The 72089-nt window shown below is 37.1% G+C and overlaps 7 protein-coding genes across 7 annotated transcripts in view; 1 reads left to right on the forward strand and 6 right to left on the reverse strand.

The window, feature by feature from the left end:
* Positions 1-17413: 17413 nt before the first annotated feature.
* Positions 17414-18692, reverse strand: LOC310650341 (olfactory receptor 14C36-like; the record flags this gene model as incomplete). Its single annotated transcript, XM_083379247.1, has 2 exons — positions 17414-18164; positions 18505-18692. 2 exons carry the CDS (start codon positions 18690-18692, stop codon positions 17414-17416), a joined length of 939 nt encoding a protein of 312 aa, XP_083235373.1.
* A 10801-nt stretch (positions 18693-29493) lies between these two features.
* On the forward strand, positions 29494-30405 carry LOC310650026 (olfactory receptor 14I1-like; the record flags this gene model as incomplete). Its single annotated transcript, XM_083378861.1, has 1 exon — positions 29494-30405. The coding sequence occupies one exon, from the start codon at positions 29494-29496 to the stop codon at positions 30403-30405; it is 912 nt and encodes a 303-aa protein (XP_083234987.1).
* A 3318-nt stretch (positions 30406-33723) lies between these two features.
* Positions 33724-34671, reverse strand: LOC310650027 (olfactory receptor 5A2-like; the record flags this gene model as incomplete). The annotated part of the gene is made up of 1 exon (XM_083378862.1): positions 33724-34671. The coding sequence occupies one exon, from the start codon at positions 34669-34671 to the stop codon at positions 33724-33726; it is 948 nt and encodes a 315-aa protein (XP_083234988.1).
* A 9728-nt stretch (positions 34672-44399) lies between these two features.
* Positions 44400-45368, reverse strand: LOC310650028 (olfactory receptor 5F1-like; the record flags this gene model as incomplete). Its single annotated transcript, XM_083378863.1, has 1 exon — positions 44400-45368. One exon carries the CDS (start codon positions 45366-45368, stop codon positions 44400-44402), a length of 969 nt encoding a protein of 322 aa, XP_083234989.1.
* Positions 45369-54302: 8934 nt separating this feature from the next.
* LOC310650030 (olfactory receptor 14A16-like) lies at positions 54303-55223 on the reverse strand (the record flags this gene model as incomplete). Its single annotated transcript, XM_083378865.1, has 1 exon — positions 54303-55223. One exon carries the CDS (start codon positions 55221-55223, stop codon positions 54303-54305), a length of 921 nt encoding a protein of 306 aa, XP_083234991.1.
* A 4307-nt stretch (positions 55224-59530) lies between these two features.
* Positions 59531-60394, reverse strand: LOC310650031 (olfactory receptor 5AP2-like; the record flags this gene model as incomplete). The annotated part of the gene is made up of 1 exon (XM_083378866.1): positions 59531-60394. A coding segment is annotated over one exon (864 nt), but the record flags the coding sequence as incomplete, so codon positions are not given.
* Positions 60395-68396: 8002 nt separating this feature from the next.
* The window catches only part of LOC310650032 (vomeronasal type-2 receptor 26-like), a gene marked incomplete at both ends in the record, with an annotated part of 14663 nt that continues 10970 nt past the window's right edge, over positions 68397-72089 (reverse strand). Inside the window, 3 exons of the mRNA XM_083378867.1 lie at positions 68397-69298; positions 71165-71291; positions 71891-72089. The exon at positions 71891-72089 is cut by the window's right edge and continues 29 nt beyond it. Coding sequence (XP_083234993.1) covers positions 68397-69298; positions 71165-71291; positions 71891-72089 — 1228 coding nt within the window. The remainder of the gene's footprint in view (positions 69299-71164; positions 71292-71890) is intronic.

Raw genomic sequence — 72089 nt, forward strand, 5'->3', positions numbered from 1 at the left:
GCATGCCTGATTATGTTAGCCCTCAAAAAGGACTGGAATTCCACAACGGTAAATTGAACCCCGTTGTCCAACACTAGGACATCGGGCAACTGTGTGTGGCAAAGTTTCTGTGTTCCTGGATAGTCCTGGCAGTAGTCATAGTTGGGACTGGTGCGACCTCTGACCACTTAGAGTGACCACAACAATGAGGAACATCTGTCCCTAAAATGGTCCTGCAAAATCAATGTGGATTCTTGACCAAGGGGCTTGTGTGGCTTCCCAGCAGTGGACCTGGGATTGAGGCATTTTGGGCCTGGATTGCTGGCAAGTGTAGCAACTGTGTACTTGGGCCTCAATATCTTTATCCAACCCAGGCCACCACAGATAGCTTCTTGCGAGTGCCTTCATCCAGACTATTCCTGGATGTCCCTCATACACAGACTCTAAAATCCTGGGCCTTAAGGAGTTCGGGACTATGACCTGACTCCCCCAAAGAATATAGCCTTTGTGAGCTGACAGCTCATCCTTCCTCCTATGGAAGCTCTGAAAGTTTGGCCCCAGACTAATATCTGGCCATCCTGTGAGCACCCAGTTCAAAACACGGCTTTAGCATCTTGTCAGAGGCTGTCTTGGCAGCCACATCCCCAGCATGAAGGGGAGTCTCCAGCAAATCCTGGATAGCCAGGATGTGTGCAACTGGAGCAGGATCTGGCTCTGAGTTTGGCAGGGGCAGCCTGCTGAGGCCATCTGCGTGGCCCATTTCCCTGCCGTGTTATCATAGGCTGAAAGATAGACCACCTCAGCATCCATGGAGAGAGGATCTGAGGTGTTTGTTTGTCTTTAGTGACAGACCCAGAAGTGGCTTGTGCTCTGTAAAGACCGTGAATGGGCGACTATACAATTAGTCATGAAATTTCTTGATACCAGCCGCTATGGCCAATGCCTCCTTGTCTATTTGGGCGTAGTTGCTTTCTGCTGAAGACAGAGTCCTAGAATAGTAAGCTATGGGAGCTTCTCTCCCATCAGCCATTAAATGGCTCAACACAGCTCCTATTCTGTACGGGGATGCATCACAAGCAATGCTGATAGGCAGCTTTTCATTAAAGTGTGTCAGTACCAAGTTTGAAGACAGTAGTGATTTGACTGCTGAGAAACTTTTCTCGTGGATGCTCATCCACTGCCACTGTCCCTTTTTGTCCAAGAGCCTGTGTAAGGGCTCTGCCACTGCAGCCTTGTGTGGAAGAAAGGCATGGTAAAAGTTGAGTAGCCATAAGAAAGTCTGAAGCTCCCCCTTTGACTTAGGACTGGGAGCCTGCTGAATTGCTTTGAGCTTGGATTCAGCCAAGTGAATGCCTGTGGCATCTATGCTGAAACCGAGGAACTTGGTTGAATCTACCCCTATTTTACATTTTCCCCTCTTCAGTTTCAGCCCCGCTTCATGGAAATGCTGAAGGATGGCTTTGAGCCATTCTGCCAATATTTCTACTGACTCTCCAGCTATGAGGACATCATCAAATTAAGGGCACACACCTGAAATGTTTTTGAGCATGCGCTCCATCATTTCCTGGAACAGCCCTGGGGCTACACTGACCCCAAACTGTAGGCACCTAACCATGAAAGCTTCCCTGTGAGTAACTATGGTCTGAGTTTCCATGGGCAGTTGCTTGTAGGCTTGTGCCAAATCTAATTTGGTGAATACGCAACCTCAGTATAGTGATGCCAAAATGTGACTACAGGCACCGGATATGCATGAAGTGCTCTGTTAATATTGCACTTATAATCTGCACATATGCACACCTCACCATTGGCCTTAAGTGGGGTGAATATGGGGGTTTCCCACATCCCGCTATCTACTGGCTGCAACACACCTTGTTGCACTAGCTTGTCCAGCTCTGCATTGATTTTTGATGTGAGGGCAAAAGGCACTCTCCAAGGCTTGATCCATTCTGTTTATGCCAGTCACTTGGATGCCCAAGGCATAAAGCCAGTCTAGGCCGATGAGGCTTGTGCAGTGGCCTTCAACTACCACAAAGTCCAGGGGACCCTCAAACTCTTTGAACTGTACATTGAGCTTCTCCTTTAACCACTACGCATGAGTTTTGGAAATGCCTCTGCAGGACATTAGACGGCTTGAGTTTAACTCGTTTGCCACTGCAACTGCAAATGTGGTTAAAAGTTCCTTGGGAAACTATAGATAGGGCTGACCCTGTGTCCAGTACCATGTGGCATGGGATTACTTTAAGCTTGACTTTAAGAAGGCGATGGGCACCTGTTCTAAACACACTCCTTCTGCTGAAGCAATAGACAATTCTGTGTTGCCCCGGGGCCCCAGTACCTTTCCTGGGGAATTCTTCATGTGGAACATCCCTCTGGCGACCTTTACAGAGGGCAGTGATGTGGTCTTGTTTGCCACATGCCCGGCACATTGCTGTGTGGAACCTGCACTATGTCATCATCTACAGCCCGCACATAGTGAAGGGAACTGCCTTCTCAAATGGCCGCTGGCCTCTTTCTGGTAGCTTCTGCTCTCATGGTCCATGTTGGGGCCCTCGGCTCTTTCAGTGTCCTTATGGTGGACAGTTTATGGGCTGGGAGTGTTCTTGGAGGGCTGTAAGGCTTTGATTGCTCCCCCAGCAGCTTCTTTGGCCATTATCTCCTTCAGGGCATCTTGGAACATTAAGGTCTCCTTTGCAAACAGCTTCTGATGGAGATCCTTATTCCTCCACCCACATACCAAATGGTCTCTCAGTCTCTCTTTGAGATCTGTGAAGTTGCAGAGCTGGGACACCTATTGTAGTGCAGCTATGAATTCAGCAGCAGACTGTCCTGGTTGCTTCTCCCTTTGTTTGAATGCATGTCTCCATGCAATGATACAGAGCTTCAGCTTGAAGTGTTCCCTGAGCTTCTTTTGAGGTTGGAGTAGGTGACTCACTCTAGTGCAGCTAGAGTGACTAGGTTTTTGGCTATATCGAACATCGCCTGGCCATACATGCACAAAAGCATTGTCCTTTAAGCCATCTTTGCTAACTTGGTTAGTCCTCAAATAGTTCTCAATGTGAGAAATGTACTAACTCCACCTCTCGGGATTTACCATGTCGAACACTGACAGCTTGCCAACTTTGGTCATGGTAAGTTGTCACTGACCTGTCAGTGCCTTGTGCTGTTAAGGGTTTCTGTGTTGGCCCTAGGGACGGGTCCCTTAGGACGTGGTTGCCTCCAGTGTGGCTTGCTGGCAGACAGAGGGGGGAATGTGGTTCCTGCCAGGGTGCTGATGCCTGGTCTTACCCCTAGTGACTTCTGGCTCTCTCTTCCTTAGCAGCACAAACCACCTTCGTTGCCAATGTTATGTTTTGGGATCGGTGAGGCATTGATGAGGCAGTATGGTGAAACAGCAACACGCTTATTCAGTTAACACAGAAGCAGCACTAACTGCCACTTAACTTCTCTTTATATGGGCCGCCACTAGGTGGCAGCCAACGGGATTAAAGCAGTAATTCCCACCTAATACACAAGCTAACAGTTCTGGAGACAAGCAGTCTGGAGTTTAAATAGACACAGCAGTTAACTATTACTCAACAGTTTCCAAGTAATTTACATCAATACATAACAGCAACCTCAGTTACACAGCATGATATGACCAAGACTATCAGTTTGTATTTGAAAACACCACAGTATTTTAATCTGCTTGTTGTTGACTACTTTTTCAATTCTGTGTTGCTACCAATTTTTCATTACATGTCCATAATAATTTTTACTGTTGTTCTAATGAATCATTTTGGTGACGCTGTTGTGTCATTATTTATAATATAATTATTATGATTATATTTTTATCTCTATATAAGACTGACTTTTAATCCTAAGGGAGAGCTGGAAAATACAGTCTCTTAGTTTCTAGGTCCAGCACCTAACTATTGCAGTAAAGTGACTTTCCATAGTTAAGCCTTTAAGTGGCATCGATTTATTAAATTTGTTTGAGGCTTTTCTCACAATATTCTTTCAGCTTTTCCAAAATCTCATTCTTAAGACTCTCCAGATGGTTACCAATAGTTGAGTTCCTACAGTGGTCTTTAGGTGAAAGGGTGATGTCCTTGGACTTGAAGGAGTCAATGATGTGCTCATTCCCCTATTCTGAAACAGTACTTTTGGACAATTACCATCCTTAATGCAATTCTCCCTTTTTGGGAAGCAGTTAAACTGCCATGGTAACTCAGACAATGAGACAGAACAAATGGCCAGCTCCAGCTTTGAACTCTTTTCACATTTTGCTAAGGTTGACCAAAAAAAAGCAACATTATGAGAATATCAACTTTAAGAACAATGAAATATCTTCATATTTCAGTCAAAGGAAAATGTTCTTACTATGGGAGAAAGAAAATCACAGTTGATGAAGTTTATTTATTTTCATTGATCAATCAAAATACAAGTTTACAAAGTACAACAAAAATCCAGACATAAATCAGAAATCTATTTTCTTCCAAATTTTGTGAATACATCAATATAATTTAAATGTCATTCTAAAATAATAAATTGAATATGTTGATAGTGTATGTTATCTACTCTATCAGCTGTTCTCCAGGTAGCATGCAGATGGCATATTAACATACAGTATTCTGATGCTTACATATTCAGACAAGATTATGAGCAATGGAAACTTTATGTTCAATAATATTGTATGAATAATTAGTATAGGGTTTGATTTTTGAGGTACATCAACATAACATGCTTACCCTCACTGTAGTAATATTTTTTTCCCTGGACTATCCTCTCCTCTCCTCTCCTCTCCTCTCACCAACTTGTCAAAAGGAGGAGAATAATCTAGAAATAATAGTTTCAACTTTCTGGAAAACTGACATTGTGTTAGACCAATGGTATGGAATAACAAGAATTGCCAGCATTGTGAATCTTCTCTCTGAAGGTGAAAACTGGACATACCAATTTTATTGACACCTTTTAGTTACATATGACAATATATCCTGATCTAATTTAAGATCAATTTTATGTTCATGCTGTTTACAATAAAACTGATTGATCTGTATGCTATCCCTAAAATTTTGATTGTTCAAGGAAAAACTAATCAATATGTCTTCTAAAATCAAGAATAAAAGAAACTGAAGAGATAATCCCTACTTACTTGTTAATAAATTGTCTTAATCAAAACTTTCCCAGGGACTGATTAAGAAATTGTGTGATTTAATTTATTTACGATTTTGTAAACTGAATAATTATTTGCCACTTAGAAGTAGCTGATCTCCCCTTTTAATCTAAATATATAAATCTGAAATGTATATATTACATCTCTGAAGAAGCTTTATTATTGGAATTGCTCACTAATGCATATGGGTACATCATTATTTCTAATTCCAATCATAGTTGGTCCTCTATTGAAAGCAAGATTCAAGAATCATAATTCAACAGTCCATTTGGTAACATGTTTATGTTAATAAAACAAACTGCCAACTTAGATAAGATGGGAAGTATAGAAATTGAATAAATAAACAAATCATATAAAAAACAAAAGAACCTCATACTAGGAAATTTCAGCTTTTTACAACTATTAAGGATTATTATGCTTAATATCGTAATGACTGTAGATGAAGGAATAATTCAGGGAGCTTTGCATTACTTCTTGTAATTCCTTGCCCCAACCAAAGAATTTCCAAAAGGCAGCTTTGACATCTTTGTTCCTCATGCTGTAGATTACTGGATTCATTAATAAAGGGACGATAGTATATAGCCCAGTAAAAGATTCCTCCAATTTGGACAGAAAGGTTGGCATCAGGTAAGCTGAGTGAGCCAAAGGCTATTATTAACAAATAGGGAAACAACAATGAAGTGGGGGATGGAAGTGGAAAAGGCCTTTTCCCTTCTCTCAAATAAAGGCATTCTCAGCACTGTATAAAAGATCTGCACATAGCTCAAGATGGTTGCAGTTTTCCGATAGTTTAAGAAGATTATTAGTTGTAATCCTCCATAGTAGCTAAAGAGATTTCTTATTCTTTACATAAATTGGTATAATAATTCCAAAAATATCTTTGAATGTTTTTGTTATCCATATAAGTCTTATTCCCTTCTTGCAGAAATTTAATAAATAAATCACATTTTAAAAAATCACACAATCAAGTTATACAGAGAAACCCAAAATTAGGAAACCTCAACTAGTTGTCATTATGCTTAATAACATAATTAGATGAAAAAATATATTTGTATTACTTCTTGCTAAGATGCCCCCAACCAAGGAAGTTCCGAAAGGCAGACTTGATATCTTTATTTCTCATGCTGTAGATTATTGGATTAATCAGTGAAGGGACAAGGGTGTATAGCACAGTAAATGATTTCTCCAATTTGGACAGAAAGGTGGGCATCAGGTAGGCTAAGTGAGCCAAGAGGCTATTTCCAACAAATAGGGAAACAATAATGAGGTGGGGGATGCAGGTGGAAAAAGCCTTTTCCCTTCTCTCAACTGAGGGCATTCTCAGCACTGTGGAAAAGATCTGCACATAGCTCAAGATAATGAATATGAGGCAGCCCACTCCTAAACCTGAACTAATGAGAAGAACCCAGGTTTCACTCAGATAAGAGTCAGAACAAGCAAGCTTGATTAATTGTGGAACTTCACAGAATAACTGATTGATAACGTTGGAGCAGAAAGGCATTGAAAAAATATTCCCGGTGTGTAGCAAAGCATGTAGAAATCCAACCAACCAGGCCCCCACAGCCATTTGTAGGCAAGTGGACCCCTTCATTATGGATGCAAAGTGCAGTGGATGACAGATGGCAATATATCTATCATAGGCCATGATAGTGAGAATGAACAGGTTGGTTGTCAGGAAAAAAAGAATGAAAAACGTTTGCACTCCACATTCAGAATATGATATCCATGTTGAGTTCACGAATGTGTTAAATACTGCTTTTGGAATTATGATTGAAGAACAACCAAGATCACCAGTGGATAAATTGATCAGAAAAAAATACATGGGAGTGTGTAGATAATTATTGATTGCTACCAAAAGAATAATCAAAAGATTTCCAACCAAAATAAAAAAATACATAATCAGGAAAAGTATGATGCATAAAATCTGAATGTTGTGACTTCCAGAGATTCCAAGAAGTACAAAATTTGTTACATTTGTTCTATTATACAGGACTTTGTATTCTTTCCTGTATGAAAACAAAATGTACATACTAATATTATAATTAAATATAATATCAAAGAGTAACATAATATATAAAATATATCAAATAATATTGATCAGTTCAGTTATTTTATAAGAAAATCAATAGTTTAACCTCATTTGAAACAGCATTTTGTGTAATTTTGATATTTTATATATATATATATATATATATATATATATATATATATATATATATATATATATATATATATATATATATATATATATATAATATGAACATCTTTTACAATACAATATAAATTTTAAAGTTAAACATTTTATGTACTCGTGTATTTATCAAAACTATATAATTACCCATCTCTTGGAATGTGACTCTGAGTAGCTTATAACATTTCTAAACTCTATTTGGAGAAACTGGAATTTTCTGTAAGGAAAGTACACTCTTTTTCACTTGAGTTCATCCTGTTTCTCATTTCCCTTCCCATTCATTACATTTGATATATATTTTAAATATACCTTTATACTAACAGCAATTCTATCTTTCCTTATCTCCACTACATGCCAGTTCTCTTTCTTTACATTGATATATCATGTTCTTTTCTCAGTTCTCACCTTGCCTTTTCTAAGGTGGAGTCTTCTATTTAAGAGGAGATATATTACTTTCAACTATGGTTCTTTTATTTTGTGGTACATTAGTCTTAAACATGTTTTAAAAATGATACTGGAAATACAATCCTGGTTAGAAAAACATGGAGCTCATTTTCTATAGTTTTCCATTTACAGTGTCTTCTTTCAGTTCAATACTGTAAATGTTTTATAAATAGGGAAAAAACCCTAGGTATTAAAACCACATCCAAAATTCTCTATTTTTACAAAAACTTCTTAAAAATGTAGAATTAAACATTTTAAAGCATTTCCAAATTTCTGGGATAAATATATGGTAGTAAACCATAAGGTCATGAAAATACAACGATGAATTTAATAAAATGTCAATGCATTAAATATATCTTTAGAGTCACATATTTTAAGCTGACTAACTAAACATACTATAAGAAATATTGATTGAGAACAATTGACATGGCAGCAGAAACATCTGTGGAAATAAGTAGAAATGCCAATATTTGGAGATCACTGACTGAAAATAATGTAGCAACAATGCCTATAATAATATACAGTATAATTGAAATAATTACTCAGTGTTTTTTTTAAATTAAAAAATTAAAAAGTTAAACACAGAAGCAAGCAGGGATAAATAAGGCTTGAAGATACAGGAAAAATAATTATTGTTTGATTTTTATCTAGGTTAAATCAAATTTAGTTAAATGCCACAGTCTGAATATTTCTATATTATTCCCTTCAGTCTTCAAACAAGTTACAAGTAAAATTTTACCTCATATCTTCCATTGTCTTTTTCTCTTTAGAAATTGTTTCTATTTTTTACACATCTAACACATCTTCTCACCTTGACTACCTGGCTGAACTTGGTGTTCAGAGATTTTCTCTCATTTCTCCAGTACCTCAGCAGTAATAGGTCACAGTTAAAATGAGAGGGAAATATATATTTCTTTCATCCCTAGATTTTTTGCCTATGCTTATTATCCTGCAAAATTACCAGATCACTCTAATATGGCTTTTCTAAAGTCACCTATGCACATGGGACTCATTGCACAATAGTAAGTTTTGAAGGTTGATGCAATTTTTCAGCTTCCGTACTAATAATTTCCCCATTTTTGTGATGTATCTTTTTGTCCTGGTGGGAAATCTGTTTTTTTATACATATCTGCATACCTCAATATATTTCTTTCTAATTACTTTACCTACAAGTAGTCCTTATGGCTATTCATTTAGTGCCTGTTCAAAATTACGGTAGCACTGAATGTTATGGCTGCTTCAGTTTTCCCTCATGGTCACTTGATCACAATTTAATCTTCCCTAATCACAACCTGCCTTCCCTTATAGCTGACCACAGGAATATTGCAGCTTCCCCCACCTGCCTATTTTCAAATACCATGCTGGGCTTGTCTCTCACCCTGCTGGCTCCTTATAGGCCTTTGGCCTGCTTCCTGCTTCCTGTGTCACAGGGCCTAACATCCTTGGGTTTCCCTGGCTTTGTCAAGCCTTGCTTGATTTACCTCTTTCTTTTTTAATAATATTTTATTAATTTTCCAATTTTACATTTAAGTATTTAAAAAGCAACATGGTCACTGGGTTAATCAATAATTCGATAACAAATCTCAGGTTACAACATCATATATTTCTTCTCTTTTTAACTTAACATGTCTCATATTCAAGCTAGTACAGTTCTAGTTATTTCAACTCAGTAAAAACATTATTATTACATTTATCAATAAATGTTTAACTTATACATACCTTAATTACATTCAATCTTCATAAAATCCTATTATTTCTTTTACCCAATTTTAAGTTTCTCATCAATATTCCAATTTAACCTTTGATATTTATAATTTTCAGGCTTTGGATAACCAAGATTTCCCTTGTCTCAATTCATAACAAAATATAATATCCAAAATACACATTTTATCTATTTGAATGTAATATTGTTCTATTTCCTAAAAGTTATTTCCCTCCATATTAAATCATCTACTTAATAATACAATATCCCCTTTAATAAATCAAAACCATTATGTATATTGCCTGGGTTAATCAATAAATCAAACATATTCATAATAATTAATTTTCTTTTTACTTTTATGTCTAATTTTTAAATATTAGACAAATAAAGTCCTTATTTTAAACTAATTTCCAAGTATTTTAAATCTAATGACCGAAATTCCCCTTATCTCAGCATTTCCCTTGCTTGCCCTAGCATGTTTGTCTTCCATTCAATCTTTTCTTCTTTCTCGAATTTCAACTTTCAGTGTTGTCACTTCCTTTTCTGGATTTTCCATCATCTGTATTTGTTGGTCAGTTGAGTTCTCTGTCTTAATATTTGATTGCCCCACTTCTTCTGTTATCTTCTGCATTGTTGGTTCTTCGGTTGTAATCAAAGTTTGGGTTTGTGTATCTAAGCTGGTGTCTTGATATTTTATGTTAGGTTTTATTTTATCACAAGCTAAAAGAATGTTTTCATGTATTGCTTTCAACATGGAAAGAATCTTTTCCTGGTCTTCATCCATTTCTTTCACATGTTTATAAATAGTCCTTCTAGTAAAAGTTGTTTGTCAAGCAAGATTTTATAGTCCAAGGTATTTCAACATCTCATATAGCCATGGTGGCAAACCTATGGCACGCGTGCCACAGGTGGCATGCAGAGCCCTCTCTATGGGCACGCGCACTGTCTCCCCAGTCCTAGGTCTTCAGCTGGGTTTTATAAAACCTTTTCATTTTAGGCCTCCACTGTCATGTGCAAAAAAAACCCATGTTCAATCAATCTATCAATTTCAACTTTTCGTGGAAAAAAAAAGATCTTGCAAAGTTGGAATTGATTGAACTTTTTAGTCCCATTCAGTCTGCCATTACCACCACAGCCACGCCCACCCAACGGGCCATGCCCACCCAACGGGCCATGCCCACCCAATGGGCCATGCCCACCCGGCACTTGACAATACATAAGTGGGTTTGGGGTTGCAGCTTGGGCACTCGGTCTCTAAAAGGTTCGCCATCACTGTCATATAGTGACCAATATTCCTCAAGTAAAGAGATAGAAAAGCAATTTCCCACATATAACTCTGAATGTCAGTAAAGGTTTACATTCACAGTTCAACTACACCAGTTATGCTGCCCAGCTGTTCTCTTACAACTAAGACTCTCACACGTGGTGCCAAAGTCAGAAAAGTCTTATCTAAGGTCTGGGCTTCAAGTCAAGTCCCTTTTAGGAAATAACAAGCCGTAATACCAAACCTCACCACAAGATGTCATCGATACCATTTAAGTTTTTTTAAGTCCAAAATTTTTCTAATCCTTTTTTCAAATTTTATTTCTTTTTTGTAGATAAAAACAAGAGTCTCCAGTAAAAATAGGAAATTTTTTCAGGAACATATAAATCTAATTTGATTAAAATTGTTCTTTTAATGCTTTGATTCCCCTGGGTAGTCAGACGCCGTTATTCTTAGAGGGTGGGATAGAAATTCCTTTCCCTCTCTCCTCACGGGGGAAAGATCTTGCAAGCAGCTTTTACAGGAAGAGAAGTTACACTTGGGGTAAAAAGAAGATCAGATCTCACCCAGTTTCATCTGCATTGCTTTTGAAGTGCTTGGTGGTGAGTTTAACTTTGGCTGTCTGCAGCCTAGTGATGGGCCATATTGCTATGGGCCATATTTCCTCTGCCAGTTTGGAAGGCTGCCCTGGATCAAGCGGAAGGGCTGCTGGCCTCTTGTAATCAATCAGGGGTCCCGTCCTTGCTTGTCGCCCCTACAGGGTGAGTTTCAACCTTTTCCAGGGTCCCCCAGCAAAGTAAAATCAGATGTGGAAGATGGACTTGCCTTCCAGCATCCATGTCAGCCGCATTGGCAAACCCTTGATTTACCTCTTTCAAAAGTTATCTTTTGGAAAATGAAGCAGTTGTTATCTCACACAGCCTTCCTAAATACAAGCCACTTTGTGCCATCCTGGAAGCACCTGCCATTTTGGAAATGGCTGCAATCCTCGCAATCTGAGAATTCTAACAGTGCCCCAAAGGACAGCCATTTCTGAGAAGGCATCAGGTAGCTTTTCTATAGAAAAGCTGTGAAGTGCATTAACTTGAGATTTCATGATTTAGTAGGATTGCAAAGGATGCTGTGTGGGTGAGCTGGGATTATGCAGACGAGCAGAGCAACAGCTGAAGATGGCAGCAATGTGAAAGAAGTTAAGGAATTTCAACACTAGCCACAAAATGAACTAAATTTCAACATTAGCCAAGAGAGGATCTAAAATAAGCATTATTTCAGCATGAAACTCAAACGGTTATAACCATCAATTAACAAATTTGAACTAAACTTTAAATAAAAAATATAGATCTTTAAATTTTATTTAAAAAGTTAGGTTTTTGAATTTTATTTTTTTTAATGTTCCAAATTTTACTTTTATATAAATGTTAAATTTTTAAAACTAAATTTTATATATTTTAATTGTATGATTTTTATAACTTAAATTTGAAAACTTTTATATAAATTTTAATTTTTTTTAAATTTAATTTTTTAACTTTATAAACATTTTGCATCTTTTAATTCTTCAATTTTATATACATTTTAAATTTTTAAATGTTTATATCATTTTTATAAATTTTAAACAAAAAGAGGAAAATCTATTTTAATTTTTTTAATTACTTTTTTAAAAAGCATGGACAATTTTTTTTTGCTATTTTGACTTATAAAGCACATGCCATGTACATACTTATATCCAAAAAAGACTTAAATATCTGAGGGAACACCTGCCAGCATCAAGTTCCCTTCGTCCAGTGCGCTCCCACAGGGAGGCTCTTCTCAGGGTGCCGCCGGTAAAAGATTGCCAACGGGTAACACCCAGGGGGAGGGCCTTCTCAGTGGGTGCGCCTGCCCTCTGGAACCAGCTGACTCCGTTCATTCCGCTGGGACCTGAAGACCTGGCTCTTCGAGCTCTCTGGCCCAGGCTGAGAATTTTAATTCTAATTTTAATTGGTTTTTTTTTTACTTTTTCAGGGACTGTTATAATCTTTTAAATTGTTTTTAATTTTTGTATTTCTTGTTTTAATTACCCTGTTAATTCCCCTGAGTCCTTCGGGAAAGGGCGGTATACAAATCCAATTAAATAAATAAATAAATAAAATAAAATTCAAAGGGTCTGGGAGCCAAATTTAGCCCTCTGAGATTAAAAGAGAGTGAGAGACAGGGTGGGGGGAAGACTCCAATTAAAGGAAGAAGACTTCAGTTAAACTGACCACAGTAAGGAACAATTACCTAACATCAAAAGTAAGCCTTTAGAGTGATGGCAGTATGTTACCCACAGGAGGAAAAAAGAAATCAATTCCAATCTAATCTAATCTAATCCAGCCCTGCTGGAGTTAAACAATTTCCTATCCTCCCCTTAGAAAATAGCATGCAGTCACCTGGAGAAGGGACAATTGCAGAAAAAGTGTTCCAATTGTACAAAAAACCCCAAATGAGACAAGACTCCCCTAAAAAAGAAAAAAAAGATGTGTATTGATGATAGGTGATTCACTACTCAGATGAACTGAAGCAGCAATTTGCAGGACAAGCAAAGTAGGATGGTTAGCTGTCTCTCAGGAGCAAAAATCAAGCTGTGATTGAGGGGCTTACTAAAATAATTAAGCCCACAGATTTCTCCCCTTTCATGTGGGGACAAATGAAATGATAAAGTCCCTGACAACAATGTTAAGATACTATGAGTAGCTAGGCATAAAAACCAAAGAGATGGTTGTACAGGTATGCTCTTCTATATTCCCAATGAAAGGCAGGGATCCAATGAGGAATTCAGAACCATGGAAGTAAATTACTAGTTTAAGGGATGGTGCCATGGAGGGAACATTGGATTCTTAGACCACAGTGTACAATACCTGCATGGGCTTTTGTCAGGGGATGGGCTATTTTTGGAAACCAACTGGCTCACCTTATATGAAGGGCTTTTAGTTAAAGCTGGAATGACAGGAAAATAAAGATTTAGAAGCTAATTCCAAGCACAAATCTTAGGGCAAACAACCAAGTCTTAAGAAGGAAGGCAAGCTCAGACAAAAAAAAGGGATGTATAAAGCAAACTCAGGGTCAGCTAAAAAGAACTAAATGCCTATATAGTAACTCACGAAGTATGAGGAACAGACAGGATGAATTTGAAACTCTAGTACATGAGGTTAGATATGATATCGTTGTCATTATCAAAACTTGGTACAATAGGATGAAACACATGACTGGAACATAAAGCTAGAAGAATTTAAATTGTTCAAAAGGAACAGACCTATTAAAAGAGGAGGTGGAGTTGCACTGTATATAAGAAATAACTTAACCTTGACAGAAATGCAGTAGAACAATTATAAAAACCTTTTTGAATGCATTTGGTTAACATAAAAGTAAAAAAAAGGAAAACATTACCATAGGTGTATATTACAGGCCTCCCAACCAAACAGAGGAAATAGATGAACTTTTTGCTAATCAGATAACTAAGCTGTGTAGAAAGCAAATCACAATAGTACTGAGGGACTTTAACTACTGTAACATCAACTGGGCAGGAGTTGCAGGGATTGGGCATGTCTAGTCTAAAGAAGACAAGGACTAGGGATAACATGATAGCAGTATTCCAATATATAAGGGCTTCCACAAAGAATCTATTCAAAGCACCTGAAGGCAGGACAAGAAGCAACAGATGGAATCATGGAGAGATCCAGCTTAGTAATAACAAGAAATTTCCTTTGAATGAGAACAACTTATCAGTGGAACAGCTTGTCTTTCGAAGCTGTGAGTGCTCCATCATTGCAGGTTTTTAAGAAGAGATTGGCAAATATGGGGTAATCAAATAAAAGTAGAAAGACCAGATCAGTCATGAAAAGCCTATTTCTTTGCTTAAGAAAAGAATGACCCATGAAGGACTCTGATAATATTCCTTCCTCTGTGTGATTTCTGCCACATCTCAGTCCTTTACCACACTGACATATATGATACATTACTTCTAGCATTGAGAGATGTCATCACATTAAAAAAAACTGCTTTTGCAATCAGCATCTCAGAGTTGTTTATTTAATAATAATAAACTTATTACAGTCTGGGAGCAGGAGAACTTTTTCTACTATCCAATGAATCCCACCAGGCTCAAGGTTGACTCAGCCTTCCATCCTTCCGAGGTAGGTAAAATGAGGACCCAGATTGTTGGAGGCAATTAAGCTGACTTTGTAATAATGCCGCTTGGGGTGTGTGTGTGAAAGCCCTAATAAGCAGGCATATACATAGAATGAAGGCTACTGCTAAGCTTGTAAGCCGCCCTGAGTCTTCGGAGAAGGGCGGGATATAAATGGAATTAAAATAAATAAATAAAATATAAAATATTGGTTTTTATTAACATGGGGAAAAGGTGAAAGTTATGCATTTTGTCTTTTACAAAGTGCCAGTTGATCTAATGTTCAAGAGTGAAAGTCATAGATATGTATCACACACCTTATTGCCTCCAAACTCAGGCACCCCAAGTTTGTGGTTGAGCTGCTAAGAGTCAAGTGACAGCCAACTGTCACTCTTTAGAATGTTCCTGCAGTCAACTGTCACTAACAGAAATGTTTATTTTGTTGCCAGGCAAATAATCTGGTAGAACCTCTGTTCTGCTCTCCTTTCCATAGGGCCATATCATTTAACTATCATTATGCACAAGGCTGTATACTGTCGCCTTGCCTATTTAACTTATATGCAGAGCACATCATGAGAAAGGCAGGGCTAGATGAATCAAAAGTTGGAATTAAGATTCCACATTAAGAATTAAGATACCACTCTAATGGCAGAAAGCGAAGAGGAACTAAAGAGCCTCTTGTTGGGAGTGAAGAAGGAGAGTGCAAAACTTGGGTTGAAACTAAACATTAAGAAAACCAAGATCATGGCATCTGGCCCTCTCAATTCCTGGCAAATAGATGGGGAAGAAATGGAGGTAGTGACAGATTTTATTTTCCTGGGCTCCAAGATCACTGCAGATGGGGACTGTAGCCAAGAAATTAAAAGACGCTTGCTCCTGGGGAGGAAAGCCATGGCAAATCTAGACAGCACACTAAAAAGCAGAGACATCACCTTGTCAACAAAAGTGCGTATAGTCAAGGCTATGGTCTTCCCAGTTGCAATGTATGGCAGTGAAAGCTGGACCATAAGAAAGGCTGAGCGCCAAAGAATTGAAGCCTTTGAACTCTAGTGCTGGAGAAGACTCCTGCGAGTCCCTTGGACTGCAAGGCGATCAAACCGGTCAGTCCTAGAGGAGATCAACCCTGACTGCTCTTTAGAAGGCCAGATCCTGAAGCTAAAACTCAAATACTTTGGCCACCTGATGAGAAGGAAGGACTCACTGGAGAAGAGCCTAATGCTGGGAAAGATTGAGGGCAATAGAAGAAGGGGACGACAGAGAATGAGGTGGCTGGATGGAGTCACTGAAGCAGTAGGTGTGAGCTTAAATGGACTCCAGAAGATGGTAGAGGACAGGAAGGCCTGGAGGAACATTGTCCATAGGGTCGCGATGGGTCAGACACGACTTCGCAACTAACAACAACAACAACAACAATGCACAATTTTCCCAATGACAAGCTCTATACTATGTTGGTTCCACTAATTCTCTATTACTGAAAAGGCAAAATAATCATTTAGTGGCAGTCAGCTACAATAAGCATCAGAGAAGAGTAGAAATATTTTCTAAGGCACATGGGCAGTAGTAGTATGTGGATACAAAGTAGTCTACTCATGTACTTATGCATGGGAATCTGAGATGCATGTATTATGGAAGGGGTTGGGGTGATGAAAGTCCAAAAAGGGTAGCCAGAATTAAAGAGGTATTTAATCTTTCTCACTGCTGTCACCTGGCCTTAACCCAGACTGGAAAGGATCCAGATAATCTATTTCATCCAATGTTCTCTGAAGCTACCAAATTTGCCTAACAGACCTGGATCCAGGTAACTTTTTAAGAGTATACCATCATCTACTTTAAGGGAAGTAGTATCACCCCCTCCCATAAGAAGTCAGTAATCACTGCTTGATCCATGGTCTCTCTGGGGAGGCCTAAACTGACTTGTTTTCTGTAAAAATAAGTTTTAATAAGTTTGATTTAAGACCCAAAGAATTCATGATTCCACAGTTTTAAGACAATTTTCCACTAACTTATAGGAACAATGCATTCCAGGTAATTATTCCAAAAGAGCTCATGTTGAGAAACAGCAATGATAACAGGACCAGAGAGACCAAATACTAATCCTAAGTGGAGTGAACTGCACACAAAAAATCTAGATAAAATATTTTTTAAGTTTCACAGAATTTTTAAAAACAGCTATATCAGAACTAAACTGGATGGGTGTAATAATGTTATTAAAGGAAGGTAGACAGATTTACACACTTGCTTTTTATACTGAGCTTTTCTATTATGTAAATATCTATTTCATCTCAAAAAGAATAAATTTTACATGTCCTTCTAGCTATTCTCAGTCATCTTCCCCTATTGACCTCTGCCTGATTGAATTGATAAGGAGTCAGGATATGGAATTGTACTTTACTAATTTCTCAAGTGCTATCATTGATCTGGAAGGACATGATGAAAATTTATCCCAGATATTTCCCATTGCAAGTGCTTTTCCTTTTAGTGAAAACTGAAGGCAAAGACAATGCAAGACAGTCAAATAACATAGGTGAAGGAAAATGTCAGAATTTCCACAGTTTAGACAGGACAAGCTTGATATTCTTATTTCTCATGCTATAGATGATTGGATTGAACAGGGGTGGAAGTAAAGAATATAGAATAGTGAATGTTAAATCTAAGTAAGATGGGGTGTTAGAGGGAGGTCTCAGGTAGGTCAAGCATGAAGTTACCAAAAACATAGAAAAGATTATAAGGTGGGGAAGAGGAGTGAAAAAGGCCTTCTGCCTTCTTTTTGCAGAAGGGATTCTCAACACTGCCTTGAATGTCATGGCATAAGATATAATAACAAAAATAAAACAACCTAATCCTCCAGTGAAACTGGCCACAAGAACTCCAATCTCAACTAGATTGAATCCGGAGCAAGATAGCTTTAGGAAATGTGGAATTTCACAGAAAAACTGGTTGCCAACATTAGAACAGAAAGGGATGGAAAAGGTGCCAGTGGTGTGCAACATTCCATACAATACACCTGTAAACCCCACCAGAATCACTATTTTGATGCAGGCTTTCCAATTCATCACCATTTCATAGTGCAGGGGATAGCAGATGGCAACATACCAATCATATGCCATGACTGTCAGGAGAAAGAAATCAGAAGCTTCAAAGGTGATAAAGAGAAAAAGTTGAGTAACACAACCAAAATAGGAAATGTGTCTTCTGTCAATGAGAGAATTTACCATGGATTTGGGGACAATGATTGAAACAATGCCCAAGTCCTGCACAGCCAAATTCATTAGAAAGAAATACATGGGACTATATAAACGATATAGGGACACGGTGGCTCAGTGGGTTAGGACGCTGAGCTTGTCGATCAGAAGGTCGGCAGTTTGACGGGTTGAATCCCGAGTGCCGCGTAACAGAGTGAGCGCCTGTTACTCGTCCCAGCTTCTGCCAACCTAGCAGTTCGAAAGCACGTAAAAATGCAAGTAGAAAAATAGGGACCACTACGGTGGGAAGGTAACAGCGTTCTGTGTGCCTTTGGCGTCTAGTCATGCCAGCCACATGACCACGGAGGCGTCCTCGGACAAGCGCTGGCTCTTTGGCTTTGAAACGGAGATGAACACCGGCCCCTAGAGTCGGAAACGACTAGCACGCATGTGCGGGGGAACCTTTACCTTTATATAAACGATGATCAAAAACTACTATAAAGATGATGAGAAGATTTTTTGTTGTTGTTGCCAGGTATAATATGAAGAATAAGAAGAAATGTAGATGCTGCATTTGCCGATTTTGTGAGAATTTCAGCAGCAGAAAGTAAGGAACAGTAGTTTGATTCTCCATGTTTAACTTATGACATAACTGCAAGAAAGCACAGATAAGAAATATTATTAGAAAAAAAACTATGTATACATGTTTTGAAGAAAGACAATATATTTCAAAGCAAGAAAATATGCACATACTAAAAATGTTACAATGATGAGTGAAGGCTGATACCCTTTTTATTGCATAAATGTGTACAGGATACACCTGCACTCAATCACACTCATAAAGAGATACAGTGAAAAAGGCAAAATAGTGGCAAAATAGTTTTGGGGAAAGAGGTTCATCTATAAAGAAATGTTACATGATTTGCAATTCTTCCTCCCTTTTTACCACATTTATTCATGTTTTTTGTACGGTTGACACTTTGTCTTTAAAGTATGCATGTAGCTGGTGATATGCAAGCAACTGTACTCTTAGGGTAGAGTAAAGTTAGGTTAAGATTGGCTTTCTCCCATTTCTGTCTGCCAGCTTTCCAAGCATCAAATGAAGATTCTAAGATCAGATTACCTATTGTCATATCTTTATCACAATGATTCCATTTAACTACTAAAGTTTGATCTATGAGGTAAAATGTACTGACCAAAGAACCTATTTATTTAGACCAATAATTAAGGAATATAGTGATTGGTCCTCACTGGTAGTTTTCAAACAGAAGATGGACAGCCATGTGTGAAAAGGTACTTTAATTAGGATCTGCACAGGGATCAGGGATTTGGATTCAATAGTCTAAACCACTACCTCTGTTTTTGGATATGGTTTTTTAATTTGTGATTGCCATTCATACATTTCTCAATGATTCTACTGTTTATTACTTATGGTATTTTATTGCAGTATAATAATGTGCTGCCTTAATGGTGTGTATTAAAGGCCATTCCTTGCCAAACCATTCACTGGTAAGTGTTGAACTAGAGATATGCTTTCTTAAATTTTTCCACAGGCATGATATAGTTCTCATTCTCTATTTCCCTAAAAAATTTACAATCTTCCCATCAAATAAAACCAAATAATGGATTTTTTGTCCCATAATTTTTAGCTAAAATTAGATTGATACATCTGCCACAACCATGACTTTTAAAGATCAGTATACTTTTGAGTGCTGTTATGCAACCATTTGTCAACAACTAGACAAACCATGGGTCATTTTCCTTTCCATGTATAATATAGGCTTTCACTGGCTCTTCACCCCTTATATCACTCAGGAGTGTCACAGTGAAGCCTCCTCCTCCTTTTTGGCTGACCAATGGAACTGCTTGGGACTTTGTTGGAGGAAAGGTAATTTTCTTACCCAATTCCTCGATATCCTAAAAATGGCAGAGCTTTTAATGTACTGCCTTCATTGGTAAACTTATTAAAAATCCAGGGATATATTGGTTATATTTTACAATGGAAAAAGCAGAAAATAGTCCATGCTAAATTTAGTAACAAAGTTCTTGAGGCTTTATGACATTTTGTATCATGTCAAAAAATGCTTTATGATAGTTTATGTCACAATTTTTAAAATAAAATTTGCCAAATTTCAGTTCCATGAGAACTCAATGTTCTCTAGATTTTGGATGCATTCTGTAAGTTACCCCTGTTGAGGTATCTTGGTTGAAAATGTTTTGCTTACAGTATTCTGTTTTGCCCAGATAGAGGTTATGGGAACAAGAGTTTTAGAAGTATATAAATGAAGAAAGAATTTCAGAAATGCCATTATACATTGTCCTTAAAGGTAAATAGACCTAAAAATAAGGCCAGTGATATTAACTCAGCTATATGGATTAGATCTTCCAATAGTTTCTACATTTCTACACCCTTTATTTCATATATCCATACCAGGGAGAGATATTATCATTTAAAATACACATAAGCATATAAAATCCCATTCTGCACACAAATAGATTCTCATTTTTTTGATTAATAATAATACTTTTTGTGTCTTAAGTTTCTGAAAATTATTCCCCTTTGTTTCCTCTCTCAACTCACATAACATATTAAACCAATAGGATATGCTATTATTTCTTTAAATTCTCTTCCCCATGTTAACATTATAGAGTTGAGTCTAACAAATAGTCAAGTGAGAGATATTTAACTAAACAACAATTTGCTCCTGAAAGCAGCATATGGCTTTTCTGTTAAATGTTCAGTATAAAAATCACTATTTTTCTTCATAGAATTTATGTTTTTGATGCACACTTTTTAGACTGTGAAGTAAAGGTGCAGTATTGTATAAGTACTGTCCAACTCTTGTTGGGCACAGATGCACTAATATCATCAGTGGGAAAGACTGAATGTATATTTAGCAAGCTTATTGATCATTTTATTGTTTCCCTCAAGATGTAATTACATAGAATAAGACCACACAATCAAAATTAGACAAAATATTAACATAAACATCTTGTTAATATAATTAGCAATTAGCAGCTTCTGTTATCCATGTTCAGATATGAATTGTGATAATTTATGTGGGAGATATGTTCTATAGCATGTCTCATTGCTATAGATGGTATCTTTTAAGAGATACCATCCTTGTCAATCTTTTGAGGTAGACTAGATGAGGAAAAATTCTCTACAGGAAGACCAGATTTATAATGTACTTTACAAACTGAAGAGAATACTGTAAACTTCCTGCCCCTAATATAAAAATTGTTATAATCAAGATCTTTCAGAGACTGATTAAGAGATTGGGTGAATTACTTCATCTATAATTTCAGAATTAAGTTCCAGTGTGAATAACTATTTCCCATTTCGAAGTAGTTGATCTTTCCTTTTAATCACAATTGAATTCTCCATTTAGTACCAAGTTTATGTCATAAAACAAACTGTCCACTTAGATGAAATGAGAAGTTCACATTTTAAAAATACTATTTTTATCATAAAAAATAAAATACAAAGCACTAAAACAAACAAAACAAAACAAAGGAATGCATACATTCAACCCTAACAACAACAATGCCGCTTGGGCCCCCCCGAAAGCCCTAATAAGCAGGCATATACATAGAATGAAGGCTATTGCTAAGCACATTTGATTTGTGCTTAGATTGTAAGCCGCCCTGAGTCTTCGGAGAAGGGCGGGATATAAATGGGATTAAAAACAAAAAAGAAAAAAAGTGTACAAAAAAGAGGAAAAAGTGATTAATTGAATTTAATATTTAACATATAGGATCCACCCTGGCTGGGTCTGAAAGAAAAGAAAAAGCAGTACATTCTCTTCCCCTTTTACTTACACACACACACACACACACACACACACACACACACACGTATGTGCGTAGGAAATCCACAATCAGTTAATTTTGCCATCTCTGTTAATCCAGTCAATTTCAAAATCCATTCTTCAGCCAGCATCCCTTTTTCTTTCCAATGTTTGATAAGTACAATCCTCATAGCCGTCACCATGTGAAGGACTAGCATCCCAAATTGTTTTTCAATTGGCTTATCCATCATATCTAAAAGAAAAGCTTCAGGTTTCATTAATATTTATATCTTAAATATTTTTATATTATCATTGTTATGTTTATTCAATATGTTAGGATGAATGTGGATTTTGACTACAGTTCCAGCACATATTAGAAATCCTTTTATACATTTTCACTAGTCTGTCTGGGGTCAAGTACCAATGATTTTATAATTTTTTTTTCTTTCAAACTATAATTTAATGGAATTTTTAGTCCATTCGTCCAAACATTCTCCCATTTATCTGGCATTATATTATAACATTTTTTATCCATTTTACCATATACTCTTTAACCTATTCATCTTCTAGTTCAGGGCTTTTCAACCAGTGGTACGTGTACCACCTGTGGTACTTTGCCACGTGGCAGGCGGTACGCGACTGCTAGCCAAGTGTAGCAAGGGAGGGGAATGAGCCGAAGCAAACTGAGCCTGAGGGAGAGGCAGCTGCAGTCCAGGACTGTCTGGGCTTGGCAGAATCCAAGGAGCTGGCAGAGCTCCAGCTAATTGGCTCCAGCTGATAAGCAGTTCTGAAAGCAGCATGGAGTTGGAAGTAAACTGAAGAAAAACTTGGGGGGGGGGGGAAAGGAGAGGCTATAAAAGGAAGTGGTTTGGGCAGGAAAGGGGAAAAAAAGACAACAGGGAAAGAGAAGGAGAGGTCAGCCAGCAGGGAGAAAACAGGGACAGATAAGCAGCAGCTGCTACTGTAAGAAAAGGTCCCCTGGTTTATTTTCTCCAGCCAGAAGAATTCAAACAGCACTGATGAAATAAAAAGCTGGGAGATGAGCAAGTCAGAAAGGAGGTGGGTTTATTTAGTTCTGGATCAGCTGGCAGTTGATTGGGTTACCATAAGGATTTTTGTACAGTTTTTACAGCGTTTTATAATTCAGAGGCTCCTTTGTGTGCTTTGGTTATTGGAATATTTTAGTCTGTATTTTTGGCTAGCAATGAGTCCAAAGTGTTGACTTCTGTAGGTTTAATCCCTTTAAACAAATGTAATTAGTTTTACCCCCTTATCTTGAGTCTGTCTATGGCTTTTAGAAAGTTTTAAAGCTAAAGCTTTTTGCAATTTCCAGAGCCTTTCAGTCTGGTTGCAACATTGTGACACGTGACACCCCTGGGGCAGCTTAAAGAAAGAAAACAACAACAACAGAGTTTATGTGTTTATTTTGTGAGCCTTTCTTGCTTTGCACTTGATTCCTGTGTCTTTAAGGATACAGGGAAGGGATTGGAGGGTGCATTCTTATTACACTGTGGAAGGAGAGCTAAGAAGGGCCGACCAGCTTGCTCAAGGGTCTACAAACTTAGCAACTTTAAGACCTGTGGACTTCAACTCCCAGAATTCCTCATCCAGCCATGATGGCTGAGGAATTCTGGGAGTTGAAGTCCACAAGTCTTAAAAGTGCCAAGTTTGAAGACCCCCTGAACTAGTTGGTAGTGGTGCATTTTAATAAACATGGATAAATTCATCATACGTTTGTCAGTGCAAAGGGATAGTGATTCAGCAAAGGAACAGCCACCAAAGAAATTAAAACTGGTACTTTGCCCCCCCCTTTTTCCTACAGCTTGTAATATTTTATTAGATTATAGAATAAAATATAAAAATACGAAAGGAAATAGTAGGACACAGTGGGGAGGAAAAAGTGGGGGCAAAAGTGAGGGGGAGAAGAGAAAAAGAACAGACTTTCTCTGTTGCAGTAGAAGGAAGCATTTACATTGAACCTCAACTTTTTACTTTTCCATAATATTATAAACTAGCCATTTCTATAACAACCAATGAATCTAATCAGTAAAAGCCCAAATCCCTCCCCCCTTTTTTTAGTCATCAAGTTTTTGACACCTTGCTAAGCCCTGGTAGTACTCAAATATTGTTATGTCCTAAAAGTGGTACAATCTATGATAAGTTTGAAAAGTCCTGTTCTAGTTCATCTTGAGTAACATTTTATATACTTACTTTAGAAATCAAGTGGTCATCTCCAGAAAATACATTAGAGTCAAGTTCAGATTTAGTTCCTGTGAAAACAAAACTTTTTAAAATTAAATTTAAATCTTTCAAAATTCCATAATAATTAAACCAATCACAAGCAAATCCTTTATTTACTAATTGTTCTCTTGTCTTTATCTTAAATCCCTCTTTCTCAATTGTCAATAAGTCTTGATATGTCATCTACTTACATTCCAGTATCATCTCTGTTCTATGTAGAGCTTCTTTGTCAACTAATCTTCTTTTATACTTCCAACATACATGTGCAATCCATTGCCTAGTAGCATGAATCTTAAAATCAGGTTAACTTTTATTTTGTCATACCATAGATAGGCATGCTACCCAAATCTCAAATAAAAAACCTTTGCGGTCCAACAACCTTGATTTTTTAAAAAATTATGCAGTATTTTAACCATACTAGACAACGAACATTGTAATACAATCAAAGATTTGGCAAACCCAGGTATCCTCTAGCTTTAGAATCTTGTAGCAGTTTATATTTAATTCTTTTTTTATTTTGCCAAATAAATTTAGATATATCTTTCTGCCACTGTTTGAAATTGGAATCTCTAATCAATATTGGTACAGTTTGAAATAAAAATAACACTCTAGGCAGTACATTCATTGTAATTACTGAAATTATTCTCATTAATTACAAATCTAATTTTTGCCATCTATTTAAATCCATTTTTTTCTCCTTCCATATTTTACCGTACTTATTTTTGTAAAGCTTAGAATTTTCTTCAGTAAGTCATCCCTCAGTACTGTACCTTTTTCACAACTTTAAAACTAGTTTTAAATTCCATTTTCTTCTGATCTTCCACCTTTATGTTCCTAGTCAGTATTGTTGCCTTTGATTTATTTATTTTTAATCACCATTTCTCTAAACATTTTAATTTTCCTTATAACATATTAAATATTCTCTAGCAGGTCATGCACAATTAATATAAAATCATTGGCAAATGCACAAAATTTGTAATTATGAGATTTAATTTGTAGTCCTTTTGCTCTATTATACTGTCTAATATCTCTATTTAACAGTTCCAATGCTAGAATAAATAATAAAGGGGATAACGGTCACCCCTGTCTTGTTCCCTTATCGATTTCAGATGGTTTTGTAAAATCTCCATTCATCATGATCCAAGTTTTCTGGAGTGTATGGATGGACCTCAGACTCTGTATAAAGCTCAATCAAAAATCCATCTTTTCCATTACTTTAAACATAAAGGCCCAGTTCAAGATATCAAACACTTTTTTTGCATTTAGAAAGATTAATGCAACCTGTTTGTTAGTGTCGGGGGCAGATTATTACTCCTCTATCAGAGGAGGATGGACCGTGGCTCATTCGCATGGTGAACATCAAAGAAAGAAATCCGAGGCATATTCTACTGTAAAACTTTTAATGAAAAAACAAAAGACCTAAACTGACTACATTCTCTCATCAGGCAGAAGAGAAAGTAAAGAGAAAATAAAGTGAGAAACTTTTTCTAGACATGCGCACAAAACAGTCTGAAACCATAACATAGCTGGACATATGAGATTCACTATGGTTACATGATAAGATAATAACACAGGTGCAGAGAGCAGGGGAAAATGTACAGACAGAAATGAGCGAAGCTGGCAAAACTAAAAAACACGCAGTGACAGTTAGTACCTTGTTGTAAATATTCAATTATAGTTAAAATTACTCTTACATTATCTTTTAGTTATCTTTTAGGTAAGAAGCCACACTGGTCTTCATGTATATAATACTGTAAGACTTTTTAATGTCTTTCAGCTAAAATAGATGTAAAGAGTTTGTAGTCATTATTAAGGGGAAATTGATCTTTAATTCTTCACAAAAGTTAAATCTAGTCCATTTTTGGGTATTAAAATAATGTAGGCATCCTTCCAAGAGTCTGGCATAGGATTCCCTTATAGAATAGAATTCATTAAATCCTTTATCAGAATAAATAGTTGATCCTGAAAAACTTTATAAAATCCAATTGGTAGGCCAACTGGTCTTGGAGCTTTGTCTGTATTAGCTCTTTTAATTGCTTCTATTATTTCAAAGTTGTTATTGAACTGTTTAACATTTGCTTGTAGTTTTCTGATAGTATAGGAAGATTTTAGTTGTTATATAATCCTCCGTAGTAGCTAAAGAGATTTCTTATTCTTTATATAAATTGGTATAATAATTCCAAAAAAGTCTTTGAATGTTTTTGGTGTCCAGATAAGTCTTATTCCCCTCCTCAAGTACAGAAATTTAAAAAACAAATAAATCACATAAAATATCACAGATAATCAAGTTACACAGAGAAACCCAAAATTAGGAAACCTCATCTCCAAATTCTTCTATCATTTTCTTAAGCTTAAGGCTTCTCTCAAGGGGTTCTTCTATTATAAAGACCAGATCATCTGCAAATGCTTGTAATTTGTATTTTTCATCTTTTATATCCAATCCTTTAATTTCCGCATCTTGCCTAATGTTTCGGTTTAATACCTCCAGTGTTAACATAAATAACAATGGGGATAATGGACACCCTTGTCTTGTGCTTTTTTATATTGAAGTTTTCTGTAAAATCTCCATTTACAATTAATTTAGCTGTTTGTCTATAATAAATTGTTTTAATTATATTTATGAAATTTTCTCCAAAATCCATTTCCTCTAATTGTTGAATCATGAACTGCCAATTTACATTGTCAAAAGCCTTCTGTGCATCTAGAAATATTGTTATCTGCTTCCCTGAATGGATTTCATAATATTCCAAAATGTCTAGAATGATTCTGAAGTTATTTTTTATTTGTGCGTTGGGTAGGAATCCATTTTGGTCTGTATGTATAAATTCAATAAAAATATCTTTAATCTTTCTGCTATTATTGAGGCAAAAGTTTTATAGTCAACATTTAATAAAAATATTGCTCTGAAATTCTTTATTTGCATCAGGTCTGAGTCTTCTTTAGGTATTAAAGTGATGTTAGCTTCATGCAGTGGCCCCTGTTCTGTGGAGTATCCTCCCCTCAGAGGTTACAATGGCCCCAACCTTGTTGGTCTTTGATAAGGCTTAAAAAGGTTGCTGTGTTTTTGAATTCTGAGTTCTGAATTTGTTAAGGGACCTATTTCTTATTAAGGGACATGCGGTGGCTCAGTGGGTTAGGACGCTGAGCTTGTCAGTCAGAAGGTCGGCAGTTTGGTGGGTCGAATCCTGAATGCCGCGTAGCAGAGTGAGTGCGATCTCAAGACGTTTCTGTTTGTACAAGCCGGCCTAGCCTGATGGGGATTGGTGGGGTTTTTTATTTTTGGTGTCTTAATTTTATCTTGGGGTTTTAGAATTGTATTCCAATTGTTTTAACTTGGGCAATCATTTAATCTCTTTTTAATGTTTGTATTTAGTATTTTATTCTGCCCTGTGAACCGCCCTGAGTCCTCAGGGAGAAGGGCGGTATAGAAATATTATTAAATTAAATTAAATTAAATGTTACTTGTCCCAGCTTCTGCCAACCTAGCAGTTCAAGAGCACGTAAAAATGCAAGCAGAAAAATAGGGACCACTCGGTGGGAAGGTAACAGCATTCCGTGCGCCTTTGGCATCTAGTCATGCTGGCCACATGACCACAGAGACATCCTCGGACAAGCGCTGGCTCTTTGGCTTTGAAACGGAGATAAGCACCAGCCCCTAGAGTCGGAAACGACTAGCACGCATGTGCGGGGGAACCTTTACCTTTTATTTCTTATTATTTAACTTTTTCCTAGTGCAGTTTCTTCAGTAAATTTGTGGTAAATTTTCAGATAAATGTCACAATCATAGATACCATGTTCTTGTTTGTTTTCTTGTTAGGCACTAACAACAAGTTTCCTGTTTAATAAATACAAATAATTTATTAATAACATTTCCTCCAAAATTCTATATAATCCTGGAGAAAAGAAATTTTACATTTCCTAATGAAAACAATGAGGACAAAATTGGACATCCTTTTAAAAAGCATCAGAAGCTACACAGAGGTTAATTTTAGTGCTGATGTTTGATTAAACTGTAATGAACATTGGAAATACATTTATTCAATCCTGGATGATTTTAATGGTCAGTGAACTTCTGGGCACTTATGTGTTTCCTTACAATGTAGGCAAACACAATGCCCTTGGCAATTAAATTGAAGAATTACATCAGCCTCAACTGCTTTGTGTGATCATTCCCTTTTGCACATATGTGATTAGCATTGCCTCATTATTCCATGTGGGATTTATTTCGAAATGTTGAGGTTGCTCTATGTGGTCTCATGAAATTTGCGGCATGATGACAGTTCTGTATTTATTTACTTGGGCTCATGTGTTGTTCCATCAAATCAACTTTGATATACTGTAGACATCAAAGAGTAACCTTAGAGTACAAATTCTGAAGATGGTATGTTACAGTTAGAAAACCCAAACCTTTCCCTCTTTTTTGGCTTTAACTGTGGTCTATTAGTGTGAGGGTAACTGGAGAAATAAGAGAAAATCTCTGGATGTCAAGGCCAGCCAGACAGCCATCACATGTCTCTATCATTCATTGCTGCTCAAAACCAGGTTTCCTAAGTATACATTTATGGAGTACATTGAATCTGCAATAAGACATTTTAAATGAAGGCTAAAGGGGAGCATGTAAGGAAATATGAGGCATGTAAGAAAACTAGAAGTAAATCTACCATTTTGTATGCATCAATGTGATTCAGTTTAGGGAAGAATAAAAATACAACTATTCAAGCTACAGCTTTTCTTTTTCTTTTAAAAACTTTCTAATCTTTCATTTTATTGTTTTAAATATTTTTAAAAGTGTCAGTTTTTTCCACCAGCAAATCCTTTTTGATACATATGCTTTTAAAAGTGTAGTTACAATCCTCTGCTATTTTTAATCTTACTTGCATTAGGATATTGAATTTGTTTTGGCAGTTCTCATGATGGCAGTCATTTACAAAAGTCTGAGAAAAACAGTTTTTTTCTCAGGGGGATCAGAGATTTGCTTAAATTTGCATTGTTAAAATTCATGTGAAGATGGCACTCATAGCGATATGCAATTAAACATTGGATACATATAATATTTACATGATCTGCTCTCCTTGTCCGCCTAAGGAAAGAAAATATGAGGGATCAGATGAAAATTTGGGAGATCAGTGAAAAAAGAATTCTCGTACATAATTGAGAAAAGGTAAGGTGAGTGTGGGTTTATGGAATTATACTGATTTTTTTTTAAAAAAATACATTTTCAGTATGGTGTAAGCCATTTTATAGATATATCTTACCAAAAGCATTATACTTTAAGCATATTAGAAAAATGTTCAGAGAGAATAAAAAGCTTATTGTTCCTTTTAAGTGAAATTAGACTTTCCAATGTGAAATAAATTGTATATAATTTGGTTTTCATTTTTCTACAGGAGATGGTATAATGTCATGTCTAACACTACAAGCATACATAATTTTGTACTTGCTGGATTTTCTGGAAATCAAGAGGCTCAAATTTTACACAGCACTGTCTTCTTATTAATGTATCTCTTTGTCCTTGTGGGAAATCTTCTGATTATTTTTTTGATACTATTCAATCGTTATCTGCATACCCCAATGTATTTCTTTTTAATCAATTTAGCTATTGGTGATCTTGGTGTCACATCTGCTATTATACCCAAATCTATAGTTAATGCCTTCATGAATTCTAAATTGATTTTGTATTTTGAATGTATGACACAATTATTTTTCTATGTTTCTTTCCTATCATCAAATTTATTCTTTCTTACTATCATGGCCTATGACAGATACATTGCCATTTGTCACCCATTTCATTTTGCATCCATAATGAAGTGGTCCACTTGCTTCCAAATGGCGGGAGGGGCCTGGGTGGTTGGATTTTTGCATGCAGCTGTACACACAGGGAATATTTTTTCTATGCCTTTCTGCTCCAATATTATTAATCAGTTCTTCTGTGAAGTTCCACAATTAATCAAGCTCTTTTGTCCTGATTCTTATCTCGGTGAAACCTGGGTTCTTGTCTTTAGTTCATGCTTAGGAGTCAGTTGCCTCTCATTCATTTTGTTGACCTATGTGCAAATCTTTACTACTGTGATGAGTATGCCCTCAGTTGAGAAAAAAGAAAAGGCCTTCTCCACTTGCATCCCCCACCTTATTGTGGTTTCCCTATTCATTGGTAGTAGCCTCTTGGCTCATCTGATACTACCTGCTAATTCTCCATCCAGGCTGGATCAAGTGTTTACCACATTGTATACTGTGGTGCCTTCACTCATGAATCCAATAATCTATAGCATGAGGAACAAAGATGTAAAAGCTGCCTTTCTGAAATTGCTTGGTTGAAGATTATTTAGCAAATAATGTTAATTCCCCTTTGATGTACCAATTTGTTTTTCTTGTTAATTTTGAAATTCAGCATAATATGACTGATTAGGCATTTCCCATAGAATGTATATTTTGGTTCATTTGATATATTATAAATAATGGTCTGCTGCATCTGCCAAATTAAATGTTTTACAATATTGAGCCTCTTATGACATCAATTCTGTTGGGATCATATCTTTCAGCAAATTATTTTCATTGGTTGTAGTTTTACAGATGACTTCCTAAAGTCATTTTGTAAAATGAAACTGTAATCAGGAACAAATTAATGTAATTAATTAATGTTTAAGGAAATGGGTTTTAAATCAGACATCTGATTTTAATTTTTTATTTGTTAACTGTATATGTAACTGTAAACCACCCAGAGGTATCCTATGGTAAAATGGATGACCAATAAATTTTATAAATAAATGTTATGTAGGGCAATCACAAAATAATCAGTTACTTTATGGGATAGTTGTGTTTAAATGATATTTGACACTAGTGATGTGGAAAAGGTTTCTGAGTTAACCGAAGACTGGCAAAGATTTATGTTTGTTTGTCTGAGTATGTGTACATAGTCAGGGATAGCTACCAATATATACAGGTCTCCTAAGTGATTTCAGCTCTTGATATCAAAGTTGAGCTTTCTTCTTATCACTTTTTTTGCTATTTTTATAGGTGATTTGTGCCCTTCTAGAAATATTAAAAAGGACACAGTGGCTCAGTGGGTTAGGATGCTGAGCTTGTTGATCAGAAGATTGACAGTTTGGCGGGTCGAATCCGCATAACAGAGTGAGCGCCTGTTACTTGTCCCAGCTTCTGCCAACCTAGCAGTTCAAAAGCATGTAAAAATGCAAGTAGAAAAATAGGGACCACTACAGTAGGAAGGTAACAGCGTTCTGTGTGCCTTTGGAGTCTAGTCATGCCAGCCACATGACCACGGAGACATCCTCGGACAAGCGCTGGCTCTTCGGCTTTGAAACGGAGATGAGCACTGGCCCCTAGAGTTGGAAATGACTAGCACACATGTGCGGGGGAACCTTTACCTTTTTACTTAGAAATATTAACTTAGTTTCCCTATCAGGGCAGCAGTTTCTGTGGCATATGATGGGGTGTCAACAAGCAAGAAATTGCCTTGCAATGCAAGTTGTGGCTTGCATCATGACACTATTTCTGCCATCTTGCTTTTTTTTTAACCTCTCCCTGTGAACATGCTGAATCAAGGTAATGATTTTGTCACAGTCATGAACACCATCAAATGAGAAATATTTTTTTTTATGTATTACTAATACATGCAGACTTTATATTGCCACAGTGATGGCATCCATATGCCATACTATAAAACTGCTAGTATGAAAACCTGATGCTCAGTCTTTATGGGAATTAGTGAAAAAGCAGAATTGTTTACAGCAGAATGTCCAACTTTCCTGTCTAACTTTTACTCTTTTCCAGAGCTATTTGTTGGCCACCACCTGCTTTCCTCTCTTTCTCCATTTTTTTCCATCTCTGCTTATTCCTGAGAGAGTGATAGGAAGGCTTAGATTTCTTTGTGCATGCCTAAAATCTTTCTTCAACTCTTTTTAGACCTGGTCAGCTACCCTTCTAGGTAGATGTGGTGTGATGTATCTTTCTCTGTGACTTCCCTGAAGGCCCCACACTTCAGTCTGTAAGGAACTGCCTTCTTCTATCCATGTATGCTTTGGGTTTGGGGTGAAAAATGACCCTATTTCTAAGTTTTCACTTATTTTCTCTTGTAAAAGCCTGAAGCTGTCGTGTTCATCTTTTTTGCCAACTGCCATCAGGAATGAACACTTCCACATCCCAATGGCCCAGTGCATTCACAGGGATGTCTCTTTCCAACTACCAAATTCCCACAATCAATCCAAAGACCTTTACTACCTTGATGTCTCAAAATGGCTTGGAATAAAATATGGCAAACTCTCTTTGTCATTTATGTATTCCTTACTTCTGCTTTTATGGCTTAAACCAGGGGTCAGCAGCCTGAAACAGTGAAAGAGCCACGCAGAACCGGTTCCCTCACAAAAGGAAAAACTGGGAGCCACAAAAAAATGTGTTCACATGCATGTACATGCGCGCATGTGCAGAACAGGGTTTGACTGAAGAGTGGAGCCAAGGCGAAATATGCACCTACCCTGCATATTTGAATTGATTGGTTGAACTTTTTTAGTCCCACTTTTTTTTTTGGACCGCACATGGCAGAAGACTGGGAGCCGCAGGAGATGGCTGAAAGAGCCGCATGCGGTTCTGGAGCCGTGGGTTGCAGACCTGTGGCTTAAACCAACAGCATGTCCACCAGCAACTGAGGAAAGGAGTTTTCTCTCAGGCCTTTAAGCCCAAGCCCCTGCATAGAAGGTTTGACCAGTCAAAATGCTAATTCCAGTTTCCTCCACAACAGTCCTTGCTAGTCACCAGATCATCTCTCCTGCCTTGTCTCATCTGCCCACTGAGATCACAACTAGATCACAAGCCCATGCCTGAACCCATCTCTACATTTTGTTTTCATTTAACCCACTCAGCAGCAGCCAACCTGGCAACAAACCTATATCTACAATAAGGAAAGATCTTTTTATTTCTACTGAAATGGTATTAATTTCCAGTAAGGCACTGTTGTAGCATTCTTCTGGATTAGAGCAGAAGTTGGGGCACATGCAGAGCATTTGTTCATGTGTTACAGTAAGAAAAAGCATCAAATTTCACTGTGTAGTCATTGTACAGTTTTCAGAAATGGTTTGTATGGTCTTCATGGGGTGGAGATCAAATATTCTCATAAACAGAGAACAATGTCAGGACTTGGGCATTTAGCAACCCATACTTGAAAGTGCTTCACTCCAAGAGCAATAAACATTTTCTCCCAAAAGAAGCATAACATATAATATTATTTGGGTTCTTGATGTTCATGCAACATCATTATTTCTAGTAGAAGTTTCATTACTTGGGTATGTAATATTGACAATGAATGGGAGATTGGAGATTGCTGGCTATTGTATACTATGAGTTTCATCAAGATTTTCTTTCTGTGTGTGTGTGTGTGTGTGTGTGTGTGTGTGTGTGTGTGTTGGGGGATATCTGTGAAATAGACGGAAATGTTTGGAAAAGGCAAATGTTACTCCCATTAGCTGTAATAATAAAAACCTCAGGCATCAATTGTGAAGTTAGTTTCTTTTATTATTTAAAATGCATTATTACAAAATCATCAGAGATAAAACATGATTTTTCTTGATATCAATTATTTTAATGATTTTGTATGGATCTTAATTCAGTTATAAAAACTTCCAACTATAACTTGCTCTTTCCAAGAGCTTTCCAAAGAGCCCCCTGAACTTCCTTGTTTCTTAAGCTATAGATCAGGGGGTTGAGCAGTGGTGTAATGATGGCATATAATACTGAAATGAGGGGGTCTTCTTCTATAGAGTGAGCAGATGAAGGACGTATGTAGGTATAGATGATGGTGCCATAAAATATGCTCACTACAATGAGATGTGATCCACAGGTGGAAAATGATTTTATCCTGCCACGAGCAGTGCGAATTTTGAGGACAGAGGAGACAATAAATATATAGGAAAGAAGGATCAGGCTAAATGATACAATCATAATGCCCCCAGACATGGTGAAAGTCACCATCTGGCTGATGAAGATGTCAGAGCAAGATAAGCGTAGTAAGGGAGGAATGTCACAGAAAAAGTGTTTGATTTCATTGGAATGGCAGAAATGTAGGGAAAAGACCATGGCTATAGTAATAGTGGAATTCAAGAGGCCAATACTCCAGGAGGCTGCCAACAAATGCTGACATATTGTTCGGTTGACTAGAATAGTGTAGTGCAAGGGGTGGCAGATAGCTACATAACGATCATATGCCATGCCCGAGAGAAGGACACATTCTGTGGCCCCTAAAGCACCAAAGAAATACAATTGTAATGCACAACCTATGTAGGAGATGGTTTTGTCCCCTGACAAGAGATCCCACAGCATTTTGGGAAGAGTAGTGGAAATGTAGCAGATCTCAACAAAAGAAAGATTACCAAGGAGGAAGTACATAGGAGTTTGGAGATGCTGATCTATCCTAATCAGTGTAATGATGGTTAGATTCCCAGTTAAAGTAAACAAATAGAGAAACAGACCTATAAAAAAGAGAAGAATCTGTTTGTTTGGGTCAATAGAGAAACCCATTAGGAGAAATTCTGTGACACTTGTCTGGTTCTGATTTTCCGTCTGCCTGATGTCCATCTTTTATGAGATTATTTCAGCTTCTTGGGCTTGAAGAGTTCTCATCTATTTTACCAACCAATGCTGATACTCCCCAGAAGTGACAGTAGTAAAAAAAATCTGTCAATTAATAGTTAATTTGTAAATCAGTTTTGTGCATTGCTTCTTGTCATCAGAGCAGCTTCACATATAAGCAGCAGATCTAGATCAGGATAAAAAATTAGCTGTAATGAGCTGGCAGGTGACTGGCCAGTTTGCAGTAGAACATTAAAACCTCCTGCTTTGGGGGTTTCTTGCCAAGAATGTTGAATCTTAAATTGATCAAGAAAATCTTTCCTGTTCCAATTCACAGTTACTAACACAAGCGCCAGTAAACCCTAGATAATATGAAGTAAGGATTGGGAACTTATTAATTTCAGTTTCTTTCAATTTGTCATTTTTGTGGGTATGTCACAACTAATTCAATGAATCTGAGAGTTTTACTCTACATTAAAATTTGAAAGCTTTTAGTACTTATTTCTGTTTCATTTATTTGTAAATTTACAACCCACACACTATTCAAAAGCTTTCCTCTATTTTAACTCTATTTTCAGTAATGTCTAAAAAGCTAATAGAGAGGGAACTAACTTCATATCAGAGACAAGGATATTCCAAAGGGCAGGTACGGCAACAGAAAATCAGTGCCCATAAACTTCTATCATTCTTGCCTCTTAAAAGTGAGAATCTGGTGGCAGATTCTTCAGGAACCTAAATGACAGGCAGGGGTATATGAAATATTTAATCTTTAATTATATAAACACACAGTCTTTTCAACCTTCTAGTGTCATATAATAATTCTAGAAAGTCTCAGAAATAGAAAACAGAGCTAGAACAATTTCCCCTCTTGTCAGAATCCATTTATATCATATTCATAAATGTATGTTTAAACCATTATTCCATGGATCCTGCCATCTCCCGAGGAGGAGGGAACGGATGTGTACTGAGCCTGTATTAGGCATTTCAAAGGAAAAGAGAAGCCTTTTGAACTGGGGAAACAAAAGGTGGGGTTAGGTTAGGAGCATCTGGCTTGTGTCATGGAAGAGAGCAATAAACTTAAAAGGTCCTAAGTTCCTTTTTCCCACGAGAGGGATGATACGAGGTAAATGATGGGGGACTGACCAAATGGGGTTAAGGGGGGGTTGAACCGGGAACTCTTTATAAGGGTTTAGTTTGTAGTACAATATTAAGTCCTGTCTTGTATTCCTACAACCAAGCATGTCATAGTAAAGATTTCTTTTGGACTAAGATTTGGCTCCAAGAGTTTTGTCTTCCTAAGATGTGGTTTGGGGTGGGACCTGACACCTCTTTTGTTTTATTATAGAATTATAACAAAATAACAGTATAAGGGACCTTGGAGATCTTCTAGTCCAACTCCTGCTCAAGCAGGAAACCATATACCATTTTAGGCATATCCAATCTCTTCTTAAAAACCTCCAATATTGGAACACCCACAACTTCTGGAGGCAAGTTGTTCCACTGATTAATTGCTCTAACTGTCAGGAAATTTCTTCTTAGTTCTAGGTTGGTTCTCTCCTTGATTAGTTTCAATTGATTGCTTCTTGTCCAGCCTTCGGGTATTTGGACAATCTCATAATTTCTGTCATGAAAATAGAAATGTTACCATGATCATTGTTTGGATCAGGTAAATGGGATCCACCTACCCTTGTGACCCAGATCTCAGGGCTTGAAAAACTAAGGCTACTCTGAAAAGCCCTGCATTAGACAAGAATAAAATGCAACAATTCCACTTGCCTACTTCTGTTCCATTAAACATTATAATTCCCTGGTAACTTTTTGAAGCAGCTCTGGGACAGAAGAAAAGACTTTTGGAGGAGCTGGTTGTAATGCTTTCAGTAAGGGAGGCCAGGATCAAAGGTTAGGCTACATTATAGTGTAAACACAAAGATAAAATATGTATGAAATTGTTAGGTTTTTGTTGAAAACCAACAGAAGCAGAGACAAAAATGATTTCCAGTATTGGCATTGGCTAGAATGATCATTATGCATCTTGAAAATTGGCTTCAGAGCCATAGAGGGCTACAGTGGGAATTGTTCCACTGAATCCTCATTGAAAGGTAGATATAGAAAAAAAAGGAAATTTCCATCCAGTACAAGAACCTCCATGTTTCTCTTAATAAAGAACTACCAGCATCTTAATTAATGAATTCTTAAACATAATAGTAGAGAATGTAGGTAGCTCAGGGTTGAATTATTGGTTTGTTGTGATTAAGTAATACTTGAAATGAATCTTTCTCAATTTCTTCTTGCCTTGGTGTGCAGATTTGCGTGATGCTGTTTTACTCACTGTGGGTTTTGACTGCTGGTGGCCCTAAAAATGGAAGAAGCAGAAGAATACTGCTAATTGATGATCAGCTTTTTTCAAGGGCTACCCAGCTGTACTTAGGCCTTCCTTTCTGATTCATAAATGGAATTTTACTCAGTATATTCTTACAACATTCTTTCTACTTGTCATTGCCTGTAAGTTGTGATCTGAACTTTATCTAACACATATCATAATAGCCACTTTTCACCCTCATATTGATGGATAAAAATTAAGAAGAAGGTTAAAGATCAGTCCAAGTTCACAAAGGTTGAAATCTACTGCACTGAGCCATCTCTATTTAATGAATGTAACCTGTACAGGTTTGTCTAAATCAAAAATAGATTTAGGAATACTTCTGTGTTTTATACTGCATATTTTTATTTGGTTTCCTCTGAAAGAAAGTAGATTGATCATACAAACTAAAAGCAGTCAATCTTTTTGCTTTCAATTCTCTGAGATAATGATATTTCTTTCTGCCTTCTATCCATGGAGTAACTAGTGAAATGATTGTTCAGTTGAGCAAGCTTCTGAAATGAAGACGTTTTTGCTTGCTTTGAGTTCTTTTCCATTGAGGTTACATTAAAAAAATATATTGAAAGGAAAATAAAACATAACATTTTGGAAAAATCAAAACAAACATAAAGATCCCATTTTTAATCTCTGTAACCATGAATCATTCAAGCTGATGCTTGTATTCTTTGTAAAACAGATCTTTAATAAGAATTAGGATTGAATGAAGTTAAAATCATATAGTATCTTACCTTGCATTAAATCTCATTGAATTCAGTGTGACCTAGAGATGTCAAGTCTTTTGTAAAATGTATTAAGTACTTGATGTACCACTTTAAAATGTCAGTTTGTTTTCATTTATCATTCAGGTAAGTTTTGCATATTCTTTTTTTTTCACACTATCATTTCTCACTTACGAATTTTCTTTTGTTTACACTTCTACTGAATTTCTATTATATCTACAATTATACTGTAGCTGTTTTTCAGTGTCAATTTCCCTGGGGCTACATTAAGTAATTACCATTTAAAAAACCCAATTAGTTTTGTTACCCTTGTTTCTTAGTAAAAACAGGCAATGGAAATAAATAATTGATTAGTGTAAATTCAAAACTTTGAAAGCATTTGCACTTACAAAGCTGTTAGACTTACCAGTATTAGCTTTACAACTCATACAAAGATAATTAGCATCAGCATGACATCATAAAGGGAAGTTGTGGTCTCCATGCAGATGGCTTTATTACAAGCCAAGCTGAGCTAGCAGTTCAAGAAGCCAACTGAATGAGTCAAGACTTAAGACTATTTTATGGTTCTTTGGTTTTAAAGAAAGTAGTTCAGATAGGATTATCAAGAATGCTGATAGGATCTCAGATCTGTTTTCTGAAGTTTTACATTTTATTCAGTTCCAATATTATTGAAAACAAATTTTAAAAGATAACACTGATTTAACAGTTTGACACAGGGATGTCAAACTCCTAGCCCATGGGCCGGATGCATCATGCTGAAACTGTATTCACCCCATTGCCATAAATGGAAAAAAAGTCGTGAAACGTTGCAACATGTCATGTGACATTGCGAGTTTGACACCCCTGGTTTGACAAAACATGTCTACATTCTTGTGTTATATTTACCACTGTCATTACAGAGTTTGAATTAGATCTTTAGATAAGTTTTCAGTTATTTTGTCTTTTGATAAAAAGAGGAGTGGAAACAGGATTTATCTTCTCCATAATTAATTACAGTCAAAATTTACATTGTTATCAACTCTGATCATTTGAATTCTACAATCAAGAATTGAGGTGAAGTAGGATTATACTTCACAGGATTGTTGTGGGAAAAATAGGAGGCAGGAGGTTAGAATTAGAATAACAGAGTGGGAAGGGACCTTGTAGGTCATCTAGTCTAGCCCCACACCCAAGCAGGAGACCCTACAGAATTTCTGACAGATGGCAGTCCAGTGTCCTCTTGAAAGCCTCCAGTGATGAAGCTCCTGCAACATCTGAAGGCAAACTATTCCATTGATTGATTGTTCTCACTGTCAGAAAATTTCTCCTTATTTCTAGATTGAATCTCTCGATCAGTTTACATCTGTTATTCCTTTTCTGGCCTTCAGGTGCTTTGGAAAAATAGGTTGATCCCCTCCTCTCTGTGACAGCCCCTCAAATATTGGAAGACTGCTATTATGTCTCCTCTGGTCCTTCTCTCCACCAGCTAAACATTGCTCACATAGAAGGGTCCCTGTGAGGGGCCAGCAAAGCTGAGAGGGGGGATCCAGAGATTTCTGGAGGAAGGTGATACCAGGGTGAGCACCAAAACATCATCTACCAGAGGAGCCCCGCCAGCCCCCAAGAAGAGCAAGCATAGCAGCAACAGCCTTGAGGAGGAGGTAAGCGCAGCTAGGTGCCCCCTTGGGTAAATGGGGCTGGGCTGCAGGGTCCCAGTGCCCCAGGAACTTGAGGGCTAGGCTGGGCACTTGACCTCTGCTGCCCAGGGCTCCAGGCAGCCCAGAAGACTGTCAACACTAATTGGGCACCCATATCCTCCTCTCAGTGGGTCCACACCCAGCCTCCTCTCTGGTTGGACTGTGGCATTCTGTCAGCCTCAGGCCCAATGATGCAGGACACAGCCGTCCTTTTCCATGGGGTAGCTCACATGCCACCAGGTGCTTGGCTGACCCAGGCCATGGCTCAGCATCCTGAAGGAATGCCATGTTCAGCTCTCTGGACCTGCCAGGTGATGGAGACATTGACCTGGAGTCAGCCCTGACACTTGGCTCATCCCACCCCATGCTCTCATCTCCTCACCTTTTGTCCCACAGGCCATGTCCTGTATGCCACTTGGCAGATGGGAGGCTGAAAAGGGGCCCCTGGCTTGCCTGCTGGGATAAAATACAGGGAGTCAGGAGTATGTGGCAGCACGAGCCAAGCATTGATGAGGGCCAGCTCTGGGTCTCCTTCTCTGCCATCTAGCAGGCCCAGAGAGGGGAATGCAGCACTCATGCCATATGCTGAGCCGTGGCCTGTAATGGCCAAGTCCTGGCAATGTGTGAGTCACCCCATGGAGAAGGACTATTGTATACTGCACCCTAGGGCTCAGGGCTGATGGAACATCATGGCCCAAGAAGAGAGGAGGCTGGGCATGAACCTGCACAGAGGAGGATCTGAGCACCTGGTGCATGTTGATGGTTTCCCAGGCTGTCTGGAGCCTCAGGCAGTGAAGAGCAAGCACTCAGCCCAGCCCTTGAGTAGTTGGGGCATAGACTTGGACTACTGTGATATTGAATGGTTTGCCTTGGATTCAAACTGAGATCATTCTGTCATTTTGGGGATTGTATCCCAGTATTGCTTTTCCTACTCTTTTATTGACTATCAAGGCTACCCCATTTCTTATGAGGGTTTCTTGCCTGCAGTAGTATACCTGATGGTCCTCTGAATTAAATTCACCCATTCCTGTCCATTTTAGTTCACTGATTCCTAAGATGTCGATGTTCAGTCTTGTCATCTCTTGTTTGACCACTTCCAGCTTTCCTTGATTCATGGATCTTACATTCCAGGTTCCCATGGAGAAATATTTTTTTTACAGCATCGGACTTTCCTTTCTCCACCAGATACATCCACAGCTGAGCATCCTTTCAGCTCTGGCCCAGTCACTTCATTCTTTCTGGTGCTACTAGTACTAGTCCTCTGCTCTTCCCCAGTAGCATATTGGATGTCTTCCGACCTGAGGGGCTCATCTTCAAGTGTCATATCTTTTTGCGTTTTGGTACTGTCCATGGGGTTTTCATGACAAAGAAACTAGAGTGGGTTGCCATTTCCTTCTCCAATGGATCACGTTTTGTCAGAACTCTCTGCTATGACCTTTCCATCTTGGGTGGCCTTGCATGGCATAGCTCATAGCTTCATTGAATTACGCAAGCACCTTCACCATGACAAGACAGTAATCCATGAAGAGGTCAACTAAGAAAAGAGGTAGCAAAATCTAAGCAAGCAAAAACCAAACAAAATGTTCACTCCTCTATGTTATGCTATTTCAGACCCAATTATCCATTTGATTCTTTTCCTTCCTTCCTTTTCCTTTCTCTAGAATCTCTCTCAGTCTAGAACTAATTTTTCATCTACCATTCATCAAACACCAAACACCAACTCCACTACAGGGAGCCCGTGAAATATGACCATCACAGAATCTGTCTATTACAGTTGTAAACTCATGATGATTGTAAAATACATGGCCAATCTAGTTTTACAGTAGTAAAAATTTTGTGGCAATTATTAAGTGAATGCCATGCTCACAACCTAAATGCCATGGTCATAAAGTGAACATCATGGTCAGAAGATGACCATTGTGGTTGTTAGATGACCACTGCAGTTGTTAAGTGAACTCTTTGATATCATTATTGTGCGATTTTGCCAAAAACTGGGAGTAAGTGCTTTCAACAAAACTGTTGTAAAATGTGGTCACATGATTGTGGGATACTGCAAATGTTTGTAAATGGAACTGTGTTGCTAAGCACCTGAATTTCAGTGACATTACTATGAAGAGCCCTCAACCACCACAAGTTTCAAAACAGGTCGTAATTAGCACACAAGTATATCTGCCATAAGTTTGAATGGTGGTAAGCAACTGGTCATAAGTTGAGAACTACTTGTATAATGCTGAGAAAGCACAACTTCTTTCTTTCTGGTAAGCAGCAGTAGACCTTTAATTTCTAGTGTCAAATAAATAGAGAAGAAGTTCTCTAAGGCAAATAAGGAGCAGTAGCATTGTATACAATGTAATCTTTTCAAATACTGTACTAGGCAAGCTGACAAATGTGAGTAAAACCTTGTAGTTCAATATGTAAAGGACGGTGTAAAGGAAAGGCAATGAAGAAGGAGAGCCCCCCCCCACTGATTGTGGAACAATGGTGGTCGATCCGTATGATACGGGTGAACCCCTCCAACCAGACAGGAGAAAGGCTAGCCACACCTTGCTGACTAGCCCAAGCTATCAGCAGTCAAAGTCCAAAAGCACTAATCAGAACAACCATGAACAGCGTGCTTGGAACTTGGTGAGAATACCGATCTTCTCTCTCCTATTTTGTAACTGATTTCCTGGAAAAGATCCCCAGGAAGCAAAAAAAAAATAATATAATAATAATCCTCTGACACTCTTCCATAGGCAGAAATGGCAAATTAATGTTTATGGGAGACAGAAATATATTGAAATGAAGTTAATAATACTACAGTCTGGATAAATCTGAAAATTATGAAAACTGCTAAGATTTCACATCTGAAAGAGTATTGATGAAATTATAAGAAAATAATTCTTTGTCTTAAAAGTTGGAAAATGAATAGCTACTGACATCTAGTGGAGGATTAGAGCATAAAACTCCAGCTGCATTGACTCAGAAATTGGCAGTATGCTCAGAAATAGAGAAAAACTTGTTCCTTTGAACCTCAGAGACTTTAGCCAAATAACAGCTGACAGAGAAAAGAAAATATACTGGGCTATCTACTACAAAGTGGGAACCACATTTGTTTTAAAAACTGCTGACCTTCTGGGATTATAAATACTTATTGAGCTGTGATTTCTAAGCTCAAAAATAGTTTGCAGAGAAAGAAAAACCTTGGCTTTTAGCTAATCTTCTAGGGGGGGAAGTCGCCTGAAAACTCTTAGGTGGCTAAACATTCTGGTCGGAATTTTTGGCTGGTTGATAATTGTAAGACCCCTGAACAAAAGAACTGTTATAAAACACTGCTTTCAATGGTGCTTTGACAATTTGGAAATACATTGGATTACAAAAGCCATATATAAAGATAAGAACTATATAAAATTTCATTGTTTGGATTTTAAGATTGGCTGGTTTGACAAGGCTAATCTTAGAGACTATGGTATCAGTGAAAGACTATCTGGAGGGGGGAGACAAAATGGATATTGCATACCTATCTAAAAGTAACAGGAAACCATACCTAATATTCCCTCCTGAAGGTCCCAGCCTGGAACATCTGCAGGAGCAACACTCCAAGACAAGGCAAATACTTTCCAGGAGGAAATGTATGCAATGCTGTGACAGATTCAAATGACAATTGTTTCATACCATGTTGAAATTAAAAACAACTTTGATGACATAAATGAGCATATCTTCGACCTAAATTTACAATTAAAAAAACTCTCAGAAAATGATGACAAAGAATGAACAAATAAATCAGATAATAGAACATAAATCAGAGGAAAGTGACCCAAATAGGGAAGCTACAAATGAAGAGAACTACAGCTTAAAACAAGCAAAACAAAATTTGTAAGATTTTGCCACAACAATGAAAATGAAAAAGATAATTTATTTTTCAGGACTTCAAAACAAACTTGAGGATAAGAAAGAAGATCTAACAAAATGGATTACAGAGCTGCCAGGAGTATCATTAGAGTTTGGAAGACAAAAAATGTAGATCCTACTTAACTTGTCTTTCTCATTTCCAACAACACTCACAAAAATACAGGAAGAACTCCCTGGCAAGCAGAACATTCTGACTTGGAAAGCTACCTGGCAAAAGAAGAAGGCTAGAGTTAGATTCAACAGATTTGATTAAATACTTTTTTTTGAATATGGTTAAAAGAATAGATAAATTGTGGATATAAAGGGGCCCTACTATAAGAGGGATAAGATATATAAGTAGTATAGTACTTTTTATAATATAAGAAATGTAAAAATATTGGGATGGTGTATGTGAATGAAAAAATTAGATATTTAAAGGTAATTAATTTTGAGAAAATTATGACTGATAAGAATGGTTCGAATATTGAGGGGAAAACAAGCTTAAATAAGAATCTTGAAAATAGGATGCATAGTGATTTAAAGATAACTTTTACAAATACAATTGAAACATAAGCCAATCAGAAAAGATGTTATATGTTGATGTTATTGTTATTTGTACAAGAAAACTTTTTATTTCCAACCTTGTATGTATCGAAAGTAGTAAGCATTATATCTGTTTAATATTGACAAAGGAGAATACTACTGGAAGAAGAGAAGATCAAGGAAATCTATTATTAACTAATATATTACTAATATATTGATTATGGAATTATAGAAATTAATTATTATTTATTGTTTTTAAATATATGAACCCAGACAACATGCTGTTTACTAAGCACTAAAGATTGCTATTGTAAAAAATCAATAATATATATATATATATATTTAAAAAGGAGTGGAAGTAACAGTTTTATGGGAATATACTGACACTGGACAACCAATATTCCTTTCCTGCTCTTCCAATTGTACCCATTAATGTACACCATTTTTTTAACTCTCAAAAACTGATTTAGAAAGATATACAAAGGAGAACAAGTAGTCAAACTTTCTCTTATCAGTTTATTCATGGGCATTTCACAATGAATTACATCAGTTTCTTTGTTTGATGCAAGAACTTTTAGAGCTGAACATTTTCTTTTTTTTAATCACATTAAAAAATGCTGCTTGAATTTCCTTGTTTTTAAAACTGTAGATCAGAGGATTCAGCAAAGGAACGAGTACCGTGTACATCAGAGAGATTAAGCAGTCTTGTTCTATTGAGTGACTAGAGGACGGACGCATGTAAGTAAAGATAGCAGTGCTGTAGAAGATGCTAACTACAGTAAGGTGGGAGGCACAAGTAGAGAATGTCTTGATTTTGCCCTGAGTTGTACGGATTTTGAGCACTGCAGAGACTATAAAGAAGTAGGAGAGGGTAATGAAGGAGACAGTGGTTATCAAAATGCTCCCTGAGACAATGAATGTCACCAGCTCAACAAGGGAAATATCAGAACAGGATAAATGCAGAAGAGGTGGAATGTCACAAAAGAAATGCACTATTTTATTGGAACTACAAAAGTTCAGGGAGAAAACAAAGGCAGTATTGACAATGGCATTAAGATTTCCAATGGCCCATGAGCATGCCACAAGACACTGGCAGAGAGGTTGACTCATGAGTAAAGGGTAGAGCAATGGCTGGCAGATGGCTGCATAACGATCATATGCCATGACAGAAAGGAGGACACCTTCTGTGGCAGCAGTAGTAAGAAAAAAGTACATTTGAAGAAAGCAACCAGTAAAGGAAATTGTCTTGGTCTCTGAGAGGAGGTCCGACAATACCTTTGGCATGGTAGTGGTAATGTAACAGATCTCTGTACAGGACAGGTTGCTCAGTAAGAAGTACATGGGGATATGGAGGCTCTGGTCAATCTTTATCAAAATAATTATGATCAAATTGCCTGTTAAAGTAACAATGTAGATCAACAGTCCTCCCACAAAGAACATGATCTGAAGTTTAGGGTCACCTGTTAGCCCCCAAAGAATGAATTCTTTAAGAATGGTATGATTCTTTGTTTCCATTTTGCTGCTGATTTCTCTCCAATGAACACAATAGGATTCCTCAGGCAGATTTCATAAACATGAACTGTATATAGAGAAAAAGAAACATAGTAAGGTAATTAAATATTTATGGCCATTGGATTTAAATTTCTGATCATACATTATGTTGAGATACTATTGAGTGGCATAGATCTGCATTTTACTAGGATTGCCATTAGGAAAAGAGACCATATTAATATTGGGCTTCTAATCAGGTAGGATTAATTTTTCATCTAAGGAAATTGGTCTATGACTTCTTAAATATATGTTTTGCAACATGGTATTGTACATTTGTTTGGATTATTTGGGCAACTGAATAGCCAGAGGGTAAATTACTACACTTTTATCTTATTATCTTCTGGACTACTATTACCTGGTGTGATTTATGAAATAATTACATAATCATTTCATACAGAAACAGGAATTCAGTCCTTTGTCCCCAATGTTTACCTTTGAGTACCTACCCCTGGGCTACTAATATTATATCTGGATAATATTAAGAGAATGCCAGCATTACATGTCTTCATTTTGTTTTGGAAAGGATAAGAAGCACAAAATTACAATTTGATTTAACAATTGTGTTACAGTAAATATTTGCCTGTCTTTGGATTATATCAATCAGATTAAAACTGTTATCTAAAAAAATTGCATTTCCTTTGTTAAAAAATGTATCTAACAAAGTTATTTTAGATAACTGGTTCTGACATAAAGGACTTCAATTGACCACATGCCTTGTTACTGTTTTGTCATAAATATGCAAATTAATCCTGCTGCTTAGAGATAAATATATTTGCAGTTTCATTAGCCACTTTTCCAATTATTGCTGCAGTCATAAACATTCCCACAGTATTGTAATGCTTTATTAAAAAAAGAAAATAATTTATTTGCTACTTTATTTCTCATAACATTCTGGGAAAGACATTAGGAGATCTAGTGTGGTGAATTGATTAAAATTTAGACTAGGTATGGGGAGACCCAGATTGAATTTACCATCAGCAAGCAAGCTCATGGGGTGACTTTATAATCACATTCTTTCTCAGACAAATGTAGCTCATAAGGTTCTTCTCATGGTTAAAAAAATCAAAAACTAAAACCAAAAAGGCAGTGTGACACTTGGAGCTTGTAGAGAAAACAAGAGATATAAATCTAATTAATAAGTAGGATGGGTGGATGGATGGGTGGGCAGATGAGCAGGCAGGCAGGAGGGCAGAGAGCAGACAGATAAACAAACAGACAAACACTTTAGATCCACCCACCCAGCTTATTTGTACAATTACAAATTTAGCTTCCTTTTGTATTCACATAAATACAGAAGGATATTAATAAACACAGTTTGATATCTCATCTATTATTATGGTGCCAAAATATCAGTTTTTATGGTGGGCCTTTTAAAAAATGTTTAACTTCTTAATTCTTTTTATCTTAGCATTTTTGAAATGAACACACACACACATAGAGTACATTCAAACAACTTTAGGTGGGCCTTTAGAAATAAATTACTCTTAGCAAGGAATAAGGGTATAGCTACAGTAATACCAAACTCTGCCTATGTCAAAGGAAAAAAAGAAACTGAAATGAAGTGTTCTCAAGGACTTTTAAATCTGATTCATCTGAAGACCTAAACTATTTAAGAGAGCATTTCATTCTATCCCAATGAAATATCAAATGAAAGAAAGAAAGAAAGAAAGAAAGAAAGAAAGAAAGAAAGAAAGAAAGAAAGAAAGAAAGAAAGAAAGAAAGAAAAAGTTGGGCAGAATACTTGAATTCTTTATATGAAAACTACACAATTTTATACAGGAAAATTGTAAAGTAGGGGAAAAAAGAATGAACAGAGTACAAGAAAAACACTTAGAGTGCTTTCACACAATATTTCTACTCTCCTTGTCCTTCATTGAACACTCTGACACTGATTTTCAATAATGCTTTAAACTTCAAAATAATAATAAAAACTGGCAAAGAATACCATGAATCAATGTGTTAAACTGCCAGTAAAATAATAGGATATTTACAAAGAGATTAAAAGAATGTCTTACTCCCTAAAAAGTAATAATAATAATAATAATAATAATAATAATAATAATAATAATAATAATAATAATAATAATAATAACAACAACAACAACAATCATCATCATCATCATCATCATCATCATCATCATCATCATCATCATCATGCAGCTATATCTGAACTTTATGCTATGTACATTTAAGCAAATAATATGAGAAGTTGTGTGTCTATGTGATGGGGAGAAACACTTTCCGGCAAGCTGGCATCCTTTCTATTTTTGTAAGGTTATCACAATGGTCTTTTTTCAATCATGATTATTTTGGCAATAAGTTTTATTGTGATTATTATGGTACAGAAACCTTTACATTAAAGTGTGTATGGAGAGGGAAGGAGATGAATAATGGCTTACTTGAACTTGGAGGTGGACCAAATGAGTGAGGCAAGAATATCAAATCGAAGTTTTCTCAACATAGATTAGAAAATTGTCTAGAAAGATTATGAACAGGTTATATGAGAAATGTTTATATGAACAAAGGAAAGTAATCCCAGTAATTGTTACAACAATTTGGAATAATTGGTAAAATACACTTTCTTTATCAGAGGTACAGTAGGTCAGAAAAGATCCTAAGCCAGAGTTAGTTTTCAGCCAGTAATAGGAAAGGGTTGAAGCACTAAAACAAGAGCAAGCCAACTATAAGACCAAGCTTTGCTTGGATTCTAGATAAACTGTTGTGGAGCCAAAAACATGTTGACTCAAGTCTCAGAATAAGTCAATAACATGATGGTAAGCAACATGGAAGCAACCTTGAAGTATGGTGGAACAAATGCCAGAATGGCTTTAACTTGCAGAAACCTTCTTTTAGAACTCTTTATAAAAGAATTCTGAAACATAACATATGTAGTTGGAAGCCTAATGAAGATGAAGAAAACAGAATGCCCCTTGTTGTACCCAAACCTTTGAACATACATCAGAAAACCCCAGGATCAAACCTAATACAATCACAGCAGATTTGACACTTTCTCAACAAATTTGATATAATTAATACCTGGAAGGGCAGGAGTTCAATTTCCAGAATAACAGGAGGATTTAAACAAACTGTCAATTCTTCCCAGTGACAGCTTTGAAGTCATGAACATATTAACCTTTCATTTTGGGCGGGTTTTGATTAGCAATCCTCTCATTTTTCTGCTTGATGAGTAATATGAGCAAGATGTTGGGCTATTTCTAGCCCACACTAAATTTTCTGGGGACCATTGAATCCTCACTACTTATTAATATGGTCTCTAGTGGAAATGGTACAAAGGGAAAACTACTTACAAACAGAAGACAGCCTTTGTTTATGAGCAGATATTGTAATCTTCCTTTATACTGAATGAACCTTTATTGTCAAAGTACAACCATATATACATTGAGATTGGCTGAGCCTCCCTTTGTGCCCCCACCCCCCAACTTACAGTGACACAAACCCTCCATCTTATTACACCATGTGAACTAATTGCATAACACACCGGCCTTGCAAGTCAATTATGCATAAAGTTTATAAAAATTATTTCCCATTCAAAAGCCTAACAGCCCATGGATAAAAGATTTTTTCAGCCTGTTGGTACGGCTGGCTATATTCCTATATCTCCTACCTGATGGTAGGAGAGTAAAGAGATACCGTCCAGGGTGTGAGTCATCCCTGAGAATTTTCCTCACTCTTACAAGGCAGCGAGCCCTGGCGATGTCATCCAGTGGTGTCAGGGGACAGCCCATAATGTCTTGTGCTGTGCTCACCACCCTCTGTAATGCCTTCCTATCCACATCTGTCAGACCAGCATACCAAACCACAATACCATACGAGAGGATGCTCTCTATAGTAGACCGGTAAAAGAGGGTCATAAGCCGTTGTTTTACCCTGTTCTTCTGCAAGACCCTGAGAAAGTGAAGTCTCTGTTGGGCCTTTCTGGCCACCTGGGTTGTATTAACTTTCCAGGTAAGATCTTCGCAGAGGTGGACTCCCAGAAATTTAAAGGAGGAAACTGTCTCCACACAGTCCTCCCCGATGTAAAGTGGGGCAGGTTCCTCCTTTTTCCTCTGGAAGTCTAGCACCATCTCTTTCTTCTTGCCGATGTTCAGGTGCAAGTTGTTGTTACAACACTATATGGATAGTTTTTGTACCTCCACCCTGTATGCTATCTCATCCCCACCTGTAATAAGACCCACCATGGTCGTATCATCTGTGAACTTAATTATTGCAGTAGATGGGTCAGATGATACACAGTAATATGTGTACAAAGAGTACAGGTAAGGGCTATGCACGCAGCCTTGTGGCGAGCCAGTGCAAAGCTTCAGGGGGGTGGACAAAGCAAACCCAACCCTAACTGTTTGTAACGGGTCCCTAAGAAAGTCTTGAATCCAATCGCAGATGGAGGGGGAGAATTTCAAGTCAGTCAGCTTCTTGATGAGAATGCTCAGCAAAATGGTGTTGAAAGCCGAGCTATAATCAACAAAAAGCATCCTGACATAACTTCCAGGTTTCTCAAGATGACTTGCTACAAAGTGTAAAGCAGTAGCTATGGCATCATCTGTCAACCTGTTCCCCCTGTAGGCAAATTGATGTTTATCAAAATCCAGTGGGAGGCATGTCCTGAGATGTTGGAGAATCAATCTTTCGAAGCATTTCATGACTACAGATGTTAATGCAACAGGTCTGTAGTCATTCAGGCACTCAACTGCAGTTTTCTTGGGGACTGGGACAATGATAGCTGCTTTCAAGCACGATGGTACACATGCCGTTTGTAAGGAGATGTTAAAAATCCTTGTCAGGACCCCTGCTAATTGGTCGGCACAATTCCTAACCACTATCCCCAGCACCCCATCTGGGCCTGCGGCTTTGTTGGGATTCACAACCTTCAACACAGTTCTCACTTGGTCTTCAGATAGGGTGAGTTGCTTTTCTATTTTGAGTCAGAATCAGTACAAAATTCAAAAATGTAATCTAACCTAATTTCAACTAAGATAAACTAAATTAATCTAAAATAATCCAATCTTTTTAATTATAATTTTAATGATGAGCATCACATTTTATTGCAGACATTTTTTATATGAAACAAAATGGAAGAATAAAAATCAGAATGGTGCTCTGTAAAACAACACAGCAAATACATTAAAAGAATGCTTTTCTACCTACTTGATAGTCAAGTATTCCAAGTGCTGGAATTTCTCCAGTGAAATACAATATTCACCAAAACTTCTAAAGCAGTGGCCCCAACCTTTTGGGCACCAGGGACGAGTTCCATGGAGAGAGGTTTTTTCATGGACTGGGGAGGGCATGGTTTCATGTGCTGCCTGCATACTGTGGATGGGGCTTTCCTTGTTTGCATGGTCCAGTTTCTGGCATGCCACAGCCTGGTGCCAGTGCATGGACTGGTGGTTCGGGACCCCTGCTCTAAAGGCAAAAAAAACCTTTACATTTTTGGAAGGATCACAACAATTTTAAATATGTATTTTTAGCTGACCAATTCTTAAGTCCCCACAAAGGAGTCAATCTATTTTTCCAAATCACCCGTAGGCAGGACAAGAAGCAACGGATGGAAACTAATCAAAGAGAGAAGAACCTAGAACTAAGGAAAAAATTCCTGACAGTTAGAAAATTAATCAGTGGAACAACCTGGAAGTTTTTAAGAAGAGACTGGACAACCATTTGTCTGAAATGATAGAGTGTTCTGACTCCCGCCAAAGCAGGAGGTTGGATTAGAAGAATTCCAAGGTCCCTTCCAACTCTATTACTACTACTACTACTACTACTACTATTATTATTATTATTATTATTATTATTATTATTATTATTATTATTATTATTATTATTATTAATTTATTTGGCTTGTAGTACCTTCTTTAGTCTTTTTGCCAGAATTGCAGCAAAGAGTTTATAGTCATTATTTAGTAATGAGATTGGTCTATAATTCTTTATCCTTGTGACATTTTGACTTCCTTCTGTAATAACACAATATTAGCTGCTTTCCAGTTTGAGGTATCTTTCTCCCCAGTAATATGTTATTCATTATATCCTTTGATGGCTGAAGACATTTGTCCTCAAAACATTTATAACATTGGCTCATAAGACCATTTGTAACTGGAGCTTTACCTGTTTTATTTTTTGACACCTTCTGATATTTCAAAAGTAGTTATTGGATCATTCATCAATTGTCTTTGAAATTGTGAAAGTTTAGATAAATGTATTAATAAGTTTTCACCTATCTTAGGCAATTTTAATTGGGTTTTAATTTTCTCAGGGTTCTATTTAATCTCTTTTAATTTGTTTTAACGTTTGTATTGACTATTTTTTAAATGCCCTGTAAACCGCCCTGAGTCCTTCGGGAAAGGGCGGTATATATAAATAAATAAATAAATAAATCCAGCTCCTGCTTTTTATAAAAATTGGAGTAAATTATGAAATGACTTGTAATTTTTTCAATCATTCTGTTTTCCCTTTCCTTTTTTAATTTATATGCCAGCCATCTTCCAGGTTTATTTGCAAACTCAAAGTATTTTTGTCTCACATAGTTCAAATTTGTTTCTATTTTTTGGAACTGTTAACATAGACAGTTGTTGATGTAACAATTTAAATTGGTGTAAAATTTTAAAGTCCGTATGTGTCTTTTGCAGTTCAATTTCTTTCTGTCTGATTTCATCCAATATCTTTTACAGCTTTTCCTGGAATTTTTTCTTCTCTAGTTGATTATATTCTATAAAATAATCCCTTGTAACTATTTTATTAGAATCTCAGACAGTAATTAAATTTGTCCCTTTACCTAGATTATTATCAAAATATTCTACCCATCATTAGTGGGTAGAATTTTTGTAAATAAGGTGAATGTTTTATCAAAGATGCTCTTTCTATTATCAATACTTGCAACATATTCCATTTAAACAATGGCAGATGGATATCTCCATGGGAAAAAAACCTCAAGAATTAGATACAAATTACTGCAAGATCCTAAGGAAAGAGGAGGTTTGGGTTTACTATATTTTAAATTATATTTTGATGTTTGCTGTTTGGTCTGGCTGAGAGAGTGGGTTATCTTCAGAATAAGAGGTTATTTGATTTATAGGGCTATTTATGGTATGAAAAAGTTAAAGTAAATGTTGATTTTAATAACTATTTTGTTAGATGTGCCATCTCAAGAGTTCAGAATAAATATAAAACAAGGGGTTTTTTTGTGAAAAAGCCTCTCTGGTGTCCCCTCAGGAAGATTATTTTAAGAAAAGAAATGGCAGTGAATCTACACTGGTGGACTTATGGTCAAATAATATCTTTTAATTTTGGTGATCCTATCCTCAAAGCAGAGTTAGAATCAGAATGACATGTCTGCCATTGGTTTACATATTTACAATTGAAAGAAAGATTTAAATTAGAATTGACCTTGCAAAAAATGAATTGGAAATCCTACTGTGTGGTACAATGCTAAGATTTATAAATTGTTATTAAATTTGGAAAATGAATATGTAAAGCATTCCGTGACTCAGTGGACAAGAAACTTTGGATATAATGTAATACTTGAACAATGGGAGAATATGTAGACAAAAACATCTATAATTTACACTAAATTATAATTTAAAAGAAAACTTTTATAAGATGATGTATTGTTGGTATAAAACCAGATAAGTTGTCAAGAATGTATACAGGTATTTCAAATGAATGTTGGAAATACAAATATAAAGAAGGGATCTTTTATCTTTGATGCTAGATATGTGATAAAGCAAAGAAATATTGGAGTAGGATTCACATCTTAATACAGAAGATTCTCAAAGTGAATATAAAGATAAAACCAGAACCTTTTCTTCTGAGTTTAATGGAAAAAAGTCTTGGAAAAAAAATGGAACTTTGATATTATCTATGTTAATGGCATCAGGATTACTTTTTGCTCAAAAATGGAAGGATGCTTTGATTCCTACAATGGATGATCATTTTACAACATTTTAAAATAACATTTACAATGTTGGAATTTTACAACATGTAGCAATTTTACAACATTTTTTGCACCATTTTACAATGTTGCAAAAGCTGATGGAGTTAACAGAGATGGTCAAATCAACTGCTTTGATGAAAGAAAAAAAATACTTTTGCTTCTACTTGGAAAGCTCTTCTGGACTTTTTTCATGAAGTGGAAAAAATGAAACTTTGATTTTGGGTTTTACTGATTAATAGGTTTGTTGTTATAGAAATGGCTAGTTCATATTATTATGTAAAAATAAAAAGTTGAGATCTGATGTTATTATTTTATTCTACTACACCAAAGGGAGTCAGAAGTCAGCCTTTTCTTTTTTCTCCCCTTGCTCCACACTTTTCTCTTCCCTTTTTCCTCCCTTATTTTCCTACATTCTTTTATATTTTTGTATGACATATAACAAACTAATAAATAAATACAAGGAAAAAGTATCGACTGATATTTATTTTATGGTCCAAAGATGCAATCACAGGAAATTAAAATGAAGTTATGTTTAGTCCAAAAATGGCATATTAAAGATTAAGTTAACATCAAATAGATTTGCTATATTTTTGTAGATGGTAGAGTTTAAAACATATGGGTAGAAGTTGGCTGGAAAGATATTTAAGTTCATGAATAGTAGAAAGATGCCCATATTAAGATATGTTCAAAAGGGAATAGTGTGCAACAGGAGTCTTTTCTATATTAAAAGCACTCAGCATAATCAGACACAAAATAGGACAAAGTCTATCCATAGATGGGCCTGAGAAGACATACTGTAGAAAGTTGAAATGAAATGAACTTAGTTTCATTTCAGATTCCTCTAAAATATCTCTCTCTGTGTGAGTGTATATTCAATTTATATCCTGCTTCCCACCACTATATTATACTCAATTATCTTTCTACCCATATATCTGAATGAATGAATGAAAACATTAAACCACACAGAGGGTGAGGTGGTTAAGAAACTTACATAGAGCAGTTTGGATATCTTTATTCCTTATACTATAAATGATTGGATTCATCATGAATGGCACAGAACAGTAAATCACAGTAGCTACCAGGTCAAAATCAGATGGACATCTTGAGATTGGCCTCAAATAGGCAAAGGCACAGATGCAAATAAACAAGGAGACAACAATTAGATGAGGCAAGCAGGTAGAGAATGCTTTCTGCCTTCCCTTCATGGAGGGTATTTTCATTACAGTTCTGAAGATTTGCACATAAGAAATTATTATAAATATTAAGCAACTGAAAACCAGAAATGCACTGAAAACAAGAACCCCAGTTTCTATGAGATAAAGGTCAGAGCAGGAAAGTCTTAATAACTGGGGGATTTCACAAAAGAACTGGTTGACAAAATTGGAGCAAAAAGTGATAGAAAACGTGCCCCCAACATGGACTAATCCATAGAGAAGACCACTCATCCATGCAATTATTGCCATTTTCACACAGGATTCTTTGCTCATCATGATTGTGTAGTGCAGTGGATCACAAATGGCAACAAATCGATCATACACCATAACTGTTAGGAGAGAAACATCTGCAGCCATAAAATAGATGAGGAAAAAAACTTGAGCAGCACATCCAGTATAAGAAATTGTTCTGTTGTGGCTCATGGATTTGGGAATAGTCACAGAAATGGCACCAACGTCAGCAACAGATAGGTTTACCAAAAAGAAGTACATAGGAGTATGAAGGTTGGGGTTAAGGAATATGATGGTGATAATTAGGAAATTATCCATCAAGGCCACCAGGTAAATCATCAAGAACATAACAAAATGTACAATTTGAAGTTCCTGAATCTTGGAAAATCCAAGAAGCTGGAATTCAGTCACTGTGCTTGTATTGAACATTTCTTCCTGTGTATGTTCCAAGGACCTATAGAGAATTAAATGGTATACAAATAGAATAAATGCTATCACATTTCTCAATCTGAAGTTCTTCCCTGTCATATTACAGCACTGTGTCCTCACTTTTGAATGGGTGAACATGTTTTCAGTTTTAAAAGCATATTATGGACAGTTCCATAATGCTCTGGACTGATTTGCTGTTCATAAAATGACTACAAGAGGTTATATTTATTTATTTCTGAAATATATATATACTGTCTCAATCAACATGAAATCTGTATATAATTCAGCTATATAATTTGGAACTAAGAAATTCACTCCAAAATTAGGGAAAACTAACATTTGTCTGTCTCTCTGTTTCCCCTCCCTCTTCTCTCTCTATGTTTGTTTGTGTGTGTGTGTGTGTGTGTGTGTGTGTATCATAGATATCAGACTACCTAGCATAGATATCAGAAAGAATCATATTCAAAATATATCTATATTGGCTTTTTTTGTTTGCATTCCTTATAATAAAATGGAATAAATTATAAACTGGAAAAATGAAAAACTGAGACAAATCAAATCAAAACAATTGTATAATTATATTACAAAAACCAAATGAATGTAGCTGTGTACATATCAAGAGTGTAACTCAAGGTTCCAAATTATTAGCTCTGTCTGTCTGTCTGATTGGTCTATCCATCCATCCAGCTATCTAGCTCAGGTATCATACATCTATGATCTACTTTTATTTTAATTTTTACCTGCTTGGAGTTGCTCCATTCTAGAGTCTTCCCTGGAAAAGAAAAATTGTCTACGCCAAGCTGAGCATCTCTTTTGCTTCTGTCTCTTTTTATCATAACCCAAGTAATAATCTTCAATCAATGCAAATATTCCAGTGAAATATACCCAGAAGAGTTGGGTGATAGATGATTGTGTGTTTCCTGTATTTAGCATAACATATTACTTGTGAGAATTGTAATTGGAATTCTTTCTCTAAAGTTTCTCCTGGACAACATCAGAAGCCAAACATGATTTAGATGTGTAAAAAGTCCTTATGAAGAATACAAAAATCAATAAGTTTATTTTCATTATCCAGCTGTCCCCTAACCAAAATAACCAATGTTTATTTCTTTGGAATAGGAGCAAACAATATCACTTTGTATGAATAATCCACTCATCCTGAAAAAAGATGTTAGGGTGTACTTTGTGATCTATTTTTAAAGAAATGTTTCTATGTTATATCATTTCTATGGTTGTATATCTCAAATAACAAATTCGTTTGTTGTAGGCTAACCTAAGTAGTCCATTGCCCCTTCAACCTAAGCCAAGGGGCCTCCAGGGTCCCTTCTATTCTATTCTATTCTATTCTATTCTATTCTATTCTATTCTATTCTATTCTATTCTATTCTATTCTATTCTATTCTATTCTATTCAGGCTTTTTAATGTGTTTTAGAGCTACTCTTACCATTAACATAATAATAGCAGAATGCCTTTAAGATTTTTGAATTCAAAATCTAGTGGTAAATCTTCTCCCATTGCCCACATTCCTACATTTTCCCTGGTAAGATTTTTAAAGATCCATTTTAACTCTTACTTAATGAGCAATGTTCAGGCTTTTATATGACACCAATATTTCTTGTCCTTAGTTCTCTGGTCACAAGATTGCAAGTCAGATACCTCTGGATTGAGAATGAAAGTTTGATAAAACAGTGCTCTCCACAGTTGTCTGAAGATTCCCCCCTCTTTTTTTTTAACAAGAATGAAAGAGATTAGCAGGTTTAAAAAGAAATATAAACTTCTAAACCTTTCTGAAGATATGAAAGGGAAATCAAAATATGTCACCAATTCTTTGAAATATAATGACCTTTTGCAATGCGACTACAAGATATCAACCAGACCGAAATAAGTTATAGCAAATTGCAATTAGTATTTTTGAAGAAGTCTTTTCCTGCTACTAAGTGGATCTCTGATTAAAAAAAATTGCAGGGTCTAGACTCACACACAGAATAAAACACTAGAATATTCTGGGAGCAAAAGAAGGATAGAGTCGAAATGATGTTGAACGGATGTGGATTGAATATAAAAATCATCATTATGAAAGAAGAACATTGGGATAGTTTGGTTTCATAAGGTAGAGAAAATGAGAAGAAGACTGACAAAATTATGGTTGGAGGGAGCTAATGATTATCTATCATCTATCTATCTATCTATCTATCTATCTATCTATCTATCTATCTATCCTCCTTCATTATTTTTTATAAATAACTTGAGGCAGTGAACATACTAATTCTGCTTTCTCTTTTTCTTCCTATTTGCCCACAAAATAACCCTGGTGGTTGATGTAAAGCATATTTAGTTAGATTTTCATTTCTTTTCTCATATCTTCTCCCCATTTAATTAATATATGCTGATTAGATCTTATTCTTGGTCAGTGTGTGACATAACACTACTTAATCTAAAAGGAATACGGTTGTATATACTTGAATATATGCAATAATTTGCAACAAAATATAGAATAACCTTGTGTTTGGTTATTTTTTTCTTAAAAACATGTAGAACCTCTTTTTTATCTGTAGAGAAATACTACAAATTTCCTAGAACTTTTCATAGGAGGCATTATAGCACTTAAGAAGAATAAATGCTTTCTGCAAAACTATTGTTGATAGATGGTTGTGAACAAAACTTTCACCTTTATCATCATGAATCCCAGTCCACGTACACTGGACAATTTAATGGAAAATTTCTAACGTTCTTTTCTTTGGAAGTCACTGATAAATAAAAAGAAGCTGCATTTTAATAGTCAATATTCTTTAGACTAATAGTCTAATAATAGTCAATATTCTAAGACTAATTCAGTAATGAGAACTAAAGAAAAGGAAATGTATTGTGCAAATGCAGTATAGATTACTGATATGGGTTCATGTGATCTGAAACAATTTACAAAATACAATACACCTGCTTGGAATTCCCCCCCCCTTTTTTATTAGCAAAATAAAAGGGAGAAGGGCGGTATACAAATCAAATCAAATCAATAAATAAATAAAATTAAGCATGTTTCAAATTTTCCTTTCAGCCATGTAACATGTTTCAGCCAATATTTCTTTACAGCATGTGTACATTTCTCCACTTTTTCATTTTGCAATGGCATAACCATAAAACTCCAGTTTATTTACTGTATGCCTAGCCATGAACTTCAAAGCTACTTACGTCTCCTAAATCTATGTGGAACTTATAATGTTGATTTAATGTGTTCAGTTCTTCTTCTATAATTTCTTCCTACTTATTACTTAGAGTGATCTACTGTATGTATGCAGGCTGGCAATCTTCTAAGCTGGTTTTGGTTTATAAACACAGCATCGTAATCTCTTAATACTTTTTGTTTAGAGTGATCTGCTGTATGTATGCAATCTAATCTGCTCCTGCTCCTCCTGCTCTTCCTCCTCCTCCTCATGTTACATTTTCATCCCAAGATATTCAGGGCCTTTACTCTTACCTTTATTGAATTTCTACTGTGTCCACTGCTAAGCTATGGTTATTTTGAAAGCCATAGCTCTATAAATATAAGACATTTGACATGGGGAAAAACTGGGGGGGGGGGAAATAAAGGAGTGAACAATTTAAGACACCAATATTTGAGTATGCATAGATTTTTGGAAATAAATAGTCTTAAAAGAGTCTGAGTTTGTCAGTAATTGCTTTAAACTAAAAAAAGAGGATATATTCTTAACAATTATAGAATTGGAGGTGGAAGAGTCATGCCATACATGTAGTAGAACTTTCACATACTGTATATGCATAAAATGCAATAAACTTCAGGGAAAATATTTTTTGTCCACAAAAAAAAACCCACAAAAAACAAAACCCAATCATAGAGATCTTAGCCATGTTCTGCTAGAACTCTGGATTAACAAAAAGTGCTTTTATTTTTCATAAATAATTAAATAATTAACCATAGTTAGGAATGGTGGTGGAAGAATTTCACTAGAATTCAGTTGGCCTTACCAAATTTATTATGTACACGATGAGGCTAAGAACATCTGGACAGAATAGCCAGTCCAGCCCACAAGGCAAATAAAGTCCTTCAACACATTATCCCTAAATTCTAATTCTCCTTATTTCAGAAGTTAAATAATTAAGAAGATTGAATATTTTGGTACATTGTCTAACATCAATTATTAGTTTCTACAAAACTGTAGTGATAGATTTGTTCATCAAAATCAAAACAGTCAAATTCACTTCTGATTATAACATTGTCCAATCCAGCTTTAAAATTAATTTTTAAAAGGTTTTGGAAAACATTGGACATTTAATGCCCAAACCTTCTCACCTAATTTCCTTGAATTATTTTATGAAATGCCTGTTGTACACTCTTGTTTCTTAAGCTGTAGATGATTGGATTAAGCATAGGTGTTAGAATCCCATAGAGTACTGGTAATGCATGATCTTGCTCTTGAGAGTAAGTGGAATTAGGGCGTATGTAAGTGAAGATGATGGTGCCAAAGTAGATGTTCACTACAGCTAGGTGAGAGGCACAGGTGGAAAATGCCTTCCGGCGTCCACCCTTAGTCCCAATCCTAAGTATTGCTAAGGCTATATATACATAGGAAAACAGAATCATCAGGAAGGAACCCATAATTATACCTCCTCCAAATACAAAAGTAGCAATTTGATTGATCTGAGTATCAGTGCAGGACAGTTGGAAGAGAGGAGGGATGTCACAGAAAAAATGTTCTATGACATTACCTTGGCAGAAGGACAAAAAGGTCATAAGGCCAACGTGGATAGCTGAATTAGACAAACCAAGAATCCAAGCAGTTACTGCAAGCCAAATGCACACTTTGGGCCGCATGAGCACACCATAATGCAGTGGGCGACAAATAGCTGCATATCGGTCATATGCCATGATGCCTAATAAAACACATTCAACACCACCAAAGCAGATGAAGAAATACATCTGGGACAAGCAGCCTGAGAAAGAGATTCGATTGTCATTAGAGAGATAATTCATCAACATCTTCGGAACAGTGGAAGTTGTGTAGCCAATATCTACTAAAGAGAGATTGCATAGGAAGAAGTACATAGGATGATGGAGTCTGACATCTAAGCTGACTATAAGAAGTATAAATATATTTCCAACCACAGCCATCAGATAAATAATAAGAAAGACACAAAAGAGAGTCCCAGGAGTATAAATTCAGTGACAGAAGTTGAATTCTGCATCATCTTATATCAAGGATTCATCTGTGAGGGAATATTACAGAACATTTTTCTAATTATCTTTTCTGGAAAGGAACAAGACCTGAAATAGAGGACTTTTAGATGCAAATAAAAACTCAAAGCTTTTGGAGGCTATCTGTTCTGCTTAAGTAATACTAAGGATTTTGAAGCACAGTATATATTGTAAAATAAATACATATATTAAGACAGCATTACAGTAAGTACAGAAAAAGTCACAAGAATTCATTAAAGGAAATTAAAATTGTGATTTTTTTAAAAAAAGAAATTATCTCATTCTAATTTTCACTGACATTATTCTTTGTACTCTCTGTTTATTTTAATCATTGCAGACTATTTTGGCTCATACCCATACACTCTTTCATAAATTGTTTTTGGTCCTTAAATTTCTCATCTCTGTGATTTTCCTGATCCTCCCTTACTTTTGCTTCAAACACTTTCACATATTTATTTTGCAAATGGGTCCATGTTCATTCTCTCTATATGACCAAGCCACTTACTACATTTGTTATATATTTTTTTGCATTCAGAAGTTCAGGTCAATGAATAATATAAATATGATTATTAGAAAATTAATTCATAATTTTTATTTTTTATTGCAAAAGAAGAAAGTAGAAAAAGAGACTGACACCTGAACCAGAATTTCAGTTGTAACACTTTTTAATTATCTTTTTGATTACTTCTTTTTTTGTCCACATGAATAAACCTTTTAGTTCAGGTCTAGTCACAAACCTAAGAAGGAATTTGTACAACATTAAAATGTGCCACTAAAGTGAAATGAATGAGATTTTAACTTGCTTAGAACATATTAAACATACAAAACAAGTTCTAAACATTATCCACAATTGAAGGTTATTTAGAAACCTAAGTGAGCCTGCATTTAATTCAATAGCTGTTCCAAATGAGCATATATTTGACATAATAACATCAAATATATACTCATTTGGAACAGCTATTGACAGTCCATGACATAGATTCAAATCCTTTGGCTGTTTAAAGAGAAAAGTGCTGGGAACTTACAGCTTTTGTCATTTCTATTTGCAGCTAATCCTGCATTAGATTTCAAACTATATTATGCCAAATTGTTTGCCATTGTTGGTTTTGTTGCTATGCCTATGTCTATTGTTCTTAAAGAAGTCTTTACATCAACAACAGTAACAATAATCTTTTCTGAGAAATCACTACTATATTTTTTAGTATCAATCTACTTCCTCTTTTTAATTCTCTATTCCAGGGGTCCCCAACCCCTGGTCCGTGGACCAGTACTGGGCTGCGGCATGCCAGCACAAAGAAAACCCCATCGATAGAATACAGGGAGCACACAAAACCACACACTTTCCAGTCTGCAGAAACTCCTTTCTCCAAGGAACCGGTCCCTGGTGCACGAAAAGTTGGGGACCACTGCTCTATTCTAAAACAATTTCAGGGTAGCTTATGCTTAGACTCCAAAGAGTGAATAGAGTTTACTTTTAAGAAGAAATAAAACAAATCCTAACATATATATCTGGAAAATTTGAAATCTACATGAATAAAATCTCTGTTACTGACTGTCTCACACCCACATGCTCATGCATGCACACACCATCAGACAGATATTGTTACAAAGTTACCTGCTTGCAATTGCACACTTTATTTCATTGGTGGGCAGAAATCTTGATTGAGCAGAAACTTTTAAAATCACCTATGCTAACTGGAGCAGCTGTTCAGTCTTTGCCTCTCAGTTATAGCCCCAAACTATGAGATCTTCAAATACTCAGGGGAAATATGCCCAGAAGAAAGGAATGCTGAATAAATGCTTCATTTTCATAATTAACCTCATGTGCTACTTCTGATCACTGTAATATGGATTTTACTCTAAAATTTTTCATTAGACAATTATTGAGGACAAGTTTGATTTGATTTTTTTAAAAAAATCTATGACTTAGTGAAACATTCAGACAAAAGAGTGATTATTATGAGAGTCAAAGAACATGCAACTTGCAATATTTGGCTTTTATGAAATAGTGAAGGCAAGTATATAAGTGTATGTGCTTGTGTCTCCACAGGAAGGCCTAAGGGGAAGGCAATACAAAATGAAGCAGGGCACAGGCTGATAGAATTTTGTCAAGAGAATACAATGGTCATAGCAAAACCTCTTTTCCAACAACCCAAGAGACAGCTCTACACATGAACATTACCAGATGGTCAACACAGAAATCAGATTGGATATGTGCTCTGCAGCCAAAGATGGAGGAGCTCTATACAGTCAGTAAAAACAAGACCAGGAGCTGACTGTGGCTCAGACCATGAGCTTCTCATTGCAAAATTTAGGATTAAATTGAAGAAATATGGAAAAGCACTAGGCCACTCAGGTATGAACTAAATCATATCCCTGATGATTATACAGTAGAGGTGACAAATAGATTTAAGGAATTAGATCTGATAGACAGAGTGCCTGAAGAACTATGGACAGAGGTTCGCAACATTGTACAACAGGTAGTAACTAAAACCATCCCAAAGAAAAAGAAATGCAAGAAAGCAAAATGGCTGTCTGAGGAAGCTTCGCAAATAGCTGAGGAAAGGAGGGAAGTGAAAGACAAGGGAGAAAGAGAAAGATAACCCCAATTGAATGCAGAATTCCAGAGAATAGCTAGAAGAGATAAGAATGCTTTCTTAAATGAGCAGTGCAAAGAAATAGAAGAAAACAATAGAGTAGGGAGGACCAGAGATTTTTTCAAGAAAATTGGAGAGATGAAGGGAACATTTCATGCAAAGATGGGCATGATAAACAACCAAAATGGCAGGGTCTTAACAGAGGCAGAAGAGATTAAGAAGAGGTGGCAAATCTATACAGAAGAACTATACAAGAACAAGCTTAATGTCCCTGATAACCACGAAGAGGTGGTCCCTGACCTCGAGCCAGACATCCTAGAATGTGAAGTTAAATGGGCCTTAGGAAATCTGACAAACAACAAAGCTAGTGGAGACAGTATTCCAGCTGAGCTATTCAAAATCCTAAAACATGATGCAGTAAAAGTGCTACACTCAATTTTCCAGCAAATTTGGAAAACTCAACAGTGACCACAGGATCAGTTTACGGCCCCATCCCTGTTCTCTTGTGCACGAAATGTCTCAGAGCGTGCGGTCTGCTGGAGTATGGGATTGTGGACTCCAGGTCTGCTCTTCTTGGGAGTCCTGAGCCAATGACTGCTTGGTTAGTCACTGGTGCAACTGATCGACATGTCAGCGAATGACTCGCCCATCTTCCAGGACCACCTCGTAAGAGAGATTCTGATACTTTGACAACTTTCGCTGCCATCTACAACTGCCCTTGCCCATAGTTCCGGGTCCAAACCTCATCTCCCACCTGTAAATTCCTAGGTGCCTTCAGATGTGCTGTGTCGGAGGCTACTCTGTTGGGGTGCAGTCTGTCCAGTTTGGTTATTAGCCTCTTGTCCCAGCAAAGCTCTGCAGGGCTCTTGCCTGTAGCTGTGCATGGCATTGTATGCTGGCATAACAAGAAATCAGCCAGCCTGTGGTGTCAGTCCCCTGTAGTAATGCATTTGAGGGACTCTTTGGTTGTCCTAAACATCCATTCTGCCTGCCCATTCAATGACGAGCGGAAGGGAGCCAACATGGCATGCCTTATAAGGTTGGCCCTGAGAAAGCCCTGGAATTCTGACATGGTGTAATGGGCTACGTTGTCGAGGACTATGATGTCCAGAAGCCCATGTGTTGCAAACAGTGACTGCAAAACCTGGATGGTCCTTGCAGTAGTCATATTGGGAACCATCTCCAACCATTTAGAGCAGCTGTTGACCACTATTAAAAACAACTATCCCTGAAAGGGCCCAGCAAAATCTACATGGATCCTTGACCACAGTGTTTGCATTTCCTCCCATCTGTGGACAGGAGCTTACGGCATCTCCAGTCTGGACTGTACACATGTAACACCCGTGTACCTGTGCCTCGATAGCTTTATCTAGCTCTGGCCACCAGAGGTAGCTTCTCACCAGTGCCTTCATCTGGATGATAACTGGATGGCCCTCATGCAGAGACAGGAGAACCTGGGCCTAAGTGAGCTAGGGACTATGACCTTACAACCCCAAAGGATGCACCCCTTGTGAGCCAAAAGCTTGTTTTTCTGACTGGAAAAACTCTGGAACTCGGGGCCCCAGCTATTTTTCAGCCATCCTGTGTGAATCCAAGCCAACACGCAACTTAGGATTTTGTTGGCTGCCGTTCCTGCGGTGACGTCTCCCACATGTAGGGGAAACTCTGGCAAGTCTTGTATGGCTAAAATGCAGGCAGCTGGAACTGGATCAGGCTCCACGTGCGACAAGGGCAACTGCTAAGGCTATCTACATGGCCATTTCTTTGCCGGGTTTGTGAGCCAGCCTGTAGTCATAGGCCAAAAAAAAGATAGACCACCTCAACATTCGTGGCAACAGAATTTGCGTTGCCTGCTTGTCCGTTGTGAACAAGCCTACCAAGTGCTTGTGGTCAGTAAAGAACATGAACTGCCTTCCATATAAATAGTCATGGAATTTCTTAACTCCGGCCATGATGGCCAAGGCCTCTTTGTCAATTTGCGCATAATTGTACTCTGCTGAGAACAAGGTCCTTGAATAATAGGCGATGGGTGACTGTCTCCCATCCACCAACAAGTGACTTAGCACCGCTCCAACCCTGTATGGGAATGCATCACATGCCATGCAAACTGGCAGCTTCTCATTAAAGTGTGTGAGCACCGAGTTCAAGGACAACAACGCCTTGACTGCCTGGAAAATCCTTTCATGGAGCTTGGTCCACTGCCATGGAGTATTTTTGTCTAAGAGCTGGTATAGTGGCTCTGCCACTGTGGCCTTGTTAGGGAGGAATGAATGATAAAAGTTTAGAAGGCCCAAGAAGGCTTGAAGCTCTCCCTTGGACCTAGTGCTTCATGCCAGCTGAATCGCTTTCAGCTTTGACTACAGGATGGATGCCCTTGGCATCAATTCGAAACCCAAGGAATTCTGTAGATTGAACCCCAATCTTGCATTTGTCTCTCTTTAATCTAAGTCCTGTGGTGTGGAACTGTTAAAGTATGTCTCTAAGCCACTCATCCAAAACTTCTGTGGACTCCCCGGTGATGAGTACATCATCGAAGTAGGGACAGATGGCTGAAATACCCTTGAGCATGCACTCCATGATCCCCTGAAAAATCCTTGGGGCTATACTCACCCCAATTTGAAGGCGCTTGACTTTGAAGGCCCCCCTGTGTTCTGTACCAGCCTGTTACCGGCCCTGCAGAAAAGGCAGGGACAACCCCTTTTACAAGAAGGCAAGAGGCTGGAATTACACCTGCCAAATTTATTGCTACAAAAACAAATAGAACAAGATACGAACCAAGAAACAGGAGCTTTTCAAGCGGTTGCCTTCAGCAAACCAGCCCTCCCACGCATTCCCCCTTAAATACAGTTCAGGGCGTGGCTTCTCTCTGCCTCCTTCTGAGGAGCCCCATTGCCTTCCTCTGTTTACTCCTGATTGACTGCCTCCTGCGTCGGGCGTCCTTGAACAGGGCCAGCTGTGGGTCATCTTCATCCACGCTGTCAGGCTCACACAGCTGGGTCTGCATCGTGACCAGGTGAGAGGGGCCTGGCTGAGTGCTCTCATCAAGCTGTCCAACCCCCTCAGCAAGCTCTTCAACACCCACTTCCTCTTCCTCCTCTGAGTCGTCCGACCCAACTGCCGAACCCACAGGCTGACCCTGAATCACAACACCCTGTGCATAGCAATAGTTTGGGTGGCTGCTATGGCCTCATCCACCAGCAGCTGTTGGTAGGCCTGTGGTAAATCTAATTTAGCAAACATGCAGTCTCCTTGCAATGACACTAGAATATGGCTGACGACTGGGACAGGGTACGTGTCCTGCTTTAGTGCCCGGTTAATGGTACACTTGTAGTCAGCACATATTCATACCTCTCCATTGGCCTTGAGTAGTGTTACAATGGGGATCTCCCACTCCCCACTGTCCATGGGCTGCAAAACCCCTTGACTAACAAGCTTGTCCAGCTCTGCATCAATTTTATGCTTTAATGCAAATGGCACATGGTGGGACTTAACCCAAATTGGCATGACCTGGAGATCAAATTTAAAACACATCGGAGGGCCCTTGTACTGCCCGAAACCTGGGCTAAAAACATCTGCAAATTCCTTGCAGATGGAAGACAAGTCCGGCGATTGTCAATCACTTGGATACTCAATGCATTGAACTAATTGAGCCCTATGAGGATTGTATGCTGGCCATCTACCACAATAACATCTAGTGGGCCTGAAAACCCCTTGAATTTCACCACAAGGGTAGCCTAGCCCTTGACCGCCACTCTGGAATTCTGGAAATCAGTAAGTAGGATATTAGATGGTCATAGCCTGACCCATCTGTTGCTATGGCTGCAAACATGATGAAAAGTTCCTATGGAGATGATGGACACAGTGGAGCCTGTGTCCAGTTCCATTTTACATGGAACTCCTTGAAGTTCGACCTGCAGTCACAACTTCTGTTTAAGAGGTCAGTGGGCACCAGTGCAGAAATGCTCTGGTGGCTGGAGCAGCACCCTACTTGGTGTTGCCCCAGGACCCCAGGACCTCTCCTGAAAGTCTCGTCCAACTGGTGGGTACTCTCACAACCTTGACAGACGGTGGCAATGTGGCCTGGTTTTCTACATGCCTGGCACATGGCTGTCCTGAAATGGCAATCCACGTGTTGATGGAGGCCTCTGCAGCCCAAGCACCTCAGGAACAGAACTGCCTTGTCAGATGGCCTCATTCCTCTTTCATGGTGCTGTTGGATTTTGTTGACTTTGTGGTCAGAGTCGGTGTCTTCCAAACATTCAGTGTCCTCATGGTGGACGCTTTCTGTAGATGGCACACTTTTGGAGGGCTGCAATGCCTTCATGGCCCCTCCAGTGGTTTCATCTGCCATGACCTCCTTTGTTGCTGACTTGCCGGGTTGTTGTTTGCATTGTTCAAAGGCGTGCCTCCATGCTATCACCGATAGCTTAGGTTGAAAATGGTCATGCAGTTTCTTCTTGAGGTCAACATACTTGACAGTTTCTAGAAGTGCCGGGGTGACCAGGTTCTCAGCGATATCGAAGGTGGCTGGGCTGCACACACAGAGGAGGGTCGCGGCCTTCAGCCCATCTTGGCTGACTTGATTTGCATGTAGGTAGTTCTCTACCTGGGAAATGTAGAACAATCATCTCTCTGGGTGTGTCATGTTGAACTCTTCGAGCTTTCCAACCTTTGCCATGGTGCGTAGTCTTTGCAGCTTATGTCTTGTGTTGCCTTGTGCTGCTGGCTTCTGTGTCAACCCTGGGATGGATCCTCAAGGTGGGGTGGTCTCCAGCATGTCTTGCTAGGCAGACCGAGGGGGGGAACCGTGTTCCCTACCAGGCTCTGTGCTGGTCTTACCCCCTAGTGACTTCAGGCTCTTACAATGAAGCAGCACATTCCACCCTCATTGCCAGTGTTGTGTAGCTGGTTCTTTGAGGGGCATTGAGTGAGACAGGAGGTTGAAACAGTAACAGGCTTTATTGAAGGTCAGAAAATAACATAAGCGAAATAGGAGCTGTTGCGCAGCTATTTATACAGTTGGCTGATAGGCGGTGACGAATAGGCTTAAAGCAGTGGTTTCCCACCCAAAGCCAGAAGGAAACAACCAGTCCAGCAACCATTACAAACATACATGTGAACTTAAGCTCTTAGCAATGAAACTAAGCAATTAGCAAGCAGTACAACATAAGCAAACACTTACAGCATATAAAGGCCAATACATTACATCTCTCTCTCTCTCTCTCTCTCTCTCTCTCTCTCTCTCTCTCTCTCTCTCTCTCTCTCTCTCTCACACACACACACACACACACACACACACACACACACACACACAATGCAAATACATTGTTACTGATTTAAAGAATGAAAAATGGACAAACATATTTTTATTTATTACTCCTTATTATTAGCTCTTTACTATTTAGCTCAGGCTTTAGAGCAATTATATAACACTTGGGGAAAAAGATACAACCCAGCAAACCTGCACTGGAGGTCAAGATGGAGAAGATCTCCACAACCACCATGTATTTTCCCTTGGTGCTTAGGTAAGTTGGGACAAAGGTGACCCATACACTGCAAAACACCAACATGCTGAATGTTATGAACTTGGTTTCATTAAACGTATCAGGCAACATTCTGCCAAAAAAAGCTACAATGAAACTGATTAGAGCCAGAAATCCCAGATAGCCCAGAACACAGTAAAACATGAAGTCTGAACCTTCATTACATTCTACTACAATTTCTTCAGTCAAAGAATGCATGTCGAGGTGTAAGAAGGGAGGAGCAGTACACAACCACACTATACAAAGGACTAATTGAAAAACAGAGCAGAATAAGACCATAAAAGTACCCAATGTTTTCCCCACCCACCTTCTCATTTGGGATCCTGGCTTTTTCGCCATGAATGCTAGAACCACAGTGATGGTTTTTGCCAGCACAGAAGAAATAGCCAAAGAGAAGATAATGCCAAATGTCGTTTGCCGGAAGAGACAGATTATAGTATGAGGTTGGCCAATGAATAGGAAGGTACAGAGGAAGCAGAGCAGGAGGGAGATGAGGAGAGTGTAAGTGAGGTCTCGGTTATTGGCTTTGACAATTGGAGTGTGTTGATACTTAATGAAAATCCCAAGCACTAAAGCTGTGATTGCAGAAAGTAAAACTGCCATGAAAGCTAAGCCAAGACTCAATGGTTCATCATAAAGGAGAAAATTTAAACTTTTGGGAAGACATCTATCTTGGTTACTATTTGCATACTGATCATCTGGACACTGGATGCAGTTGTCCATGTCTGAAAAAAAGATAAAACAATAACATTTCAGTGTCTTGAATACATATCTATTTTTATCAAGGATTTGTGATCTTTCTTTTCTTTTTGATTCCTAAGAATTGGATGAGGACAGGTGTGGTGGAGATCCAATTTCCCAAATATGTAGGGGGTATCTTGTCCATTTCTTTAAATAATAATAATAATTAATAATAATAATAATAATAATAATAATAATAATAGTAATAATAATAATAATAATAATTAATAAAAACATTAAAATTTGCAGTATTAGACAACTTAAAACATTTTGTTTTTAATTTATACAGATTGTTAATATTCAGTTAATATTGTCTCTTAAATTTATATCTGAATATAAACTTATAAAATCTATCAGTATTTTAAAATGTTTATTTGAAATTCAATTTAGAAGCAACTTAGATATTGCTTCACTTGTTCAGATTTCTTATCATAATACTATTGTAAGCAAAGTAAAAGAGGACGTTCTCTTTTCAAAGGTCTTCCTGTCTATTTTAATCTCACTGACATTAACTATACTGTCATTAAAGTCTGAGTAGAGAATGTACACAGAGAGGGCGGGGGAGGGAGGGAGAGAGAAGTATGGTAGAGAAATGGCAAATTCCAGTATGCTGCTTTATACATGGCATTATTTCTTATCTCTGTTCACATAATCCACGTGGCTATGTGAAGGTGAAAACTACTGTGGGACAAGGAATTCTTATTTCCTGAACCTCTTTAATAAGTTAAATTTAAAATTCAGGAGATTCAGCTCAGGTAATTACACGAGAAACAATGGGAATGATCAGTTGACTCTTTTTCTCTCTGTCTCTTTCTCTCTCATTCTCTTTGTGTCTGTGTTTGTGTGTGTGTGTGTGTCTGTGCGTTTGCATGCATGTGTGTGTGTTTGTGTGTGTGTGCCTTTGAGTCAGTTTTGATTCCTGACATTTACCCAAACAAGTCCTTGTAGGTTTCTTGGCAAGATTTCAAATGTTGTTTGCCATTGCTTCTATCCTATGTTTGAAAGAATATGACTGGCTCAAAGTAACCCAGATGATTTTGTGCCTATGAAGGAACTAGAACTCATACTGTCCCAATTTCTTGGCTGATGCTTTAGCCACTATACCAAACTGGTTCACATCAGCTGACAACACAAAGCTAATTTTGCAGTAACTAGATGTGTTTCCCTTGTAGGACTTTCAGATTCTCAAAGTGTAAGTTTATTATGCAAAGTGCATTTTAATCTAAAATAATATAAACAGATATAATTGTCTCTTTCTGTTTCTTTTCTCTATTACATATCCTTTTATTTTTGACAAAAAATTTTTCCTCTGTGCATTTTCATACTCATGAAAGAAATGTACTATATTGCAACATTTGGAAAAATACAAAGCAACAATGGGTTATGTTTTGATTTAGATTTTAATTTAGAAATTCCACATTTGGTTCATTCATAGTAATTACGCTACACTACTCTCCCTCAAGAATTTATTACAAAAATATTTTTGCTTAGTCCAGAAGATCACTGCCAGTCATGTTAGATCGTGCTGAGCTAGACAAAAACATAATTTGTAGATGCTGCTACGGGCTAACATATGTAATTCCTGGTTTTATTTTTTCAAAAATTAAAATAATCTAAAGCATTAAAGGGAAGAGGGGAAGATCAACGGACAGATTTGTTTCCATAGGCAATCCCATCCCTGATATAGGACAGGTTTGGGAAAAAAAAATCACATTAACCCGCCCCCCTGCCCCCCCACCCCCCAAATATGTCATCATGGCTTAGAATTCTATGCAAAGAAAATCCTTACTTGATTAAAAGGCTAAATAAAATTTATTCATTCTAAAATGCTAATTTATTGTATTACCTACCATTCTGGTTAGAAATTTTCCCTTTGGGACATGAAACACAGTCATAGCAACAGAATGGTTCCCCGTCTTTCTTTCTTCGAACAGAACCTGGATGGCAATGGTCATTACATACTGAAAATGGTGGTGTCTGTTAATAAACAGAAAGGAGGGAAAGCTTAGCAAAATATTTTCAAAGGGTTTTTCTCATTGAAAAGGGTTTTCTCATCAAAGAGAAAGTCTTTATGTGAAACATATTCAGTTATTCTAGGACATAATTCTAGGACCTTGATCTTGATAGATTGAAAAAAAATTGCTTTACTTTTTGCATTAGTAAGCTAACATTCTATTCTGATTCTTGAAGAAGTTTATAAAATCCATAAAAATGCACATCCATAGATTTTTTCACAGATATCTGTAACATAGAGATTTTCTATGCAAATTCCTGTTACATATATTGTAAATTATCCTATACATTTCTTTTTCCTCACATTATTCCCGCGCTATGGTAGGCTCCACTTAAATTATCCCATACATTTATATTCATATAAATTTTTCAGATGTATTATTTTAGTATTTTCCATGAAGTAAACTATCATAGATAGACAGTCAGATAGATAGTTCTACTGTCTCTAATGTATTCTGCTGCCTATAATATGGAATGTGGAAAGTCGAGATTTTGCACATATTCTTCCAAAGAAGGAAATTTTCCTTACCGTCCTATCTCAACAGTCTATAATAAGACTTTACCTTATTGAAGTTTCTATGCCACAGGATGTCCCCATCATTAATGTATAATTGTATGGTAGATAGGACATGTGGATTTAACTTTCCTACTTTCACTCTGGAGAATGATTTGTTTGAGAAAGTAATCCAATTAATAATATCAAATCCACCTTCCAATTCACCTTGTTCATCCAAAGATATTAGGTCTCCAGCACTGTTGTTA

The sequence above is a fragment of the Vipera ursinii genome, assembly GCF_947247035.1.
Source record: "Vipera ursinii genome assembly, chromosome: Z".
Taxonomy (NCBI): Eukaryota; Metazoa; Chordata; class Lepidosauria; order Squamata; family Viperidae; genus Vipera; species Vipera ursinii.